The sequence below is a fragment of the Lytechinus pictus genome, chromosome 2, assembly GCF_037042905.1.
Source record: "Lytechinus pictus isolate F3 Inbred chromosome 2, Lp3.0, whole genome shotgun sequence".
NCBI lineage: Eukaryota > Metazoa > Echinodermata > Echinoidea > Temnopleuroida > Toxopneustidae > Lytechinus > Lytechinus pictus.
The window spans coordinates 60253860-60314807 of record NC_087246.1 but is presented as its reverse complement, the minus strand read 5'-3'; the positions used below and the strand labels follow the sequence as shown (position 1 = coordinate 60314807).

Sequence of the window (60948 nt, the reverse complement as noted above, 5' to 3'; positions counted from 1 at the left end):
TTCTCACGACTGGTTTCTCAGTTTTAATTGTGCATGACTATATAGACTTTTTGGTTTCTTGAAACATGTCCAATACGTCAACGCGAGTACTTTCTCGTCCCAAATCGAAACGATCTATTCGCTGGACGATAACACTGTAACACCTTACCGCAGAGATAATAGTTGTCAACCGTCGTATAGAAGCTCACATCCGTCAAACGACAGCATTTCTTATATACTCCCTTGTCCCAACAGCAGAGTTTTGACTCCTAGCTAAAGAGCATATACTCGACCTCTTCGCGACAATTTTACCTCAGTAATGCCGTGAAAACTTCTTAGATAGAATTCGTTTATTATTCTGCCTTACCTGTGATGATGCCTGTCACAGAAATACTGTTCACTTTACATTTCCGTTGTTTTGCGACTTAGCCGACTCCAGCAATACGGCAGTAAATCGCAAACTCCCTAATTTCAATAACGCTCCTAAAATCGTTACGGAAACGATGTGTTAAAAATATCTCATATATCTTGTCTATTACTTGGCATATAATTCAGTCAATGGGGATATTAAAATCAACTTTTTAAATCTCAAATTTTCACCACAGAGGACAGTAGATACTCATTCTACCTTAACTCCCAAAAAGACCCCCCCCCCCCTCTATGAACGAAAAATTAAAGAGTACCTGATATACAGCTTTTACCTTTCAGATCACTTTATCATTGTTTGCAGATGTAACAACAGAGGGAGTTACTGATGCTACGAATTCATTGCACACCGCAGCACCAAGTATCATTCTCACCACAATTACACCAGACATGGAAACACCGACCAATCCTGTAACTGATTTGGCTCTCACTTCAGTGACGCACGGACATGCCACGTATACACAGAGTAACTTGATCACAACACCTAGCGATTCAAGCACTACTCTGAAAGATCCAAGCACAGCACCGAGTGATTCAAGCACTACACTGAGATACTTGATCTCCACTTTGAATGAGCCGATCACTACATCTGATTACTCAAGCACTGAATCAAGCACAGCACCGAGCGATCGGAGTAGTCATAGTGGTTCACAGAGTGATTTGAGCACTAAGTCGCATGATTCTAGCACCACTCAAAGTGATTTAAACACTCCTCCAAGTGATTTAATCTCGACACCACATTTTGTGAGCACTGCACCAAGTGATTACCTGAGCACAACTATCGATTTTACCAACACCCCAAGCCATCCAAGCTCTACACTCATTGACGCTGACACCACACTGTTTGACTATTCATTTTCGCTTACTAGCATTATCACATATACACCAACCATTTCCAGTACCACTGCACTTAGCACCAGTTCTACACCAAGTACAAAAAGCCAATTTTCAGCTATTTCTACGGTATCAAACGGTAAATGAAAGAGAAGTCGTGGACGTGTTTAGATTTTAAGTCAATCTTAATTATTCCGATCATGGATATTTGTTCTATCTCAGTCGACGGACTAATTTAAGAATTATATTCTTTCTTTTGGCATATTAACTTAATTGCACTCACTACTTTTCACAGTTTATCAATTTACATACTGTCTGGACACTTTTAGACTCAATTTTCCGGACAGTTTCGACCAAATAAACAAATGTAGTACAGAATGGTTTTGCAGTTTTTTTTTTAATATCACTATTTCTTAGATTTAACGCTTGTCGTCCTAATATCGTTAACTCTGTGCTAAACCATTGACATTGACATGTTGACATGCTTGAACTACCTTCCATTTCTAATGTTAATTAATGCACATGCCTTACCTGTTGCTCTGCTAGACAAAATCACTCAAGCTCTTTATACATGTACCAATGTTACGTAATTGCGACCAGTTTACTCTGTTATTCAAATGAACTTATCTTCTAATGCCTACATTTCTTCTCCCTCTTCTCCATCTGTGTTTCTTTTTCTACTCTTAACTTTCTTATTTATATGCAATTACATATGATGTCATTACAGTACGTAACTTGTTATTTATTTGTATCTGGCGACCCCAACTCAAGCTCTGCTTTCCGGGTTTTCGCCTCCTTCAAAATTGTGTCGAAATATATACTGTATTCGTTACTATGTCAAATATTATTTTGTATCTGTTTGAAGGAAATAAATGTGATTTTCAATCAATCAAACCATGCAGCAGATTAGGCCGTTTACCTCAGATTTTTTTTTTCACTTTTATTTAAATAAACATCGAAATCAGTGACCAAACCATGAATAGAAATGTGTATCTACTACCTCTTATTGTATCCACTATCAGTGACAACAGCAGGGCCGGACCCAACGACAACTAAATCCGACCCAACGACGGCGGCCTCGCCATCTTCTTGTTCTAGTATTGCATGCAATAATGGAGGAACGATAGATCGAGATGATTGCACTTGTGCTTGTACCGGAGGATTTCAAGGCGACGATTGCTCAAGTGAGTCCCACAGTGGTTGCTTTTTCCCCTACATTGTTTCATGGAATGGGTGCGATATAGGATGTGTTTTATAGAGGATGTTATATAGGATGTGCGCTTTCGTTTTGTTTGTTAACTTTAGCTTTGAAAGATTTCTTTAAAGGGCAAGTCTACCCCCAGCAAAATATTAATTCGAATAAAAAGGGAAAAATCCAACAAGCATAAAACTGAAAATTTCATCGACATCGGATGTAAAATAAGAAAGTTCGGACATTTAGAAATTTTGCTCAATTTCACACACAAAAAAAGAGTTATACGCATATCCTTGGTCGGTATGCAACTGAGGGAACTGATGGCATCATCCACTCACTGTTTCTTTTGTTTGTCATGTGATACAAAGTTGTATTCCCCCTTTTTTTTTAAACATATAAATTACCACTGTTCTAACATTTTGTACTTCCGTCAAGTTGGTCATTATTGTCAAATCTGTATAAAAAAAATGAAATCACCGAATCTTTCATATAATAATAATAATAATATAGGGTATTTATATTGCGCACATATCCACCTTGTTAGGTGCTCAAGGCGCTCCTATATTACCCGGTTAAGCTAGGCGTTCATAGCGCACACAGCTTTTTAAGGAATTACTTCCTACCGGTACCCATTTACCTCACCTGGGTTGAGTGCAGCACACTGTGGATCAGTTTCTTGCTGAAGGAAATTACGCCATGGCTGGGATTCGAACCCACGACCCTCTGTTTCAAAGTCCGAAGACTAATCCACTGGGCCACAACGCTCCACATATGTATATATCCCTGAGTTGTGCATATAACTGTTTAGTGAAAAATAAGCAAAACTTTAAAGTGTCATAACTTTCTTATTTTACATCCGATTTTGATGAAATTCTTAGCGTTATGCTTGTTTGATTTTTCTTTGTTGATTCAAGTTAACATTTTCTGGGGTGGACTTTACCTTTAATGGTGTAGGCCTACTTGATCACCATCTAGCACGATTGTATTTGTCAATAAACTTGTAAATGCAGTTGAGGCAGGATTATAAAAGTTGATTTTATTAAACATTGGAATAGGAAAAAGGAAAAGAAGTTCTTGTTTAGCACGAAAGCCGGTTTAAAAGAGAATATATGCCTAACTCCGGAGTGGCGATCAATGAAATTATTCAAGTTATTTCATTAAAACTGAGGGTTTTTTGTTTTGTGTTATTTTGTTTTGTTTTGCTTTCCTTTTCAGCTCCACAAGCAGAAATCCGGATTTCTATCGTGATTTTGATCAACGTCGACATGATTACCGTGAGAATGAACTTTTGTTCATAAGCTATAAACGCACGAACATAATTTGGGATATTTAGGAAAACAGACACAAGAAGACTGAGGGCGAATGAAAGAGAGAGATAGAGAGAGAAAGAATGAGGGAAAAGGAAGGGGGTTAAAGGGAGAGGGTTGCAGGGCAAAATCATGAGATAGATAGTATTATTCAAATATTTTAATCATTTCTTCTGTTTTTTTTTTTTTTTTTTTTTTTTATAAATCACCTTTTATTCGTAAAAAAGGGAATCAAATACAATAATATGCCCAGGTTATCAGTTCTAAACGAACGTAATACAGGGCAACATAAATTGAATACAGTATAGGTATACATTGTATAGGTATATATATTGTTTTAGTTAGATTTCGTCATTTTCGCTGGATTACATTTTATGACTTTCTACAAAGTTATCAGGCCATCGCCTGATACGCTTTTATTTAAATAATGTTTTGATTTTTAATTTTTTTTAAATACAAAGTCATGTACATGAATGCATTGTGAAGACTGGTTTGAGACAACGTGAGCCAGCTGTGTAGCTATTTCATCGCATAAATTATCTTATATTGCACGCTAACTTCATTGGTTTAGAAGTCTAGAACCTCAAAAATATTGTTTATAATTACAAACTAATTGATTAAGAACGATCTCTTTAATATTTCAGGATTGACTTTGGAAATAACAATAAACAAAAGATACTTAACCTTCCATTCATTTACTTTCTGTTATAGTGGTTGCAGATTCAGGACATTCTACTTGATGCCATCGCCCAGGTTACTTCAGATTACTGTAACACCAACTTCGGCCAGTGTTGTCCAAATTACGGAGAAAAAGCAACGTAAATGATAACAGAATACTATCTTTGCCCATGTTTTGGTTTGTTTTGGTGATTAAACTTGTACATTACAATTGAAAAAAAAATGTGGCTAACTAAAAAAAAAACAATAACAGCATGATTGAAATCTGCAGAAGCATATATACGCAATAGAAGTAGCAGTAGCAGCAGCAGCAGCAGCACAGTAGTAGTATTAGTAGTAGGAGGAGGAGTATGAGTACAGCAGTAGTAGTATAGTAGTAATAATAATGGTAGTACTACTACTATATACTACTTCTACTTCTACCATTATATGATTTAAATACCATATCGGACAGAATTTGAAAACCAAGGCAGGTTTTTGTCATTCTTATTGCTCTAAAATGGACGCATACAATATAATTTAGGCACAATGGAAATGTCAATCTCCTTCACTTGAACAACAACTAATAGTGATGTGAATTATCAGCATTCCCCTACAATGGGATTTATCTTTTCTGTTCGTATATTTCATCGCAGTAAGATGTAGCTCGGATTGATTTTTATCTCTTTAAACACAGGTCTGGTCGGATAAATTTTGCATCAGCTAACGACGTTAAGATCGTGAGTGGATATCCAATAGAGAGCAATGTCGGTTCCGGTTTGGCGACCGAGACCGCCGTCTACATCGAACCGACTTCTATGACGTCATCATGCGAGGAAGGAAGCAGTAGAAGTGCACCTGACTCAGGTAAATTGGGCGGTCGGCTTCTAAACTGTTAAGTCAAAAATATATTCAAGCAAGCTAGGGACTATAACAGTATGCTGAAAATATTATCGGACGGTATCTTGACTAAATGACAAAGTATGGAAGATGCCAACCGTGATTTAAAGCTACATACTATACATTTTAGTTCTACTCTAATTTGCATACTTTATATGTTGCTATGTCGGTCAGGTCTTGGACATATCTTATGTCACAGGAACACTTTTTGTCTGAAAAGTGTACATAAAGCGGAAAGGTAAAAGGTTTTACACGTTTTCATGCGTTTACTTCACGGGTATATACACGGGATTGTCAATATATTGACCCCGCCCCCAGGAGATGAAAATTCTGGCAACTCAAAGTAACCACTTTATATTTCGTATTCTTGTTTTGATATCCTTCGCAATTATATCCTTTCAGAAGTTTGTTCAACTGTATTTATATTGACTTCGTGCAGTAACAAGCAAACTTACTGTTCACAGGCGATGCAGTTTAGTATCGAAGTGTAACCTAAACATGCAAAATAATTATTGCTCAATATTATTGCTTACCAACTCTAAATAGATTTTCTCGAGAATAACACTGCAATCAGAGAGATCCGACATGTTTGATAGATCAATTTCATTATTTTCCAAAGAATGTTGATCTTTCTCCCTCTAATAAACACACATAAATTCAGAAATGAGAGCGACCATATTTACCACTGTTTTATAATTATTTTCTCGAATAGATACCATGATATACATACCCCAGGATGTCGTTCTCGCCGCCATCAATGACAACCTCGACGTCATCGAATCCCAGCTTGGTGTGTCGATCAGCAATGTCACTCTCGGCATGGTTGACGACGTACAACCAGAGGAAACGTCTCCCGGTCTGAACACGGCATGGATCGTTGGTATATGCCTGCTGACTGTGATACCGCTTATCATGGTTGCCATCTGTCTCCTTGCGCTGTAAGTTGAAATAAATTCACATTATCAGACCTCTCCTTTACTTAAATTGGTTCAATAAAGCGAAAGTTGTTTTTCACCCTCATGGTCACTGGAAATTATATGTAGTAATACACACAGCTTTGCCCCCACAAATTCGGAGACGGCATAAATTTTGCCTTTATTGGAATGAACAGAAAATCCCAAGAAAAGGGGCAAGGTACGAAAAGCATGAAACGGCACTTCAGAAAATCAGTCAACAACTTTACCAAGTTCTTGCCTGTCATAGCAACAATCTACTTTATAGGCTGCAGGGATGTTCTGTTCTGTCTAAAGACAATTGGGTTACTCATTGGGTCACTACAGATGAATAGCTTTTGTCATTCCTTTAGAAGACCTTACATTTGGCCTGTGCATTTTGCATTTATAGAGTGTATAACTGAATTAGAATAACATGCATATAGGATTCGAGGGGAAAGGTTCCGATCTTGCATGAGACTGTTTCATTAAGAGTTAAAAATAATGGTAACTTTGCCATATTGGCAACTTCCGTGGTAGCAGGACTCAGAAACCAGTCACCCTCAAGGTTTCCATGGTAGTTAGAATAATGATAAAGTTACCATAGTTTTATTAGAGTCGGAAACGGACCACACTGACGGGTCTCAGCTCAACTTATTGGCAGAATTATACCCCTTGACGCACAAACTGAAGACGCATTCGCATCAGGTGAAACTTTCTCGCCTCCGAGTTCTAACTCCAAATGACTTAATGACAAGATCGATGTTAACTTTTTGATCGATTATTATTCTGTATGAATCGGAATTTACATGAATTTAAAGAGAGAGCAATTTAAAACTCTCTAGCGAAACGACGTCATCGACGCCATCAATTTTGACAAGTGAGCAAAAAAAAGAAAGAAATATATCCACTTCAAAGTAGGGAGGGACACTTCTCATATAAGCGGAGACACAACACCCATTTTAAGTACAAAACAAACAGCATGCCCGCTCTCAAACCCTTCAACCCTTGTCTGAGCAGGAGGAACAAATACTCATTTAAAATAGTAAATATCTCATTGTTAATATCATATTATTCTTGCAACATATAGAAAGATGAAAATCTACCAAAACCAGAGATGGTGGCAATGGCATCAGAGACAAGTTCGTTCTACGAGAGTCGAACCCATAGTACAACCTTTGGATCAGCGCTTTACCTGTAAGCTTGTTTCCAGATGTTTTTTTTTTCAAACATTTCCATGATCCCACCACGTTCTCATTCGTTTTCATTGAGATGTGGAAATAATTTCAAGTTTATTCAATCAATTACAAATAATTACTGTCATATGAAATTGAAAACGATATAGGAGTATACTTTTCAATATTATCAGTTTTTTAATATTTCATTTAAAAATGAAATTTATAAATATCTCATTTAGAAATGAAAAAAATATTTCATTTTAATGACCTTCATATGGCAGCTTTACTACCCGTTTTATTCGTTTAATATATAACTTTATTAACAATATACCTCTACATTTTATACATTTAATAAATGATTGTATATTGTTAACCATGCCTTTAATTGAAAATATGTATACAATACTACATTTTTTACCAAGAGAATACTAAATACTTGAAGAAATTATACTAGGTAAAATTCGTAATTAAATTAATGTGATTCACTGCATTCTATTACGGTACTTATGATCTGAAAAAACAAAACATGCCAGAGTGATATTTCTAATTTTCCCCACCTTACTGCTTTTGCATCAACATACATGCGCAGGAGTAAACAAACGTTGGTATCATTAATTGAGTTTGTATTTTATTGTCATTCCCTGCTATTCCTGTTGAGTGAGATATTTTCTTTCTTTTTTCTTTTGAAAACGAAATCCTTCTATTTGTTTCTCTGTCGAGCGCATTTCCTTCCGCCAATACTTCCATTTCTCATTTTTACGCGATTATCATGATTATTGTCGATCATTATATTTAGTTAAAGATTTCCCGCCTTTTTCATTAAGCTGTGTGCTATTCCCTAAACCAGTGGAGGGAAAATTATTTTCCCATGTATGTATCCCCTGTTTTTCTGTTTAGCATGTGATTGTGATTTATGTGGAACCTGAATTCATATTGTGTGATAGATTTTGACATACTATTCAGTAAATGATATTATATTTCACCCATTTCCTTTCCTTTTCTCCCCCTCCCTTTTCTCCCCAGTAAAGCTTTAGGGGCCATGGTTCCCCAAGCCCCCCCCCCCCTCCCATCTGTAAGCCAGTGCACTGATGTGTTATCGTGACATTTATACTTACACTATAGAAACAGCAAGAAAAGTATTTTGCAGAAACACGCTAAAATCTGTCCTTTACATCCAAATTAATACTGCTTGTATTTTGTATCTTCCGGGGCGCCACTTTCAGGGGTTTAAAGAAGGGGAAAATGAGGGACGAGGGCCGCGGAACGGTTTTGAAAGTGGGGGGGGGGGGGCTAAGCCAAAAGTGGGGGATTGACCATGCAAAAAAAACAATCAGATGGTCCTTTTTACGCTTTTGTACACGGTTTTGGAAAAAAAGGGGGTTAAAGCCCCTCAGCCCCCCACCCCGGTTCCGCGGTCCCTGAGGGAAGAGGGGGATCAGAAGTCAACGAGCAAAAAGGGAAGATCATCTTAAATGCAACGTAATATCTTTTCACTTGTATTTATAAAGCAAATATTTTTGCGAAATGTTCAATTTTATGTCATATATTTAGCGTCTATACGCTGATTTCCCTAATGGGAGCTTGATATTTTCTGTTAACTCATTTTTTTATAATATTTTTTTACGTTTACAGGGAAACAGGAAATCGATGGGAATCCCGATATCTACATCCTGAGAAATTTCTAGAATGATTTTTTTTATCCTATGGCAGTGACCTGCTTCTGTGTAACACCGTCCAGGAACCTGTTAAATGAAACCTTGCAATTGAATGCAATTCAAAATATCAAAACTTGACTTTCAACCAATGGGGAGCATGCATTCATGGCTTGTTTGTTTTGTGTGTTTTAGTTGCGTTTGAATGTAAGGTTTTAGTCAATAGGCCAAAGCTCCTATACGAAGCTAACTATCTACACCTTGTTTAATAATACACCATTAATCAACGGGCATTTTTATTATGGTGGAATATTTAGCATATTGGATGTATGATTAATTTATGAGAAATATTGTCATTTAAAGAATATCATTGTAAGACTTGTGTTATGACAAAGTTGTATTTATATGTTCTGCAATAATTATGTAAAGAAAGATATTGATATATTTATAGTTTTAGAAAATAATCTTATCTAAATTGATGCCATAGATGTGTGAATATATAAACTATGTGTACAGAGAGAAGAATGTGTATGTGTGCATTGTATTACTGAAGATTATAAATTGATATTATTATATATAAAAAAATATAAGTTGAACTTGAAATGTAAGCATTTGAAGAATTATGATAATGTACGAAAAATATTCATTGTATCTGACCTGCGATATGTATAATTTATTATTGATATACAGTATATATATGTAGCTTGTGAAATTATTTTTTCAAAGTTAAATAATTCGTTTCAACTTCTTTCATACTCTTATCTTTTATCTATGTATCATAAAAGAGACTGTAAATGAAATTTTTCATTAACGGTGTTCAGTTTTCCTCAAATGAGTAAGTATATTTTACTGTACTTTGATTTTGATATTTTAAAGCAAGTGAGTCATGTTTTTAGATTATTTATTCATTGTGACCCAAAATGTGATTAGATTAACCAAATCTTAGTTTTAGTTTTTGAGGTTGACAGTAATATATTTTCATACGATTAACTAAGAAAAAAGATTTATAAAATTATGATGATGTTTAATACATTTTTCGTAGTATAAGTCGTATCAAGCAAAAGTCGATTCAATAGGTTGAGGGTTTTGCATTTTCATAGAATGAAAATTCACATGAATGTAATTGGTATACATGACAAAAAATAATTGGTTATGTATGATAATCATGATGAAGCCAGTAATAATCATTAAAAAATTACCTTGGACCTAATTAGACCTTAGCTCGTTCCATCCACATGTGGACATTGATCTTTAAGGGTCCGCCACTGGCGTCGATCCTGGGCGATGAGGACTGCTTCGTTCCAAGTTGTGTCCCGATCAGTAAGATCTCTTTTAATTGTTCTCTACCATGTTAGATGTGGTCTCCCTCTTTTCCTTTTCCCTCCTCCTGGTTTCCATGTAACAGCCGTCCTGACTATGCTGCTTTCTGGTATCCTTAGGACGTGACCAAGCCATATCAGCCTTCGTTTTGCAATTATTGGGCTGAGTAACTTTTGGGTTTCTTTGGTTCCTTACATCTTCATTTGTAATGTGTTCCCTCCATGAGATATTTAAGATCCTTCGTAAACAATTGTGATGGAAAGCATCTAGCCTTTGTCTGTCTCTTACCGTCATTTCCCAGATTTTACTGGCATAAAGGATGATTGAAAAGATGGTAGCTTCATACACCCTCACAACAATTTTTTTATTTTTAAGACACGATAAGATAACTAATTTTCTTTTGGGATCCAATGATTAATTCAAATGTTAAATTTGTAAATCTTACCAATCAGAGTCGTGATTTCCACTTTTATTTATTCTTAGAATATTAAATCGTCTTAGGCCTTTAAGGATGTGCCTAGGTTGTATACATTAATTTAAGGAGATTAAATATTACCTACTTTTCAATTTTTCTTTGGGGCGCAATTTATAGCTATGTCTCTTTTCGGCTAGCAGTGAAATAGTTTACACATGCAATAATTTGATAGAAAACAATTTGAATATTGCAGACTGCAATCAAGCGAAATACCGTATTTATCACAACATGAACCTTACATTTAACACCGTTATCTATCTTTCACATAAAACCAACTTAATTCAAATGTAGAATACTTACTCTTGATGTCACAATACAAAGGAAAGCAATATTTTGAGCTGTGGAGTCATGTAAAAAATAACAATATCGTGATTTGTATTAAAAATAAATGTATTGCATTTCAAATTGCATATTTAACAATTTAGAAATGACGAATAAACTATAAGTAGTATATTTGACAGTAATTTGTGCACTTTCAAGTCTTACTATAATTTTTTTTTTAGGTTTTGTGTAATTAAAGCGAAGTTATCACTAAGAAAAATTCCACCAAGTCTTTCAATGAAATTATTAAACAAGTTTTCATTCTCATTAATATAGTTATTTAGCCTTTTCATAGGTAGCATGGATACTGCACGTTGGTAGGAATAGTATAACAATAACCGGTTATAAGTGCCATTGGTCTACACCTGCTTTGTTTCCACATGCTCTGATCCTAGTTCGTCTACTAAACATTTGGTCTAATTGCCATTTAGTCCATTTATCATTTCGTCTAATGTCCAGCTAGGCTAAATGCACAGTTACCATGATGGTGACACGAAAGTTGCTCCTGCGACATTTGCTCCGGTATTAATAACTCAGAGAGCATAGGATTAAGAGTTAGGATTGTAATAGAGTTTTTGGTTCGGAATAATGTAAGAATAAGGATTAGGGGTTTATTTAGTTTTTGAGGTTATGTTTGGCTTACCGTGCAGATTTTCCATCGGAGCAATTTTCACCGGAGCAAATGTCATGCCGGATGTCATGGTACCCGTATGATATCCACCTTTCCTGGTCTATCACCACTTATTCTATATGATTAAAATTAATGAACTGTTTATAAATCAAGTTTTCTTTTGAAAAGTGAGAAATGATTTTAAGATGAATTGGAAATTCGACCATCTGAGCATTAGACTAAATGAACAGTAGACTAAATGGATATTAGACCAAATGAAGTGCAGATCAAACAGCAATTAGATCGAATTGATAGTAGACTAAATGAGTGGTATTCTGATAGCCATGGTTTATAACTTAGACCACACTTTTATGGAGTGCCATTTGTCAAGTTATTCACCGATTAAAACTTGTTCTTATCGATCATGCTGCAAAAAAAAAAGAATTGTCAAAAATTAACTGAGCCATGAAATGAGAAAAATACAATAATTGGTATATCGTAGTTGCCACGAGTTTGGAAGTAATATCATGAAGCCAGCATTCCATAGAAAGTGTGGTTTAAAATTCTAGTTTAGACCAAGGTAAAACCTGGGCTTAATTATCAGAATACTACTCAATGGGTTAAGCCCATGGTATTAGACTCAGATATATACCATCTGTTGGAAGAAAATGAATATATTTCGAATGGCCCGATATGAGACTGTAACTTGATTAAACTAGTGTTGAAAAATAACTGAAACGGGTGTTGTTACTGGATTTGTCTATAACTAGTTCCTCTATTATGCATTGAATCTGTCGTAAAGATAATTGAAATTGGTGTCTGCATAATCAAACAGTGGAATATTATATTGCAATAATAAAAACAAGCACTATCAATCAAATTCTATTTTTTAAATGGTATAATCACTCGATAAAGATGATTTCATCACATCTTCATTTATTTTTAAAGTATTGTTATAAGTGTGATCATTAAGAACATTACCATCTGTCCAGCCAGTATCATCAACGCCATCTTCATCATCATCATCGTCATTATTCCTACGAATACTTCTCCTGAATCTCCTCGTCATCAACACCAATATCATCATTACCATCATAATCCTCACTGCCGCAGTCACCATCACGAACACTATTGTTTTCATTATTTATTGAGATCATCATTTTCATCGTCATCATCCTCATCAACATCATCATCCTCCTAATCAACATCTTCATCCTCATCAACATCATCATCATCATCAATATCAGCAACAGCACCACATTCATCATCAACTGACAAATTATACAAAAGAGAATATGCAACACCCAATGATAGCTACAGTAATATCCATCATTTAGTTTATTCCTGGAAAAAAATGTAGATAAGTCTGTACACTGTTATATATACATATAACATATTTCCAAAGTTGACAAGTATACATGCTCTCACCCTTCACACTGGAACATTGATCTTTAGCGATGGCTAGACAACAGTGAACAATATATTATTCTTGAATCAAAGTTAAAAATTAAAAATTGTAAGAGATAAGTAGTTAGATAAATTAAATAACGAACTGCATATAAGTTAATATAAATCTGACTGTACAGACATACAACACATCTGAGTCCTGTTGGAGAGAACCACTATTATGGTAATTTTGCAATCGATGGTCATTACTATGGTAGCAGTACTTAAAGGGGAAGTTCACCCTGACAAAAAGCTTGGTGCAAAAATGCCAGAAAAAATATTGAAGGTTTGAGGAAATTTAATAGAACACTAAGTTTTTGATTTGTGACGTCATATACAAGCAGCTTCATCATATTTTATGTACGATAAAATGTATAAATTTCAAGTTTTCAATGGTTCATGATGACTACAAATTTTCTTCCTTAAGGAGCGGGTGTGGAATAATTTGCCTGTTGATACTGAAGGTACAATAAAAACTATTTTCAATTTTTTTAGGAAATGGCATTTCATTGATTTCTAATTAACGATACATGAGAAGCTGCTTGCATATGACTTCACAAATCAAAAAATTTAAATTCTAATACATTTAAATCTTTGATGGATTTCCTCAATCCTTCAATGTTTTAAATAAAGTGTCTGGGTGAACTTCCCTTTTAACAACCAATAAGAGTCAAGTTTTAAGTGGAAGTTACCATAAATGGCAAAAATCACAAATAAGGGATAAATTCATGTCACAGGGGTCATCTAACCAGAAAGTGTGTCATAGCAGAATACAAATGCTACATCCAGAATCTGGATGTCAAATAAGTAGTTTTGGCATAACATAAATGACACATATCAACAACCATAACAAAAGTCCTATTTGGGTGGTTATTTTGTTAGTATTCATTCTGTCTGTTATCTTATCTCCTATCTTGCAGAGCATCGATGTATTAAGTGCTATATGAAAGCAAAATGTAATCATTATCACTACTGTCAGGACTATTCTAAAACACTTACAATCCTTCTTTATGTTCATATGAAAAATAGTAAGGTGTCCTAAAATATTCTTTTTTTTTCTTCTTCTTTATTTCGTATCATTCCATTCACCTTTGACCTAGTCATGCTACTTGTCAACAATGCACAATGCTATTCACAAATATCAAAGAGAAGTAGATATGTACATTCTTACAATTGCAATTGCCATATTCCCTGTAAATTGTTCATTATTTACAATAGAGATGGGGATGTGAAAGGATGAATGGATAGAACATCGGAAACCAATCAGGAAAATAATTTCACTGCCTGACCGGCGGAAGGCAATTTGGATTTGCATGTATTTTGAATCCATTCCTGTTCATCAGTCAGAATGCCGTTAATTTTCATGCGCACTGTACAATTTGCGTAACGTGTGAATGAGCTAGTACCTGTATGCCAACAGCATGGGAATTGCAAAACGCTGGGCATGCACAACCTTCTGCCAGTCAGACAATTTGAGTATTGCTTAGGGAAACTTCCCCAATCAGTATGCACCAAGAATATACCAAAATTCATAGGTTCCATGGAGCAAGGTAATAAAACAGTAAATAGCCAACAGGTAAATGCAATGGTGCAATAAACATTAGATCAAACTACATCATTTGCATGACATTTTGAATACCCGAGGACCTCCCAATAGCACGTAACATCACATATATAAACCTGTGCAATACTTCTTGCATAAAAAAGGCAATGGTATACTCACAGTAAATTAAAGTTTGACAAGATAAAATACAGGATTCACCTGGGGTGTTTCATGAAATGTGTTGTAATAACAAATTTGCAATAACAGTTAAAAGATACTGAAATCATTTAATTTGATTGGCTGGTATCAAACTTGTTATAGAAAAGGTGAATTTGTTATGTAATGGGACACAGGAAGGGGTATGAATGAGGGCAGTACAAAGAATTACAGTTTTGAAGTTAACTTTGCCCAATGCCCAGCAGCAAGTGCATCCAGTGTCTGAATAATTTTTTGTTTTACTGAAACAATCATTTTCATCTCTGTACATTTGAAGTATTTCATTAATTGATTTGAATTTATATTGTATGATTTCTAGTGAAAAGAATACTTATGAGTTGACCTTTGATATATCGTAGATTCACCTGAGTTGAAGATTTTTTTTAGACCAGAATATATGCAAAACGTGTGTTAATAATATCTCCTAAGTCAAGTCAAACATATTTCTTTGGCCCTACTAGATTTGACTTGGGCAAAGTAAGTGAACCCGAGAGTACGAAGCAGGTTAAATGATACACCGGTAAGCAAAGGTGTATGAACTAATTATTAGTTGTCAAAAATAGCCCTTGTCCTGGCCCTCTGTATAATGGCCAGAATAAATTAAGCTGCCCGTACATTAAGTGACTTTAAAAATGACAGGTGACCCTGTCTTAAAAGCTAAATCAACACTAATGAAAATTTGATGTATAAAATTTTCTACAAGAAAGGGTCACTAGTCGTTTGTAAAGTCGCTCGTAACTTACAAGCAATTATGAAGCATATTTTCCAATGGTTCAAAGTGAGCTATTTTAGTGATTGGCTTCATATAGGCTACAAAATCTGACTTTCAATTTAAAAAAAAATATTTAAAAAGATCTTTCCATTTACTTATAAAGCAGAAAGCACTAAAGGGAAATAGTTATACTACATATAATGATATTTATACAAAAACAGGTATAAAACTTTGATCACATGAATACAATTGAAGAATTACCAACCAAGTTACAAACATAGAAAGCAAAGTTGGAAGTATACAAAAATTATGCAGACCCATGTTATGTTGGAATGCTTCATAAGAGTGGTGGGTCGAATTCCTTTTTTGCATAAATTTCTAATTCACTTCACACCCATCTTCCAAATAATTATTACAAGAATGGAATGAAAAATACTGAAGTAAATACCCTCAATTACTTTTTGAAATGATCTTAACCACATTTTTAAATCATGAAAGATAAAATCATTAGTGTACACAATTCTGACAAATATCTTAAATAAAATGTATCTTCCTTTTCACATATTACAAAATATCCCCCAAGTTGGGAAATAAACTACTCAAAATAAAAATTTCCAAAATTAATGCCAATAAACTCAGCGCTGGTGCCAAAGTTCTAATACAGAACATTGCATGCAAAAATATTAGAAAATACATTAAAGACATACTATTGTTTGAATACTATTTCAGTGGATTTTAAAAAAATGCATGCCTCCATTCATCCTTTCACATTTTAACATTAAAAAAAATTGTTTTCTAATTAGCTCGCTAAGTACTATACCGCCGGCATCTTGCCGTAATGAAGAGACGAAGATGCATGGGGGTAAGACTTCTTTAACCGGTACGGTTTGCGTCTTCTTGGTCTCGTCCTGCGTTGTTGGACCTGATAAAAAAGAAAGCCCATTACTAAAAGGACACTGATTATCCCTATGAGGGGGATAGGCCCAAACTGGTCCAGGGCAGAGGCGGAGAGGTTCTGGTTGAACCCGCCCGGTCCGTTGGGCTCGTTTTCTTCCTTCATGAGCTGTGGGACGACCGGTTGACCATTGCGTCTGTTGGGGACCAGAGGAAGGAATGCCTCTGGAACGGATAGGAGCTTCTGGTGCTTGTAAAGATTGCTGTGATATGGAAGGAAAATGATGAGAAAATATTATAGAGGAGGCATTGCTTCATTAAAGGGGAAACTCAGTTTGCCCGAAAGAAGAAAACAATTATAAATTGCTGATTGCTCAACACCTGCTTTCCTCAGAACTAGGCAAACTGTTTGCAGATCAAATGAACATAAACCAAAACAATCAGTGTGGGATGTTCTTTGAAAGTGACTGGTGCATGGATAATTGAAAGAGAAGAGAAAATCATTAAGATAGTTTAAAGTCACTCAAATGCAGTGTTGTATTCAGTATATTTGCATAAAGAGTCATAAAAATACAATGCAAATTAGGGGTCTTATGGTAACATTTAACTTTCAAATTCCTAAAGAAAAGGTAAGTTGGTGTCTTTAACATTCATATTCATAGCATACAAGATCAGTTGCTAACATTAACTTCCTTAACAAGCTTATACAAGGTCAATTGTACATGGCGTTACCTTGGAGCAGAGAAATTGAGTGGTTCTCCAATAGCCCAGGCCAGCTGGGGGCAAGCAGGGAGGGGTCGTGGCTTCGGTTCCCCTAAGTGTGCTTCCAGTACCTTGGAATAGCGATACAGGTGGTTGCCTGAAATTCACCAAATGAAATGAAGAGACTTCATAGCTGATTGTACACTGTACATTTTGTGCTTACCATCTTCCATATGTTTTGCCAATTTTAATCCCATATCCCCCACCAGCAAGAGAAATGCTCATAATAGCCCAGTACAGTAAATGTTAATAGTAATAATGCATTCACAAATCCCATTTTCCACAAGTCATCTTTTTGACATTCATTTGAGAATGCAAAATGCACTAAAATGTTGAAAAAACATATGGTACTCTATAAAATTGCATACATTTCATACATAGGGACACAAATAGCATACAAATTCATTTCATGTTTGATAAAATTAAAGATAAATTCCAGTTGTGGAACGATTTAAAAATGGTTTTGTATATAATCCAATAAAATTGCCACCCAAGTGTCTGTTCGCATAAATAAAAACCAAAAAAATATGTGGCAGAGGATTCTGGAAGAAATTGTTTAATAGCCGAGATGTTAGCAAAATCAGCACGGGATTCAAGCAAAATTGCCTGGCCTTTTTCCACGCAAAAAAATAACTGGCCAACATGTGCTTCCCTGTGTTGGTGATCTACAGAGGGATCATTTTTCAGTTCAGATTTCATAATTGAATTTATGTAACTCTTCCAGATTGAGACCCACGATGATAGAGTGACAAGAATTTCTCATGAAATCAGTGTTTACTGCAACTACTTTCATTTATCTTGAAAGTTTATATCTACCTTCCATCCTGGTTGGTAAGGTGTCTACCGGTGGAAGTGAGGTAGCTATATTCTCATGATCAGAGAACATGGGGGAGAGGTTGCTGTAAGCTGTGTACTGAAGGAGGGTCTCAAGAAGCCAGTAGCAGTCTGATATGGATGAAAGGAATCATGGTCAGGACAATTACAAACATCTCATAAATTCAATTCAATTCAATTCATTTTATGTCACTCGATAAATATAACATATATACAGGTAAATAAGAAATACACAATGGCAAGAAAGAACAAAGTAACCAAAATGATAATACAGTAGAGTAAAGAAAGTAAAATAATGGATACAAAATAAACCATACAAAGACAAAAACATACAAGGGAAAAACAAACATTAACAAAGTTAAAATGAAGTGTTTGACTTTCTAGAAAAATAATAGAAAAAAGGACTAGTGTATGTGAAGGGTCACAGAAAATCGACAGGTGAAATTAGTGAGAATAAGTGTAAGAGAAGGGCAAACACAGAAATTATAGTCATGTTACAATTACTTAGTTGTAATTGAATGGGAATGTTGTTAAACAGAATAATAACAGAATAAATGGTTGATAATGAAAAAAAATATGAACAAAATAAGTGATAAGAGTTGCTTAATGAACAGAGGGCTTTTGAAAAACAAAGACGGAGCAAATAGGACAGGGAGTTACGATTCTAGAATTATTTTCAGCCCAGAGTGCCCCTTTCAGCAAAATTTGATAGTTCACACACTCGTGCTAGTGCTTTCAAATTCTGTTAAGGAATAAAGGACCTCTAAATTACATGTAGCTGTTTCTTTTGTGAAATCATAACATGGTCATACAGTAAAGGAACATTCCTGAGCTTGGAATTTAGGCACTTAGTTGTAAATGTAATTTGGATATTACATAATATAAGTCTCACGATTTTTTCAATGGCTGCCCCTTGCTGGTTTCCAAGCTGACGCATAGCCATCATCTTTCCACACTCAATGTAAAATCATTGACGGGCCACAGTTTTTGAGTAGGCAACAGATAGTTTGGGAATTAAGCATGCAATTTATATGTTACCATCCCCCTTGCCTTTACTGGGACTCACCCTTTACAGGATATCAATATCACAAGGCATACAATAAGAAAGAAATCAGGGGTGGTAATCTTGAAAACTGTCGTAAATGTTATCATTTCTCTCCCAGGTTAGAATACACTATGATTGTTACAAATCCGTATTCTGAAAATTGTCTCTTCTCTGTCATATCTCTCTAAGTTTTCACAGACAAACCAATAAAAAAATTAGTTCTGAGTGAGAGCCCTTCTGACCAGTAGAAAGGCCCATGGACATGCAGGACCCTATCATAAATTTTGTATCTTTCGCTTGCAATGGGATTATGCACGTTCATAAACCCCATATTTTTTGTGCATGCTACAGAGAAGAAACAAAAATTATGAAAATTTTGATTACAAAGGTTACTACATCTACAAGAATACCTATCCTGTCATATCAATGAGAAAAGATAAATTATCAAGAAAAGAAAAAGTTTAGAAAACCACCCCAGGAGTCGAGAGGAAATGACATCACAATATGACTAACCTGTCTGCATGTGGCTGGTGTCCAGGCAGTTGGAGTCCCCGAAGAGGACGATGCGACCAGCGCTCTTGCCATGCTGGAACATACCAAGGATAGGGACATCCGAGGCAGTCTTGGTCTCCCCCTTGAGGACCTCATAGCCCTGGTCTTTGAGAGAGGCCTGGATTAGGAGACCCCCTTCCGATGGGAACTTGACAATGCTAGACCCTGAGGTATATTGGCCTGTAGGACAGGGGTGGAAACATGGTGTTCAAACATTAAAGACAAGTGCAATATCATTCTTCTCAATTTCCTTCAAAATTTCTTGAAAACCACCTTGAGCACCCTTTAAGATTTGTGGGGATACAAGTTCAATTATTATTACCATTATTTCTATTATTACGTCAGTTTACAATATAAGTGTATTTAATTGGGCAATTCCATCAAATGTTCCTGAAAAGATATCTCTGTAGTATAGTTCACATGAACTCTTGTAATGCTCTCAAATTATCATGGGCAGTTCAAGTGAAGCGACATGGGGGGGGGGGGAATGCGGGTCAGAAAAATAAAACGGTTCTACATACATGTACAAGTAAAAGCATTAATTACCTCTTCCCTTTTCATTGCAAGGACAAACACCATTTATAATAATAATATTTAATCATATGGAGATTATATAGTTGCCATTGCAAACCACCCATTGCAAACCATCTCTAAATTATACATGAAGATAGAAGTAAAATCTAGCTATCACTACAGCATGTATGGAATATATGTTAATACTCACTTTTCCTGCCACCTATGGAAAACTCTCCTTCAAAGACACCATCCCCGAATGCCATGCCCCATGGGGCTAGTACTTCATTGAGGGCTGGGATATTACTGCCTCCTGTATCAGGCATCCACCATTGTCTGTAAATGAAAAGATTACCGGTAAGCAAATATTTGAGTCGTGTCCTTATTTCATAATTGAACACCAACAATGCAAATTGCTAAAGGATGCAAGTACTGCAGTGAGATTTGAACCCCAGACCTTGTGGTTCACAGACCAAAGACTTGTCCAATGAGCCTTCACATCTCTTCTGGAAAACACGATATACTCAACTTATTACATGTTTTCTTGTATTATACATGTTATAATAATGATAAGTTTTATGATTTGTCAAAATCACATTAGTTCAGAAGACTGACAAATATTGAATACAATTTGCAATCAGTGATACTCCACGGCCTTGTCTAAAAAAGAGTTGCGAATGATCTGATCAACCACAACTAAAAAGCAGGCAACATCAACATATGAAATACATGTCCCCCCCCCAGAAATTCTAGATATAATGTTAAATTCATAAATATGTTTTTTTATTCAGTATGCTCATCTTTGTTTACAAAAGGACATTGCACAAATTTCCTGTAGGAAAAATTATGGAAATGATGGATTTCCATATAGTTGAGGTTGATTGGATCAACCACAACTCTTAGTAAGACAGGACCCAAAATTATGGAATGGTTTGCCATATGTAATAAGATCCTGCCCATCAGGAGAAACGTTCAAACTTAAACTAAAAACCTATCTGTTCAAATAATTCCCATACATTTCCTTTTCCCCTATTCTAAATTTGTTCTCAAGCATTTCACTAGCTCTTAATTGCAGCGCAGTAGAATATATGCACATACTTTCTGCGCTATATAAATCAGTATTTTTTTTTTTTTTTTTTACAGGACCCTGTTCTCATAGTTTGTTTACTCACCTTGTATTCTCATCATAGAATTTGACCTTTTTCATGACAGTGGTATTATACCAGTCAGCAAATATCATAACTGATAGACCATTGTCAATATCTCTCTTCAGTTTACTGATCTCCTCTGGAAAGAACTCTTCTTCTGGATCTACCACAAGAAGGGTACCTACAGAAAAACAATTATAACATTCATTCGGTGCAAGTAATAATAGTAAAAATAAATAGAATTTGTATAGCACACTTTCCATCTTAATTAGATGCTCAAGGTGCTTTAGAGCAAATTACAGAAAGGGAGGGGGGAAAATCCATGGCAAGTTCAAACTATACAAGAATAGCCTTCAATACATAATATAGATGGCTGTCTGTCACAAAGCACCATTATACAGGTAGCTAATCATCAATGATAAGACATCTCCCCTTAAGCAACTGCAATCGTACGCAAGATACCTTATCTTTTTAAGATTTAGAACTCGAAAAAGTCCCATTCGATGATTAAATCATGAAACCTCAAGTAGTATAAAGTCTAAGAAGAGCTTATGCTTACTGTTGAGTTCATTAATTATTATATCCATACTGCTAATAACTGTGAGTGGAGCGTAGAGCATAAACCATGAGAACAATTTTTCACATATTCAAAATCAAAATAACTATTCCAGCATTCACCATTGCTTTTTATAATTGATTTTTAATCAATCACTTTCATGATTTAATTTCTTGATATGAAGAAATGGCTCCTTCATATCAATATATTTCACTTGTTGAGATCAAGAAATGAATCCTTCATATCAATGAATCACTTGATGATATCTAGAAATGAATCCTTCATATCAATGATTTCATTTTTTTATATCAAGAAATGAATCCTTCATATCAATGATTTCATTTTTTGATATCAAGAAATGAATCCTTCATATCAATGATTTCATTTGTTGATATCATGAAATGAATCCTTTATATCAATGAATTCATTAGTTGATATCAAGAAATGGATCCTTCATATCAATGATTTCATTTGTTGATATCAAGAAATGGATCCTTTATATCAATGATTTCATTTGTTGATATCAAGAAATGGATCCTTCATATCAATGATTTCATTTGTTGATATCAAGAAATGAATCCTTTATATCAATTATTGCATATGTTGATATCAAATAATGAATCCTTTATATCAATGATTTCATTTTTTGATATCAAGAAATGGATCCTTCATATCAATGATTTCATTTGTTGATATCAAGAAATGGATCCTTCATATCAATGATTTCATTTGTTGATATCAAGAAATGGATCCTTTATATCAATGATTTCATTTGTTGATATCAAGAAATGGATCCTTCATATCAATGATTTAATTTGTTGATCTCAAGAAATGAATCCTTTATATCAATGATTTCATTTTTTGATATCAAGAAATAAATCCTTTATATCAATGATTTCATTTGTTGATATCAAGAAATGAATCCTTTATATCAATGATTTTATTTGTTGATATCAAGAAATGGGATTAGATGATTAAACAGTTTGGCAAACAAAGGTCTGCATACACTAGCTAAAATGTCAAGGTATGAAAGCCACTTCAGAAGGGGACTCTGAAGAACAATCTGAATAAGACTTACCATACTGCTTTGCATCAAAGCATGTGAATGGAGCACCAAGTATCTCAACATAGAAACCAGCTGCTCTCAAATGCTCATACATATCCTTGAAATTGGTGTGTATATGATCCCCATTCCTAGTTAAGAAAAGGAAAAGCAAGATATGAGATAGAAACGGAAGCATATCAAAGGGCTTAAATGATGAAGAAGTTCTGAGATAGAGACAGTGAGACAGAGGGGGGCTGATTTGAATTAAAAAAATTATTTAGGTTTCTGTTTTGGCATCTACCACCCAAGTTCAATTACAAACAGGTTATATGTTAATACATAAAAATCTGCAACATTTGAGGTATGGCATACCTGAACAGGGTACAATTGATAACAGAACCATCAAAGTAATATTGCAGATTTTTTATAGGTACTTATCTGCAAAATAGCTTCAGGATAAGCTTTACAAAAGGAGGAAGCAAAATAGTGTCATACTTTAACAAATAGTGCTGAGCGATATTTTGATATCATCAATATGACATTGGAATAATTTTGAATATTCGATAAAGGTTTCATGACATGTTGATATATCGCGGTAACACAATATGATAAAAAATTTGTTGGCTATGACCACAAATGCTGCTCTCTATTGCTTTTATCCAACGAAGAACTTTGTAAGTTGGTACCCAAATGACCGCTTTTCATGGACAAGCAATGATAAAAGCCTTACTTTCATCTCCCCCCTTCCTGCTATCAGCATTGTAGTTCATAATGAACGTATATTATGAATTTTCAGACTCAGCGATATATTGCGTTATCGGCAATATCTTGCTGGCGATTATCGACCAACGATATCAAATGTCGACCAGCACTATTAATGGACCTATTCATATATGTCATCGAAAGGATTACATTTATAAATGAGATTTTTTGGTGGAAGCTGGCACTATGAATCGGGTATAGGAGAGCAATTTTCTCATTCCATTTAAATAGAATCCTTTTTTTCTTTACCAGTCGAGAGGATCATTCTTCATCCTAAGGTTATCTCTTGGAAAGTACCCCGGTGGGTATCTAAGATTGTGATATTGATCCCACAGGATACGTTGACTGCGGGGAGGGGTAGGTATCACCTTCACTCTGATGGGAAGCTTTAGGCTACTCTGTCTAGGGGAGTCCTCTCCATTCTAAAGTAAGTAAAAAGAAGATGAATTCTGGCTGTTACACTTTCAAACTTTTGTATACACAGAATAGTTTGCATAGACATTTCACGATTTTGCTTCAAGGTCACAGATTCAATCAGTTCACATTTGCCATTTTATCACATTCTTGTTTACTTCATTGATGTAGGTGTATCTGGGAATTCTTATTATGAGGCTGTCCAGTTATGAAAATTGTATGAACATTTGTGCAAAATATTTAGTATAGGTATACGGTGACTGGTAAAGACTGACAATTTGCAGATTACTTGACACTGTTTTTCACTCGAATTTGAAATATGTGAATCACGCTACAGTAACACCAATGAAACCAACTCAAAACCAACCAATCGTTTGTCATTGGAAAAGCTTTTGTCAGTCTGGAGTCGGTTTCACAGCTGTGAATGTCACATTAAAAACTGCAAAGAACTTAGAAAGTTGAAGACACTCACCTCGGGAGGAGATTCAACGGTCATCATGACCTGACCCTGGGCTATCCCTTCCCATGATGCAGCAGTGGGCGCAGCCGTGATGGACACGGCCAAGTACCCAGACCATGGCCAGAGGACAGGGGAGAAGGAAAGAGCAACCTGGACAAGAATAAAATCAAATTGTCAAGAAGAGGTGTGTTAAAGACTTTAAAAAAGTAATTTGGTCTAATGGTTTTAGCCCATGTGGCATTAGACCATCTGAGAAGTAGACCATCTACTTGTACACCAAGTGAATATAAACTGTCCAGTAGAAACCCAATATAACCCATAGAGGTACACAGCTTTCATTAGGTACAATTAATCTTCTTTGGCTCCTCAAATTGGCAACAATCATTTATTTCATATTTATAATCATACTTTGACAAAATAAATATGGATATAGCACAACCCCAAATTAATGATAAGGGAGTAAATGTACCGAAAAATTGCCAATGTGCATTTTTAAGACAGTGATTTTGTTGTTTTCATCATGTTATCAATTTAAAGGGTGTAATGATGACTTTCAAATTAAATGACTTTTATTCACGAATGGCACCACACACTGTAATGGAAATGGTATACTTTTGTTCGATACATCGGTCTCTTCCAAACCATATTCCTATTCGTAACTGCTAGCATTCAGGATGATTAGAAACTCTCTTAAAGGAGACATGGTAACTCTATAAGAACAACTTACCTCTATCTGATCTCCATGCTGGGGAGCAAAGGGCTGCCATACAGGTTTCCCAACAATCTTTCCCGTCACTCCCATGCCATTGAGGATGGTCACCTGATGATACAAATTAATAATAAAGCATTAATGGTATTATGCATTTTCAACACATTCTCAAATCTCAAAGTCATACACAAGTACAATACATGATGTAGGGAGATTCAAGCCCTTTGCATGCAATGTGATACGAAGAACATTCAAAATAAGTTTCAGACACACATGTCAAATCATAAGGGCATTTTCACGGTAACTGACGTTACACGGCACAATTTTACACACTTTTCATTGTGTGTATGATTATCTCTAAAACAATCTCTGGACGGTGTTTGCGCTCAAAAAGTTATCACAATTATTATTATCATTATTATTATTCAATATTAATCTAGACCATGGTCTAACTCTGTGCTAAAATCATGGGAAACGGAAGAAGTCAAAAGCGTGTTTACATTGTTTGCTTCTTTGCTTTCTTTGCTCTTTCATCATGCATTAATAATGAAGGAAACAATAATAGTTATCATTTCCTGATAATTATGAATGATTAGAGTGTCAAATGAGCTGTACATTGAACTTTTACAGTAAGAGATTTTAGTCTATGTTGGCTACTCACAGTTAAACCACAACCTTAGAACAGATTTTAAATTAAGCTAATAAGGGCCAGTATGGTGCTAAGAATGATTACTTACATTCACAATGATTGGCATCCCACCATGATAGATAGGGTGTGTACAATATGGCCAGAAGTATGGACACTCCGTCAAATCAATGTAACTGGGACTAAAGCTATTGATGAATAAAAAAAATCAGAAACCATACAATTAATTACACCTCATTATTTGCCATGTCCACAAGTGCGATTTAACATATGCAATTTTCTATTAATTGTTTATGTAAAAGCCAGTACAGAAAATGTTTATATAATATATCATAGACTAATAAATTGAGTTGAATTCAATAAGCATTTAGGGATAATAATGTAGCGATCACATTTATTATTCAACATTCATAGCTTACTCAACAAGAATAATACATGAAATTAAGAAGCATATAACATAACCATGTTTTCTCCCATAAAACAGCATAGAATTAAATAAAATGGATGATTAAATAAACAAATATTAACTAAAAATAATAATAAAATCTAATCTAAATGATAAATAGAAGTATGCACGAAAAATTAAAATATCACTGAAATAACAGATTCCTATATCCTCACTTTTAAGCTCATTTCCAGGATTATTATTGTACTGAAAATGATGATTATGCATCTCCATTTGCTTTTACCTACTCAAGGTTAACAATGCATTTACACATCACAAAGGCATCCATGAAACCATTCACACAAACGCCATCATCACTGAGACATTGTTATTCACTAATAATATCAGTAAAGTACTTTATTTTAATGGGCTTAGAAGCAATATTTCTATGGTAGCATCATTAAACAACAACCCTAATGCATGATGACCTTGTAGGATCTTCAGAGCATGGCTGTTTTAACAATGCAATACCAGTCACTCGTTTAACAGGAATTAGATTAGAATCACAGGTTTAAACTGCACACAAAACAAAAAAGTTGGTGCTCTGCGTTACCTGGCCTGGGGCTTGTATGTGCTGAGTATCTGATAAGCCTTGATAAGATCGAGCTTGCCATGGCCTTGTTCAAACATGTTAGCAGCAGGTAGTCTTCTGGCTGAAGCCATGAGGGCCTGCTTCATGCTAGCAGGGTTCAAAACCCAATGGCGATCTTGGACAGAACTGCAGAGAAAGGAAATACATAAGATGAGGTCTAGCTTGCCATGGCCATTTTCTAACATGCAGGCAAAGCATTAAGGGTTCACAATCTATGTTGAAAAATATTAACTTGTTATGACCATTGATATTCTAAATGATACAAAAGCAGGTTGAAATGATGATTGCTGATTGATCCATGGTACACTTGTTTCCCTCAAATTAATTGTTGCCAGTTTCAGTTCATATGTTTATTTTTTTATATTCTTAACTGACCTGGATTGAGGCGAAGGGGTGTGGGAAGGAAGGCCTGTGGGCCATGGTAATTCAGTTAACCTTTTCCAAATCCAGGCAGCCCCTTCATCTCTATTCCAGGTCCTTTGTACTATGTCACCTATGTCCTATTGTTTGTGTGATTTGTATTGTACTATAATTTTTTTTTTTTTTATTGCCGAATAAAATAATAATAATAATAATAATAATAATAATCAAAGAATAATAATAAAATTAATCAAGGATGTTATTGATGAAGGCAAATGTCTTGAAGTTTATACAAATCTTGATTTTAGGAATATTTTAATTATTTTATTGATGTATTTAAGAAATTTATCACAGCCTAGGAATATTAAGAAATAAAAAAATTTTAAAAAAATTCATATGAACAAAAGGTCACCCCCCACCCCCAAAAAATACAACCGAGAAAAGAGGCAGAGCAGTTAAGGAGTTCATATATAGGCCTATATATATATATATATACCAATACAATGTCAATACTCTAAGAACAATTGTTAGTACATCAGCACAAGTGACATTCTATAAAATGAAAAACATTAAATAGTGGATGTAATTAAATACAGTAAATAATGCAATCTGAACAAAGATACCCTACCTGGCAAGAAGAGTCACGGCCCCAGCAACGACAGGAGAAGCTACTGAAGTACCAGAGAGGGTCCTGCAGCCATTCTTTAGTCCTGACCCACGGACAGCTGAACCATATGTCACTATATCTGGTTTGAGACGACCATAGCCCCCTGGTAACTCCTACATAGGAAGATATTGACAGGGATGCCAAATTTTTAGAAAGCATTGCAGATTACAGAGGACCAAAAAGGAATACTTTCGGTCTGTAAAAGGCTTTTGATGTTTAGAACTGCAATCGACATGTGATTTTGGGAATAGTAAAAATATGCTATGCTATATAGAAGGTTGGACTATTTCTATGGGCCATTTCATAAAGGTGTTTGTTGTATTTGTGCATGGCTTTATACATAACTGGTGACATGTATTTATGTTAAATGATACATCCCTACCTAGCTAGCTGACTAAGCAACTATTCAAGAAAATGTTGTGTTTTGTGTGAGGCACCTTCTCAAAATTCAGAGCCGTATCTTTCCTGCAGAAATCCTTCAAGCACCTTTTCATTACAAATCATCACAATCACCATAGACAAAACAATGGGGATTGCAGGAGAGCTGTGATGAAAAGACACTTAACATTCTTATAATGGGATTCTTGCTAAAAGACGTGGCCTAGACTTTTGACAAGTTGCAAAGTCATGTGCAAAGTCAAGCTTAACGTCCAAACAGCTTTATTCAACATCACCCTGAGCTATTCCCCCCCCCCCTCGTCACTTCCTATCTTAACAGTACTCAATCTGCTCTGCACCATTGCATGTCAAAAATGATGATGACGATGATGACGATGATGATGATGTTAAATATTTAATATGCTGCAAAATTACAAATTTCCTATAAGTTGATAGAAAGATATTAAGACTGGAAAAAAGATCATTACAAAATAATAAATATCACAAATCACAATCAATCTGTCATAATCACCAGATAATGAAATTATACGGGGGTGGCCAAAGATGGCCACAAAGGGATATATATATATATATATACAGATAAACAATTGAAGATTTATAGACAGGTTTTCATGGTTTTCATATTTGACTGCCTGTAGTAAGTGTAAACTGCCATACCCATGTGGTCATCCCTCTCGATGAAAACTTTGCAATAGAATCCTCAAAGTTGATTCCTCCTACTCCAATCACATCCATCTGATCAGCTGGGTTGTTCAAAGTTCTGGGGGGAAAAAAAACACGAGAGTGTTCTTACATGCAAATAGCGTACGTGTCTGTCAAAGTTGCAGCAATTATAGTGTCATTGCAATTTGGAAATGAAATTGCTTTTATTCCAACAGGATTTTTGTTTTTTAGTATTCATAATACTATTCCGAACTATGATTATTAAGATTTTATAGTTTGGAATATCAAATGCTATAACAATTTCTTTGAAAATTGAATAGCAACGGATTGTACAGTGTGCATCAGGCTTCAGGCTTTGTTATTGATTATATACATTGAGCTACTGATGTACCATCATCTTCAACTCCTGACATTTTTTTTTTAAACTCTGATTTCTTTTCCCTTTACTTCTTTTCTTGTTGTCTAACTTTGAGCAATTTCATTCAAAAATAAATGCAGTACTTACCCATAAAGTGGACCATCGTTGCCAATAGCAGAAACCATGATCACTTTGTTTGCTGTCAACTCCCACACCTATTGATAAAATACAATTTTGAAAATATAATTTTTTAGTAAATTATTCTATTTAACTTTTAACATATACTAAAGGAAATATGTTCATAGAAATTATCTTCATATAAAGCCCCTTGAATTCTTTGAGCAATTTCTTAGCACAATGAAATGGTAGCATAAAATTTCCTTTTAATCAAAATATTTACAGATATTTAATCTTCAAATAACATGATTGAAAACATCAAAATTGGCATGTCTTATTCAATTCCTTCATAAAGTCAGCAAACATCCGACTCGTTGTATCACTGATAAGACAGTGAGAAACATATTTTAAGAAATTCAAGTTAAAATTATATTTCTTGTCAAATCTCCTAGATTTTTCCCTAAAACACCATACAGACTGCTGACTGCATGTTCATAAGCTGATATGTTGACCCAAGAATGACTGATAAGACAGTTCGGATGAACGCCAATGATATAACCCTCCCTTACTAAGTTCATCAACAAACCTTATCAACAAAAGGATGATCCATGAAGTCGGGTCCCCCTATGCTGAGGTTCAGGACATTGATCTTCTTCAGGATTGCATAGTTGAAGGCATCCAGAAACCATGACGTGTAAGACACCTTCAATAGATGAAAGACATATAAAACAGAAAATAATACCAGACTGAACAGGTATGGGCAATAATATTGGAAGACCATGAGGTTTAAAATCAAACATTTGTTATTAAAGTAGTAGTATGGTTTTATTCACTGATCATAGCAACCCGTAGACTGAATTACATTTAAAAAAATATATAATCAATTTATAAAATACTATCATGAAATACATAGAGATATATACAATAACCCTATTGAACCCAACAAAACTTTCCCTTTTCCAATGTCACTTCCTTGATTAATGTACACTCAATCTCCCCTTACCTGATTATTTGTGAAAACCCTGAATATGTACAGATCAGCATCGGGTGCGAATCCCAGACACTCTTTATGACTGGTGATAACGCCCGCTACAAATGTCCCATGGCCCAGCCCATCGTCTAAAGTCTTCTCATTGGTCCAGTTGGTCCTCTCCTTGATCTTCTTGAAGTGTGGATGATTCTCGCTCAGACCTGTGTCAAATACGGCCACCTTCACGCCAGCACCTGAACAAACAAGAACAAGATGATCCTCATGAAATATTGATCAAAGCAACTTCAAGCTGGTGACTGAAAACAAAGAAAAATAGCTGAAGTTGCAAAAGGTCTTCTTGTACAGGGATAGTACACAAAAAACTTAAAATAAACTGAAACTAATGAACAAAATAGCTGAAATCTCACATGCCTCAACTTGCAATCACTTTTCCAGTTCTAAATCTTCTACATGTTCTTGTCTTTATATAGGCAAGATTTTCCTGTCCTATCTCATTTTATCATACTGTTTTCCATCCCTTTGTACCCTGTCTTGTCAGAGGAGCTTGAGAATCTTGAACTTTACTCAATAGAAATAATTCAATGCAAGGAATCTGACAGAGAAGTCAATCACATATATCAGGTGGAGGTGACAAAGTGGTCTGGGGTGTCTGACTAGACACTTGAAAGGAGTTTGTGACAGCATGACATTATCACTTGGTCTACAAGCTGTTGGTCTACTTCTCAGATTGTCTAATACCACTTGGGCTACACCTATTTGGTCTACTATAAATTTGGTCTAATTGCCCCTTGGTCCAGATTACAATTGGTCAAATACCAAATTAGTCTCATTGCCCAGTCGTGATTCATGAACAGTTCATCAAACCATATCCAGTAGACTAAATAGCATTATACCAAATTAGACAATGCAGTAAAAAATTAATGGGCGACATGACATTTACATCAAATGGTGAGGAGATGAACTGGTCGTAGACAAAGAAGGAGAAGACAACGTGGGATCAAGGTTCCCAGCTTTTCAAGAAAACAAAATTCCCTGATTTTTCCCTGATGAAGTTAAACAATTCCCTGATAATTATTATAACCCATTCGCAGCTTTGCATGTTTTTTAAGTTGTTGCAGTGAATTACATGTATTTTCAGTATGAATACAATAATGTAAAACTAATCAGCTACACTTAAAAAAACACCATAAGCAGTAATTCAATGGATGTTGTTTTGATATGCAACAAAATATAACAGAGTCTGACTGACTACAGTGCTTTTGACTTTTGGGCCGATCGAAACTGCCTGATTTTCCCTCATTTGAGGCATTTAAAAAAATAAAATTCCCTGATTTTTCTCTGACTGGAAAAAAGTAAACTAATTTTCCCTGATTTCCTGATGGGCTGGGAACCCTGGGGATGTGACCAAATGAAAAGTAGGAGTGGGTGTCAACCAATCGGCAATTTACCTTATGGTGTACCTTTCCATTTGCTCTCTAATATAAAGGAGAGGTTTTGGCTTGACACATAAAATCAAAACTTACCAGAGAATCCCATATCCCAAAGCAGGTCAGCTTCCAAAGCACTTGTGATCTGGCGAGGGACTGCCCTCAAAAGACGACGGCTTGTGTGACGACCAGTCGAGTGCCAGAAGTTGGTATTCTATCATTTTAAAAAAATCAATAGTTTTCATCAATCATCAAGAGGATCCAGAAAACTTGGATGAAAGTTAATGTGTTGCATTTTAGAGTTTGTTCCTAATAGGAAAGGAACAATAAGTTTACTTCTTTTCTGACAAGGAAGACTTACCACTCCTAAACTTGTCCTTGAAATCTTTCTTGATGACGTCCAATTACTGGTGCAGTATGCGCCATTTCCATCACATGGATCTTTGACTTTCAATCCTGATATTTTGAAACAAAACAAAAAAAACATCAAAATAAATAGAAAATATTTTGGACTAAGATAATTATTTGAAATTTAAAAGCAAACTAACTAACAGAATACAATGATACCAATTAAAGATAACATGACATAATCTACAGTGATCAGCCTGACCTGGTGGAGTTGTTCATACGCTCTATTTTATGAACTGGAACATGTTCTTAATTGCTAAGTCAACAGCATTATTGGAAGAAAGGGTTACCAGTAATGTGCTAAGTCATTCTCAACTTTCACACAGCTCTATGAAACACCCACCAGCTTAATTTGGTACCAATGCTCGTTTGTGCAATAGGATTGAATTTAGAGATGTATGTTTGATCAGGACATTAAAAGCAACTTACATTTGTATTATTGACTCTGTTAAAAAGGGAAACAATTGCTGTGTTTAAAGGTGACATGTTCAAGTTTTCAAGTTCTATTCAAAATGTAGAAAGAATATTAAACTTAACATATTCACCCCAAAGGATTTTGTATTTCCATGCCTAGCATCCAATGTATGACAAATACAGCTGACATATTCAGGACCAATAACTATGTGTATAGTCCCATACATGCATTTCTGTGTGAAATGGAGTACATTCATTTCTTCACAGATACACATTGATTTCACACAACTTTCCCACTTATCTCAACGATCAGACTATTTTTCCAAATAAAGCAATTAAACAGCAATATGCCACAGCCACCAATCATAACACAGACCACATTCTTGTCCCTCATTCCCTTCCCATAATGCATAATATCCATTTTGTACAGTAGTCTTGTAATATGAGCCACTAGAATGATAACAAAATATTGATCATTTATCCTTTCCATTATTGATACAACTCACTATACTTGAAAATAAAAGGGATAACATAACACTTTCAAATTTTTGTGTTTCCAAATAGATCAAGTGGTCATCACAATCATCATGCCACAATTTGGCTTATTTTTCTCTAAAATGTATGTTTCAAGGAGACTAAGGACCTGGTAAGGGAACACCTGCTGCGTAATTACCATCAATAAAGGGCATGACGTCATCATCCTCTCCTTCCTCTTCCATAACCTCTGACCTCTTGATTGACCTAGTGACCCTTCTTTGCGGAGTGACCTGCTTTACAGCAGGGTGATCTGACAGAGCACTAAGATCAGCCTCTTCCGCTCCCGATATCTGATGAGGGGACAATGAGTAATGATAAATGAACGATGCAGGTAAATAATGAACCAAAAAAAGGTTGGAAATACATGTACCTTTGTCAAACTTTGTTTAAAACAATGTATAAAAATATCCTAGGAGCTGCAAATAAATGTAAATACCCAGTATACAGGTGCCACATTATATGCTCCTACAACATTTGCTCTGGTCTTAATATTTCAGAGGGCATGAGGTTTACATAGAGTTAGGATTGTAATCAAGTTCTTGGTTCAGAATAATGTAAAGATTAGGATTAGGGTTTATTTAGTTTTGGAGGTAAGGATTTTATTTGGCTTAACAAGCACACTTTCCATCGGAGCAATTGTTGCCAGAGCAAACGTCATGAAACCAATATACACACTGCTCAAACAAAAGAATTGAAATAGTGAAACTGAAATTACTATTTCATTATGTACCTTTAGGTATAGACATTATACACAATGCAGATATTCAGGGCTCAATTGGGCTACCCAAACTGTTGAAACTGTACCATTAAGCTTTCCAATAAACAGCTATCAGCACTTTTCATCAGTTTGTTGAATGTTTTCTTTGATAGCTCCCTCCTTATTGTTGGTGTTTTATCCTAACTTACCTTGATCACTTCAAAGTCACTCGGATAAACTGATGCTGGGTTGTCCCTGGTTACAATGTGCCAATCACTGGCATTGCAGCCCTTCATTGCCGCGCATAGATATCTGTGTCTTGCCTTGGCCGAGTAGTAACTATAAAACATGACTATGAATTCTGTGCAAAGAAAAGGGTGATGATAGGATATGGTAAAATGCTCTTAATGATCACCCAAGGGAGAGAAGGGAAGTGGTCCTTCCAAGCAGGTGGACTGTACATGTATAGACAGGTTCCATTAACCCGTTGACAACTGAAAATGTGGTTCACATAGACTTTGTACAGACATCACCCGGTTCTAGTTGGCAATGGGTTCATTCATGCATCAATGAGAAAAATATTCAACGTAAACCAAACTTGGGGTCTCTACAGACAGTCATCTGACAGAGAATATAATTCCTAGAATAACAATGCAATACCAGAAATATTCATGAGATAATGAATATTCCTGGTATACATTGCATTGCAATTTCATACAGTTTTTATTAGGGAGTTTTTGCACTGCTGCACATACACAGAAAATTAATTGTCAAATTATGGCCTTCATGATAGGGGTTACCAAGAAGTCTTAATCAAAAATTTGTGAATCAAATATTGTCCTGGACTCTGACAAATGACCTATTTGCATTTTTTTCAGCTCCGAAACTTAGGAGGGACTGCTGTTTTGATTCCTCAATTTTCAACAAAGTCCTCTTCGCTGTCAATTGTCATTTGATGGGCATTTTCAATACATTTGATGTGCTCTTGAATTGGTTCTGAATGGGGGTGCGAAATTTTGCTCTTATCTGGTTCACAAAATATGGGTTTTTTTAGGTTTTATGTGAACTTCACTGATTTTTCTCCAACAAATCTTCAAGGTCAATTTTTAGTAAGAATTTTGCAAAAAAAATTCTTTCATTAGTGATCTATCAAGTTTTTTTAATGTACTTTCAAACAAAGTGACTGAACTTACAAGGAACAAAGATCTGGACAGACAGGATTCTATTGTACAACATGAAGTGGCATGAAGGTTGGGGCTACACTGCAACCCAAAACTTCAGCTTATAATCATGTTTTTTGCTCTATATTAAGAGACTGTTTGTAAAATAATACAAGATATAATTTTCTAAACTTATGTTAAGAAAGCAAATAACAATGTCTTACCATTTGAAACAAGCTCTGTGGAAAAATGAGCCTGACGACTGAGATCGCTATCTGTCGGGGGTTCCATACCCGGGCAGGTGGCAGAGGACATTGGAACAGAAGTGAGTTTGTATGGAGAATATTGCACATGAGTTCTATCCAGCTGAAAGCTCAGCTCAAAGCAAGCAGTTAATAAAAAGAGGAGATACAAGAGTCTTCGACAGCTCACATCCATCGTTAAAGTTCCGATTGATAGTGATGTCCTGTAATGATGTTTGCAGTGGTTGCCATGACTATGGCTGTGACGATGATGGTTGTGGTGACTGATGAGTTTGGATGGATACATGGTGCCGTGGATGATGGGTGTATCGCACACCTTTGACGATGTTAGGTATAAAGCCAAGCAGATACTACATGTAATTCACCAGAGTTCCGGAATATGATGATCATTGTGTTCTTCAGATTGCTCACATACGTGTACCTGAGGCGATCCCACGGGCCGGTCAAGGCCTCATTGCCTTTAACCTGGAGAAATGATAAAGAGCATTATTATCTATAGAGCGTTTTAAATAGCGATACATCAAAAATGTGTATTTTGGTCTGCATCAATTGCCTGTTCAAAACCAGAGTGTATCCCTAATATAGGGAATATGATGAATATCCCACAGGCTCCTGTACTTAAAACTTGCTGTAAAATATGAGACTGTAATCAACAGTCTAGTGCACATACGCGAATGCGTGAAACATACAACGCGAACAACAATGAAAGCAATGTGATGAGCAGCATAGAGCACAAGGACTCTCAATGACATCATAGTGAACTACCAAATTTATCTTATGAAGTGATGATCCAATAATGGTAAGTGACATGATTTGTTCAATCAAATTTATCCTCCTTTTTTTTTGGGGGGGGGAGGGGTAGGGGGTGGGATAGGTGATAATAATTACCTGTATAATGGATGGCTTTATTTCATGGAATTCCACAAATATTCCAACTCGTTAGGGCCAATATTCCATTCATCTACGATATGTGGAATATTTGCCCAAAGTCTTCGAATATTTCTGGTAATGGTATTCCATTCTGTGGCATGTGCATGTATGGCAAACAATTTCAAATAGATCTAGATCTAGTAGACTAATCTTAAAAACGAACCAAAATCAAATGCAATTGGTTTCAATTTGCAAACATATTCCAAACATTACAAACAGACTTCATTATGTTTCAGTATCTATAGATTTAAACAATTTATGTTACACTATAATATTTTGATGATAATTTGGAATCATTACAAAATTCTAATTATCATCATTTTACAAAGAAAACCTTTATGGTTTACTTCCATAAACAATTAAAATCTGATATCCCTGGGGTACCCATATCAGTGAATGCCAATTTGTCTACTGCCAACTTTTCCACTCACATGGTCTACTTTCATTTAGTCTAATGCCATTCCGTCCATCAACATTTCGTCTAACAACCATTTGGTCCAATAACCATTACGCCTAGTCCAATCATCACTTTGACTAATCATATCGTCTATAATTTTGTCTCATAACCAGTTGGTCAAATATCCATTTCATTTTCATTCATTTTGCCCAATAGACACTTTAATAGATCTAGTCCTAGAATCAGACGAAATGGTATATGGACTAGATCAAAGGCAAAGCATTGGCAAATTTTGTTACCTTTTGCGTCCGCTCCGAGAAATCCAATCTTCTCGCCAAGCATCAAGAAATCGCGAGTTTGCTAGCAGAGGTCTCCAAATAAGTAAAATGTGATACCAGCTGCATTTATGGTATTTTAACCTCCAGTCCATCTGATATAGAGTCTAACTAAGTACCAGTATTACCCGGTGTCTAATAGTAATACCTTTGTCTGCTTGATTTCTTTTCTAAAGCTTTGCAAGACGATGGGTGCACAAATTAAGATCACACTTCGGTCTCTGTTGTCATGTTGGTTCATTGTTCCAATTGTTCCAATGTTCCACTCACCAATTGCAGAGACCGAAGTTCTAACTCGATCTGTACAGGGACTCAATCAGTCATTGGCCACATGTTTATGTATTTGTTCAGATCAACCAGGGAAATGGGAGTTAGTTGTTATTTTTAAACAAGAATTCATCAAAAAAAATGAAAAAATATTGTGAAAGGACGGAAGAGACTTGCCCGATGTTTACGCCGCCATCTTGTTTCTTATTGTACTTCCCCAACGTTACGGACGCGACCGTCATTATAAGAACAAGATGGCGGCGTGAACATCGGGCAAGTCTCTTCCGTCTTTTCACAATATTTTTTCATTTTTTTTAATGAATTCTTGTTTAAAAATAACAACGAGAGCGTAGAAATGTCGGAAATGAAGTTTTATCCCATGTATGGTAGTGGATCGTATTACCGAACACTTATCATGAATTCAATCATATCAAACACATTTTGTTCATAAAATTCACCAAACTTTGAACATAAATACACAATTACCTACAAAAAAATATAAATATGTAAAAATTTTGCCGAAATCGTTTTTCCTTTTTACGATATTAGCTTCTAATCGGACCCCTCTTCGCACATGAAATATTTTGGTCACTTGAAAAAGGTATCGTATTACCGAACGTGTGTTTTTTATGAGCTATTTTGACCATATTTTATCATTGTTAGAATATTAAGACTTTGAAAATGTATTTTTGACAATTTTTCATCAATTTCTATTCAAGTTCTCTTTGGAAGGATGTTGCAAAATTTTGAGCGTATGAATTTATTTTCTGATGCGTATGATGCGTGCGTTCGGTAATACAATCACTCACTATACATGATTTAGGTCTAGATCTTTTAGGAAAGTAGAAATCTTGGGGGTGAAAGTTTCAGGTTTTGGCTTCCTTTGTGTGGGTCTTAGTATGAGTATGAGATAGAAGCCCTGGCTTCGTATGAGAGTAACCTTAGTCCTTACGTTAGTAAATGATTTTTACTCTCTAGAAGCCGCCTGGCTAGGCCAGGCTGCATGCCAGCTGTTTAAGATAGTATCAAATCTAGTGCTATAAACGTAAGCGGAGAAGGTTCAAATTAAGAGCAGTGGCAGTGCAACTGCATGCAACTTGCAAGGCTAGCTGAGAGTGAGAATGAGATGCACGCAGCTAGCCCAAGCTAAACGCGAGGCAGAATCTACAAATTGTATGTGATTCTGCCTCGGTACAACTAAGTTACAATGACAATGTCAATGGCAATACGATTTAATTCGGACTTGTGCCTGGCTTGGCAATGATTGATATTTAACGTTAAATTACTAAACCACCCAGCAATTTAATCACCTTCAATAGAAATTATAAGCGAACACAATTCATAATAATTTGGTAAATACGATAAAAAAATTCAGGCCTACCTAAAATATAGAAGTTTACAGAAAAACAATAGCAGGTGCACTCCATTTTCTCACGAAATTGTACCGGAAACAGCCCTCTAGCTCTCTCGATATCATCGTGCACCATGCACTCGATGCTCGATCTAGTCTAGCGCCACCTCATTTTTTAAAGGCCGTTTAAATTTAGTCGACACCGGTACTCATCTCGTACGTAATCATCCTCCCTGAAAATTAATGCTATTTTACGACAATTAATGGCTAATCAGCAAAACATCATCGCCCGTGGTGTCGGAAGGAGACATAAGTGGGCTATTGACTTCACTTCAAGGTATTTTGAACCACAGATTTACCGTAATGCTTACTTTAAACGTAGTCGGTGATAGCCTAGTGCGCTTTCGCATCCGCCCGACATGACAAATGCCACAAGTATCGATCCCTGCATGCATGCAGGTATTGGTAATCGAGGCGCTCCCGTTTGTGGAACGCTGCTAGCTGCTCTAGCTCTCTATGTCTGTTGGTGCGAAAGCGCACTAGCGCGAATGTCGTACCTACATGTCCAAGAGGCATTTGAAAAGTAACAACAATTTGATAAATAATGCAAGGTTCCATGAGATACTTGGTAGATTTATTTTTATGCTGGCATAAGTTTTAGTAAGTATAACTGGCATGGTGGTAGGCCTACTTGGAATTAGTAAATTTGTCAGAATAGTTTGACATTATTATTATTATGACAAGCAAATAAAAAACTAAAAATCGCCCAAGGCATTTTGCAAGATCATAAGATGCACAATGAAGCCTTGAACTTGAAGGCATTCTATGACGTGATGGGGGTACCTAAATTTTCTAAAGCCTAAAGGCAAGCACCTACATCATACTAGTGCAAGTAAAGCATTTCTACTGCTTTTTTTTTTAAAGATGGGCTCTAGCCTGGCCCCAAAATAATAATTTTTTATTTTTGGTGGCTACTCTTCACAACCTACATCCTAAATCTGCAACATGGGTTTGGGCACCCATGCCACTGCCGTGCACGGTAAAATCAAGGCACAACGCATGCAACTCTCTATGTCTATGAGCTGATCCTACCACAGAATTTGGAGATTCCTGGGGCCTGTTGCATGAAAGGGTCTTTCGTAGAACCATTCTACGTAAGAACGAGATATCGCTCAACTGTTTCACAAAGCCGATTTGGGCGATACGAAGAATGGTCCTTGGAAAGACACCTCCAGACATGTCCTACGTAGGCATGATCTTCTTTGCATACCGCCCGCCACCGTCGGCATTGAGAGAAAATGCGTTTACGGCAAGCCACGTACACTGACATATCACCTTTAAACATTTTTTGGGGTTGCACACTGATGCATTTTATCTGGGATGGCGCCAAGTTATTTTTTATATGGGGGCTAGTTGTCATCAATTTCAGGTCGTCTTTTTGCACGGCAAGACGACCAAAAACATTGCAGATGTCATTTTAACTTTTCTGGGCATTATGTCCGGGGGTAATGTAGGCCCAAATATTTTTGTAAATATGTTTTCTTTTATTCTCCGTCCTATCCCCACACCATTTCCATTAATTTTTTTTGAAATATCGAAATGGGCGGCATTATCTATCTGACCCCTCATGCTTTCTCATTATAGATAATTAAACAACATGAAAACAAATTTCTTTAAAAGAAATTATGTAACTGGTAAAAAACGTGTTTATAACGTTCAGCATAAAAAAAACACGATATAAAACTAAAATGTTAAATATGGTAAATCATTCATTTATTTTTATTTCATTTTCATTATAATTTCTTTTTTTGCTGAGATTAATTTTAATCAATAAAAATTAATTGTCGGATTTGGGCTAACTTGAAATGTGAAACAGTAAAACAAAACAAAAAATCTGCAGTAACAAAATAGCTAATTGAATTTAAGATACAGATTAGACCTATAGTTTACGAATCCATCACAATTATTACAAATGACGATAAGCTAGTTCATTAAAGAAAAGATTATGGAAAGTCCATACGAAGAGGCGCATTTTAAATCGTAGGGTAGGCCCCTTTCGGCCCCTATGTAATGTTAAAGCAATAATGTAGTCTCTACTCCTCAACTTTGAAATGTTGAACATATATATTTTTTATATTCTTAAACCTTATATTCTTATATAAGCTTCCATAAATTAAGTGATCAACTTTAAAGATTATCAACGTTTATGATCATGGTAATATTTTGCATTATTTTTGTAAATAGTATTTTTCCATTGCGGATTGCACACCTTTTTCTCAGTGTTTTAATTGTTATTGCAAAGCACTACTTTATCCACTTGGGACATGTTTGCAGCAATTTTCATATTGTCCTTGTCTTCGGTTACTCATCATGCAACTGAGGTATGTTTATACTCTAAACACTCACATTTGTATTTCTTGCGTTATATCTGACAAATAAAATAAATAAATTAGATTTTTCACACGCAGCCTCTCATATTTTCCTTTTTAGTCTCATACAATCAGACACTGTTGATTTTGTTTACTCAATTCAAACCCTATTTTTACCTCAACAGACAACATATTAACGCATAATTTGCAAAATCATCATTATATATATGTATTTTATAAAAAATCAGTATATTGAACTAATAAAATGTCGAAATTACTTAGTTAAATCAATTTTTATGTCGGACAAGGGTCTCTTTCGTTGAAATATCAATGAAAGGTGTCTCTAAAAGGACACCGTGTTCCAAATAAGGGAAATAATGAAAATATCGATTTTATCCAGTTATGTTTGTGAATATTGATTTTTTTTTCTCTTTTTACCTCATAAAGTACGCTCCATACATCAATTCTACAATCAGTAATAAATAAAACATTATTTGATCCCCTTTTATTGAAATATATGATTTTATGAAAAGTCGTCATTCCGAAATAAAAGGTTCAGGTGACGATGAAGACTAAATATTTTTCCGATACTATCGATATCAAACGATGTCGCGGACTTGAAAGACAAAATTGCCTTCGTGAAACGGAAAGCGCTGATTTGTCGCCAATCTTCCTATCTCGGAAGAATGGTCCTAGGACGTTCCTACGTATCGCTCATCTCGTCATGCAACAGGCCCCTGGAGTCCAGATAAACCACTTCCATGCAATTGCACGAATTGATATTTCTGCATGTATAATAATCTCATAAAATTGTTCCATTTCACTTACCGATCAATATAAAGTCCATTTGGTGACTTATTTGAGCACTCTGTACCTCATCTTTTCTTGCCCTTGACGTCGCTGCCTATTGCCGATCCGCAACCTCAATTTTGGCCTAAAGAGGGCGCGCGATTTATTTTCATATCAAAGACATAAGGCCTTTAAGGGAAAGACTAGGAACCTAAACTATTTTACACGCAAATCGACGCAAAGCATTACGTGAAGTCCGTGAACTGTCCAATCTTTTCATTGTATAGACTTTGGTAGACCATATTATTTACGTTCGTTAAAAGCTTGTACTGCTGGTTTCGTTCCAGGTACATAGATTTTTCTATTTTTTTATAAGTTCATCGTTTTCAATTATTTGCAAAAAAGTGTTATCATCGCCAATAATAATCTTGAATTATGTTTTTGAAGGTATTTAATTTATTGGTGCCCATAATTAGTCAAGTAATCGTAAGAATTGCGCATTCAAAGAATTAAGACACAGTTATAAAATTACCGAGGAGCTGAATCAAGGTTGTGAAATTTATTAGCGCCACCAACGGGCTTCCTTGTATTTCCGTAGAAGAGACATGCGAAGTGTATTGCTACTTACCGGAAAGAGCCCCGGTGAGTAGCGAGAAGGAGTTTCGGTAAAATATTACTTCTGCAATGAAGCGATTTTTGCCGACTACTTCGAAATCCAGGGTCAAACGCGGTCCGGTGTACGAGGTTAGTATACATACTAACCTCGTACTAGTGTGAGTGGATATGGGATAGGCTTTAACACCAGTGAAAGGGGAATTTTTTCTAGGTCTCTTTGAGCATTTCAGGGGCTCTGCTGGACAAGTTTTTTATATTTTCAATGTATTGAATTTGTTGAATTCACCTTCATGTAGGCCAAGAAGTGAGAGGCAACTTCAAACCATTGCTGATCATCCTGCTCCTGTGGGTTACACTGAACGTACCTTGCCTGACCTATCAATACATGATAAAGATCCAGCATTAATTGTTAAGGTGAGTGCCATCATATGCAAATCACAATAATCACTGCATATAAACCGGCTATTAACCAAACTCATGATTAAGCAGTCAATTTTTGTTTTATTTTACAAAAAGTCACTTTCTATAGATAATCATTCTGATTCATGAATTTCTTGCTGATAAACATTTTTAAACTGTTTGTTAATTGTAGTTCAGTCCTTTTACAAATATATGTTGTCTTTCATTCTTGGTGTGTGTTTAAAGGGGAATCCAACCTTGGTCATAAAATTGCATATTTTGTTGATCGAGAAATCAGGCAAGACTCATGGTTCGTGAACCATCTTGTTTACACTATTTGTAACGTTAGATTTCAATGTTGAGGAGGTAAAATGCTATAGCCTATACTTTCTCTTTTTTCATTATGAATTATTCCTACAGAAATGTTGGGACATAGCACTAGCACCCATGAAGCAACTACCCATGAACCTGTTCCTCATGTACATGGCTGGTAGCTCTATCTCTATCTTCCCTATAATGATGGTAGGAATGATGCTGTGGCGACCTATCCAGGCTCTCATGTCTCTCAAAACAAGTAAGTTTACCAATCCTATACATGTACGTAAGAAAAAGAAAAGGTTCATCTTGGCACCTTTAGTAATGTCACACTTAGAGTACTTTTGGTAGGTAAATTTTTGGAGCCTTTCTGGTCTGAGAAGTGCTCTGCACATATTATGTTGTCCCAAGACCAGACAGTTTTAATAATAGTTACACCTTTTAAAGGTGCTTTCATTCCCGGTGTATGACACTGTTGCACCTTTAAACAATGCCATACTGCAGCAGGCAGCTTTGGACTTGTAATGCTAATCCTATGATGTGGATTTGTTGGCTTCCACCCACATTTTATAATGTTGAGATATTAGCATCCTGAATTCAGGTTCAAAGAATGAATCAAGGAATATACAACATATGAAATGCCTTTTTCCATGGTAATGAATTTTATTATGGGTGTGGTTTGGCTTCAATTCGGCTTTAATCTAGACAATATTATAACTCTACATCCCAAAAGTTATTTGCAATATGAATCCATGTTTAAAAGTATGTCATCTGGGCGTTTTCCTCCCTGATTCTTCATTCATACTGCTTTTATATTTATTGACATTGATTTACATTCATGTATATTTTCTTGACTGTTGCCCACCCCTTATTCTCTACAGCATACAAGATGCTGGAAGGAAGTCCTCAAGCTCTTATTCAAAAAGTTGTGTATTTTATTGCAAACTTGCTTGGTATAGCCTTAGCACTTTACAAATGTTCCTCCATGGGGCTTCTACCAACACATTCATCAGACTGGCTCTCATTCTTAGAACCTCAGCAGGTAAAGTATATGTAGTTACTTTCATTGATGGGGATGATTTTTTTTTTTCTATCTTAGTTAATTGAAAGAGGTGTAGAACTCATTTACAGTTTCTGTTTTTAATCCTCTTGAATGCTAGTAGTCAGAAATTGAGAGAAAAACGCAATGCAATATGTGGTGCCTTTCCTGAATAAAGCTATTTAATTAACAATTCAATTTCATTTCATTGTCCACATGGAAATTTGTTTCGGTCAAATTATAAACATTTGTAATAAAAAGTTACATATTAATGACATATACATGCATAGATACAATTATACAAAATTGCAATAGAAAGCGACAAATACAAGGCAGTCTTGTAAATTGGCAATGTGAAGAAAATACAATAACTTTGACCATAGTATTTTGTACACTTCTGTCCATTTTTATCACTGCATTATGTTGAAATGTAGATCCTTATCTCATGTCACCCATCATGGGTCTCTTTCATGTGTTCTTGTGTTTTGTCATGTTTTAGTGCACATTTGTGGTTTGTGATAGAACTGTGACCAAATAGGCTATTTGATAAATTAAAAAAAAATGATGATGATAATGATGAAAATATTATTGCTGATGGTTATGACATTAGTAATGATAGCTTTGATAATGCTGATGATGATAATCGTGATAACAATAATGATGGTTCTGGTTGTAGTGCAGGTTGTGCTCAATATGAATGCATGGTCAACAATGCAAATAGTGATAATAATTGCAATTTTATCGTGATCTCTTCTCTCCCCCCCTTTCCCTCTCTTTTCCATGCACCTTTCCTTGCCTACACTTCATCCTTTCCTAATTCATTTATCTTTTCAAATATAGAGAGTGGAGTTTTCAGGAGGTGGAATGGTATTGTGATAAGGCCAGCACCAAGCCACAAAATGCCTCGAACAGTAACATAATGTTTGTATTTGTTTGTCTTGTGTCTCTAGTAACTTATTGTTTGAATGTCACTGAAAATCAACCATCATATTGCAGTCTGACCTTTTATTATAAGTTATCAGCCTGGCATGCGTTTTTTGTTCAGATTCACTGACTAATATGTTTTGAGTAAAAAAGATGCATGGATATCAGTAGCTTATAACAGTTGTCAGTGAAAAATCACAAAATACTTGTTTCATGAGCTGCTCCCCAGGTCTACCCAGTAGCAAGTTGATTCGAATATGTAGGGTAACTTAAATGGGTATAACATTGGATGTTTCATCCGAATCAGTTATCAAGTAATAAAGTTATTACAATTGAAGTTCGGCCAAGTGTTATATAACAGGAATGATAAACTGCAGCAAGTAACAATATTTCTTTCAAGAATCAAAGTTTGGCACAAAATTAGTGGTATGCAAATGAGAGAACAATAATTCCACACATTCAACTTTCACAGGAAGCTTTGATCGAATCACAGTGAGATTTAATGAAGGATGTTTTAGATTTTTGAAGGAGACCTATCATACTAAATAGGTTCATTATTGCGGACCTATCATGTTGAACATAGAGAAAGAATGGTATATTGAAGGAGCAAGATCCCGGCGCTGTTGGACGGTATCATACTTGCCGCTATCCTCATGAAAATCATTGACGTGATTTGCATGCTGATGTCGATCATCGGCCAGTCACGCAGCACGTGCATACAATCACAGTACACATACGCTTCGCTGCTTTTGGCTACATCGGCATTGGTCCAAAGATCTACTGACGTCACTTCACACAACAGAAGGAGGCGGAGCCAACCTGCAAAGATCTTCAAACAGTAGCCAAAGCATGCGCGAACTAAGACTCGTCAGGGCTGGGGCATTCGGAACATGGCATCTGCGTACGCGATGTTAACCATGATAACGTTGGTGTCAATGGGCCGCTGGCACCGTCCGCAGTGCGTACGTACATGTATGTCAAACAGCTCCCTCTGAATCCGGGGACCATGCACCTTTAAATATTTAAACTATTCATCAGCTATTTCACTTGCATACCACTTGTGTTGTTCCCAACTTTGATTTGTGGAAGTCAATGCTGTAATTTAGGTATTTTTCATGATATTTTGATGAAATGTTCATTGTTGGGCTTTGTTTGATTTATTTTTCTTCTGTCATTTCAAACCAATTTGTTGTTCAGGGGAATTTTGACTAAATGTGCTAGTGATGTGTAGTTTAGAGAAAAGATTCACACTGCTATTTATTGCATTCTTGCAGAAAACCGATGAGTTGATACGAGCAACCGAATCATTACATGTGATCGGCTGTGATTAACATTGACATAGACAGATGAGATGATAATTTTCAATGATAACAGGTTTGAGAGAAGGGCCCTGAAAACAGCAGATGTCTAGTAGATCATAAAAATTGTAAAGGTCTGGCTAATGATTCATAAAACTTGTAATCAATTAACTGATGTTATTATTTTTATTGTATGAAATCCAATCTGCCATCAAATCTTCACATATTTTTTACTCATTGCCAAGGTTATAAATAAAATGAAAGGGGTAATGAAGAAAAAGTGTCGTAGTTTAAGATACAATATACATGTACATGTATGTTCTTGTATATGAAAGAGAAAATTATCTTTTTTGCTTTGAATAGATTATTCTTATATACATAGGTAAAATAATAAGCTACATTGCAATACATTTTGGAATGATGATGTTGGCAAGATATCTGTCTACATATTTTCAATTTATAACAAAAGATTATGAGCCATCAAGAGCAAGATTTAAACCCATGCCTTAAAGAGCCCTGTAACATGAATCTTAGTGATTAATTGTTGAGCTTATTTGTACATTTTATCATACCCAATAATCAATGCAATCGCACCAGCCCATGATCAATCGCTAAGCTTTATGCAACGGGGCCCAGAACCATGTACAGCTTTGACCCAACACTTAAAGGGGAATCCAGCCTTGGCCATAAAATGTAGGGTTGGGAAGGAGAAAAATAAATTAAACAGAATGGTGAAAGTTTGTAAGAAATCGGACAAGCAATAAGAAAGTTATAGCTGCTTTAAAATTGAGATCACTAATAGTATGTACATTTCAAATTGGCAACTGGGTAAGTAAATTATGACAAGGGGCAAGGACAACTTTCCCATAGGCCATGTACTTTATTATCAGGGATTTGTGGTTTTCTCCTAAGTATCCATTCCCCTGGGGCAGTAATCTAAATATAACCCAGGTAGTATATTGTTTGATGTCCTCATGAAAGAAAAATATAATTTGAAGTAAAACTTTTGGGAAAAATGACATTTTAGTCATAATATGTATTGGAGTACATGGAAGAGTAGTCCTTGCCTTACATCACTATGACATCCCGTATGCGGCCAATTTGAAGTCTCCATGGGTATAGTGATTACCAATATTTACAACTTTGAAAAATTCATAACTTTCTTGTTGTTTGTCCAATATTGTTCAAACTTTCACCTATCAACTTGTCTGATTTTTCTTTTTCTTCTAAAAACAACTTTTTATTTAGGTTGGATTCCCCTTTAAACCATAAGACCGCAAGCAGAATTGTGTGCTCTAAATTCTTTGTGCCTCTGCTTCGTTATATTTTTTTTTCAATATCGTAGGTAGGTCTCTTGCTAATTTCAGTATTACTGGTCATATTAACAGATATAACCTTGTGGTTTAACTTTCAAACAAGTGTAACGAGGAAAGAAAGACGGCTACCAATTTTGTTATGACATTGGACATTTAACCGCCACCAATCCTCTGTATGATCAGAGGTCAAGTTCACTCCATCTCAGACTGGTGATAAATTCAATCAAAATGGAATGAAGAGATTTGTACAATTTTCAATATGCTTGATTACTCAAATTAGTCATATGCATATCTCGGGTGATAGGCAAATAAGTGAGTCATTGATGTCACACACTATGACACTACTTTATTACTTTTGTTTGAAATATCATTTATTTCAATTTGTAGATTTTATATTTAAAAAAAACCTTGATTTGTTATTATTCATAATGAATATTTCTGAATGAATCAAATAATTTCAAACTGTACAGGAGGAAATATATGAACATGTATTTCATTATAGAACAAAACAATTATGTATCATTTGAATTTCACCATCCCTCTGATGTGCATATAAAATGTATCTTAGAATTTTATAACTTTCTCTATGTTATTATTTTTTTCATGGCTTGTCAAATTTTACCTTTTTAATTCAATTGAATGTTATAGTTGAATGGACTTAGATCAATCAGTGATTATATAAATCTGTCTCTAAAAGGCGCGTGCATATATTTCCATGTTTTAAAACGATTACATTCTCTGAAACGAGTATTGTCACTGACTGTTTGAAGAATGCACAAAGTTGACTCCAATTGATGAATAAAGATTTATTGTGAATATGTATATTCTACTTATTGTGGAAACTTGTTTATTTTCTTCCACTCCTGCCATGGTTTCTTTATAGCCACTTGGTCTAACATTGGTTGGTCTAACACCGATTGGTCTAATTGTCAGACCGACTAGCACCCACTTTGGATGAAACAAAAGAGATAATGTAATTCCGATTGATTTAAACTTCTTGTAGATGGTTTGTTGTAGACTTATACAAGTAGTTAAGTTAACCCTAAAAGGACGGGGGGAGCCATCATGGCCCCCCCCCCCCTTAATGCTTTGCGCGATATTTCCGAAACACAAAAAGATAGCACCTCAAAATTTTATGACTTTTTTCTTTGAAAATCTTGCGCAAATTTTGAGACCAAATTTGCGACATACAGGTATAGACAATGTCATGCCGAAAATGGCTCATTTTTATACTTTGTGTACAAAGTCTGTGGGAGATTAAATTCATAAAAGGGTTATTATTTTTCATTCTAATTGGTCTGCTTAAATGATTTAGGGTTTAATTTGCTTTTTAATTTGTAATAATTTCCACTGAAAAAAAATGAAAAAACAAAGAAATACATAAGGAAAATATTGTGGAAATCTTTAAATTAGATTACAAAGATGACGTCTGGAAAAAAAAGAAAATTTGAAGTGAAATTGGACTTAAATTTGCAAATAATTTTTTTCAAGAACAAATTTGCATATTTCATTAATGATACATCTCAATCAGCCCAGTCCTTTTAGGGTTACTTGTAGAGTTGACAGTACATAGAGAGCGAAGTTGGCTCAGTCGGTAACGCGTCTGCCCGTCGAACCAAAGATCGTGGGTTCGAGTCCACCCCGGGCGGATGACTGAAGCCAGTGCGTTGTGTGTAAACGTCTCTCCCATGTTTCATAGATGCAGGCTATGTTACAGTGGAAAACACTCCGTCCCTCGGATAGGACGTTAAATGGAGGCCCCGTGTAGAGGAGAATCGCCACCTTTGCACGTTAAGAACCCACTGCACTATTCGAATAAGAGTAGGGGGAAACCCCGGTGTAGTGGTCCACCTGCATTCCCCCAGTTATCGGGAGGAGAGACCTGCGGGTCACAGTTCTGTGTGCGCGCCCTTGTAGGCGACCCAGATTGGCTGGCTCCTCCAATGCGCCTTTGAATGTCTTTGACAGATACATGGCGCTATACAAATGCTGTGCATCATCATCATCATCATCATTTTATGTTACATAAAATATAAGTGGGTAATTACAGAAATTTTGTATTAATGGCACTTATCCAGTTATTCAATAGAAGATTATGTTTTATTATATTTCGCCTTACTTTGCAATAATAGTTGAAATTTATAGTGAAATAGATTCTTAATCAATCTATCAAATAACTTCTTTACTTAACTTTAAAGAACTTGGCTAAACAAACGTGTCATTTAGTGACAAAGTAGCTTCATGTTTACAATAGTACAATTCATAGATTAACCCTGAAACCTCAAGGGGGGTTGTTGAATCAATCCCCCTCGATACTTTCCGCAACCATTCCGCTGCGCAAAATTTTTCGACCGCGCCACTCACCGACTTTTTACTTTGAAGTCTTGTGCATCTTTTGAGACCAAATTTATGATGCCCGCGTATGCGGTTGAAAAATACGCAACAATACGTAAGTGCGTGCATGTCAGACCAAAATTTGCTCCAAAACGTGATTTTGTATACTTAGTCAATGTAATTAAGTTTTCTCATCTTATTCATAAAGATATGATTATTTTTGCTCTCATCAGATGAAATTAATTGATTTTAGCATAATTATGCTTCAAAAAGGTTGTGCTATAAATTTGGCCGGGAAATTTGGAAAACACAAAGAAATACAAAAGTCGAGAAAAAAATACATAAGAAATTAATTATCAAACCAGATTTTTTTCAGTTGTAATTGTTAGTAATTGTATAAAGAATGTTAACAGCAAAAATTTGCATCCCAGTAGCTGTTCTGTGAATTAGAGCAAAAAGTATGATTTACGCATGAATTAGCATAATTCATGCAAAAAAAAACAATATTATCTCGGAAAAATTAACCATACAGCCTTCTAGATCACATCCCACACTATAATCATGCCAATTTTCACGGCGTGCGCGCGATCGGTGGCCGAGATCTCAAGGGGGGGGGGGTCATATAACACCAAAAGAAAAGCCCGGTCCGGTTAGGGTTAAAGCAGATATTCTATCAGCCACAAAATATGATATATATTGTTGCACTGTGACTGAGCCCCTTCTCCTTGGTCTAGTTCCATAGTCTACCAAACCTGATTGCAATGAGCACACCCCAAATGTGATAAAAGTGTTTGCAAAGTCACTTCTGATGCCCAAATACCGAGTACAGTGGCGTAACTACGGGGGGCATGGGGGGGCACGTGCCCCCCCAATCGGCTGGCAAAAAAAAAAAAAAAAAAAAACGGGAGAAAAGGGAGAAAAAGAGGGAGAAGAAAGAAACGTAGTGGGAAAGAAGAATTTATTGTACATTATAATGTTATATTATATTATATGTTGTGTTATATTACATAAGAATTTTTTTTTTCATAGCTTTATGAAACATAATGTGCTCAGGTCCTATTTGTTCATTATTCCTGGTACTAGCATTGTCTGTTTAACGAGATATACATGTACAATCACGTTGTTCCAAAACGTCCTGTTTTCAAGTCAATATGCACCAAATATATATCATCGCACTTCGAGTTATTATTGTTTTATGTAGTGACATATGCTTCTTTTCATGACTACTTAAAGTGATAGCCCCATTTTAAGGTCTGTATATAAAAAATCCTTGTTCGTGTTCGTGCTTACGTTCGAATTAGTGGATTGATGAGATTTGTCTGCTCTTCATGAATTCCTGAAATCGGTCCTTAAAATGTTTCTTTTTCTAATGTAAATATCAAAAATTTTCAGCTCGCGCTTCGCGCTCTCATCATTTGTTTAGTAAAATACGTATGGTCATAGTAGATTCCTACAAACAAGCCTTAGAATGCCCCTCTTCAGATCTGAATTTCCTATATTTTCAGCTCGCACTTTGCGCTACTGAGATGCGTATGGTAATCATGATTACTATGACTACAAAAAGCTCTTCATGTGTTTGAATGTGATTCTAACAAAATCAGCAATCGCTTGGCACTCGCATTGGATGACTATGGTGAGATATGTATACTCTTAATGGATTCAAAAAAAGAAATAGTCCTTAAAATGTCCCTGTTTGGGGTCAATATATACAAAATTTTCAGCTCGCGCTTCGCGCTCGCATCATTTTGTACGTGAAGTACGTATGGTCTTCGTAAATTCCTACAAACAAGCCTTAGAATGCTTCTCTTCAGGTCTGAATTTCCTAAATTTTTAGCTCGCGCTTCGCGCTCGCAATATTTGATTAGTGAGATGCGTATCTTAATCATGATTACAATGACTACAAAAGGTGTTTCATGTTTTCTAACAAAATCAGCAAGCGCTTGGCACTCAAATTAGATGAGTATGGTGAGATATGTATTCTCTTATTTGATTTCTAAAAAATAGTCCTTAAACTGTCTCTGTTTGGGGTAAATAAATACAAAAATTTCAGCTCGCGCTTCGCGCTCGCATTGTTTGTTTAGCGAGACAGATACGTATTTTTTTATTTTATTTAATAGCTTATTTTTACCCTTTTTAGGTATGAATTTCAAAAATTTTCAGCTCGCGCTTCGCGCTCGCATCATTTGATCAGTGAGATACATTACATATCCGTTTAATGGCACAGTCCTTAAAATGTCTCTATATAAGGTCAATAGGCCTATACCTGGTAATTGAGCGCGCTTTGCGCGCTCACTGAGCGACTCAAAATTTTTGCTGGTGCCCCCCCCCCCCAATGCCGTGACCCACGGTACGCCACTGACCGAGTATATATACACGCCCAACATAGGATTTGTACAATTTACTACCCGAACTACTGAACTATTGTAGCGGAAGTATATCCAAAAAAAGATCTACAAACGCACCTCTTAACTATTCAGTGGGTTCACAAATGAAGTCATTTTAATGTCTTCACACATTCTCCCAAGTTTGGGATCAAGCTCCTATGTGGCCGGGATCTTTCAAATGCACTGTTCCACACTAACGTTTTGTTTGAAACTTAAAAACAGAATACCAAATCACTCAGGTAATATATTTTTCGATTAAGTATTTTATTGAGAATATGACAACATAATCAACTCAGGATTACAAATAATTCAACAAGAAAATTGCGACCATGCGTATAGTAATGAACATAATTATAGTGCATAAATAGTATAGACAAAGAATGTTAAAAAATCAAACCTCCAATTTACGAAAATGAAGTATACCTTTCTTTTAAACGATGTCGTATTCAATTTCTTTGTTACTCATTAAGAAAGGTTTAAAGCAAGCAAGTTATGAATCTTATTTTAAAATTTGCAGAGATAACATAATTATATAAGGACAAGTCCACCCCAACAAAAAGTTTATATGAATAAAAAGAGCAAAATCAAACAAGCACAACACTGAAAATTTCATCAAAATCGGTTGTAAAATAAGGTTATGATATTTTTATATTTCGCTTATTTTCTCAAAACAGTTAAATGCACATAGTCCTAGTCGGTATGCCAATGAGGGGACTGATTACATCATCCACTCACTGCTTCTTTTGTATTTTATTATATGAAATGCGAAATATTCTATTTTTCTCCATATTGTCCAGTAAAACAAGTTTTTTTTTTCTTGAAAATGTGGAATTATGATTGTTTTAAGATTTCGTGGTTCAGTCAAATTGGTGCTTATTGTAAAAATTGAAATATTGTATAATTCAAACAAAAGACCAAAGCAAAAGTGATTGAGGAACATCATCGACTCTCTCATTTGCCTCAATTGCATGTATCTGAATTGTGCATATAACTGTTTTGTGAAAAATAAGCAAAACTTTTATGTCATAACCGTGACTTTTTTATTTTACATCCGATTTTCAACGCTATGCTTGCTAGATTTTTCTCTATTGATTCACATCAACTGGGGTGGATTTGACCTTTTAAGTAAACTATTCTAAACGAGGGTTACAATACTGTAGATTGGTAAAAAAAAGTATTGACATGTGATGATATTTACTAATTTATTCAATTCAATAATTAATGATGATGCGAAGATATTTCTTATTCTTCCTTGATTCTTGTTATCTTGCTAGATCGCGCTGAAGATGACTATCTGACAATGGATATACAATCTAAATTGCAGGGATTTAAAATTACTCAAAGGCGGAATGTAGTTACGGACAGATCGAATTCTGAAATTACTTTTAATCCTAAAGATTAATTTTCAATGTTAAAGGATTTAAATTTCATACTTTGGGAAAATAAAATTGGGTTAAATTTTAACCAGCACGAGGGTAATTATGTGTCCAACCAATTTTGGGCAGTATTTTACACAATGCGGGAAGCATATTGTCCAGTAAGGTTAAAAAAATAACCGAACAGCAACTACTTTAGAATGGGCAGAATTTTCATCACACGGGATAAATAGAAATGCCCAATGTTGGTTGGACACATTATTACCCTCATGGAGCATTTTTACCCAGTATTATTTTAGAGTGTATGTCATATAAGTGATAAATGCTGAGTTTTAAGATTCAAAATGGCCGCCATATTATGCACTTGTGTGAAAATTATTTGTCCCCATTCAAATTGTACATAATGCGATAAGGGCATGTGGCTGCCATTTTCCAATTTTAAAATGCAGCAATTATCACCTTAATGACACAAGATATGATATATTTCGCAAGAAATCATTTCCAGACAATATTTCACTCATCATGCTCATACAACGCAATTATACTTATATGTAATTTAGTCAAGCAAAGCCAAACTGTCAAAACTCTCTGTCCCAATTTACAATGTACATAATACTTTTAGAACCTATGGCGGCCATTTTGAAATTCAAAGTACAATATTTATTACCTAATATGTGATATAAATGATTAATTAGAAAGCATGTTTTCAGACAATATTTTACTCATACACCACAGTTATATGCATTCTATGGTTCTAACTCTTGTGAAAATTACTGTTTTCCTAATCGCATTTTACATAATTCACTTGGGCTTTTGGTGGCCATTTTGAATTCTAAAATACAGCATCTAACACCTACGTGGCAGAAGAAATGAAAATCATGTTTTCAGATAATATTTCACCCATACAGCAGAATATGCAGTTCATTGTCAAGCAAAATCCTAATTCTGTCAAAATTATCTTTCATCGTAGGCCCCTACATAGTACGGTTAGGGCCTAATATAAGGCGGCCATTTTTAATTTCAAAATACAGCATTTATCTCATGCATGACAAAAGAAATGATACGTGTCGCTAGAAAACATGTTTTCAGATATTGTATTACTCGTGGGTCAAAATTACATGCATTTAATGGTTCTTACTCTTGTGAAAATTAGTTTCCCCTTTGGCTTTGTACATATTTACCGATAGTGCCACTTTTCTAGTAGTTTCAAAAATAATACAGTATTAATTACCTACATGGCGAAGGAAATGATATCTTAGAAAACATGTCAGATATTGTTTCACTAATATATCACAATTATAGGAATATTATAGTCGTTCCAAATCAAACAAGGTTTAGTCCATTTTCTATGGGCCTAGCCTGGACTAATAATGATTGCCAGATTTGGTACAATAACTTGGGTTTGATTGCTTGAGACTTCAACGGTCGCCCTTGAAGAGCAAAATATAGGCCCTCATTCAAAATGTACCCAGTTTTGAATAAATAATTACTGTGGAAAAATCTGGAATATTTAGCCTGGACTATAAATTATTGAAAGACAGACATTATTGAAAATTTTATGAGGCAGAATCAATGTTTCTTTGCAAACAGAAAAGGAGTGAACACGTTTAAGCTATTATGCTTATCTTCTGAGAGCAAAGCGTTCAGACTTTGCTATCTCGGCTTGGCACATCATAATTGAGAGATATTTTGAATATAAACACGCTCTTAATTCATCATACTGCTATCGTTTATTCCTCCTCTATGATAACTTGACATACCAGTGCTCTCTTATAATGGCAGTACTTGTCATGCATCTTACCGTCAGCCATGTTAAAGGGGAAGTTCACCCTGAAAAAAACTTTCGTGTAAAAATAGCAGAAAAAATAGTAAAAAATATTGGTGAAGGTTTGAGGAAAATCCGTTAAAGAATAAGAAAGTTATTAGAGTTCAAAGTTTTGGATTTGTGACGTCATAAACGAGCAGCTGCCCCATGTGTTATGTAATATAAAATGCATGAATTTCAAATTTTATATGGTTCCTGATGACTTAATTTTGTTTTCTATTCATGATCGGGTGTGAAATGATTTGTCTATTGATATACAAAAGATACAGTAAAAACCATTTCCAATTTTCTGAGAAAATGACATTTCATTGATTTTTTACCATTCGCTATGTAGGAATGCTGCTCGCATATGACGTCACAAATCAAATAATTGAAATTCTAATAACTTTTTAATTATTTGATGAATTTTTCTCAAACCTTCGGCAACATTTTTTATTATTTTTTCTGCTATTTTTACAATAAACTTTTTGTCAGGGTGAACTTCCCCTTTAAAGGAAATACAGTCTTCATTATCGCCATTGGTAGGCTCATCAACACCCCAGTCTGTTTAGAAAAGAGAGCCGATAATAGTGCTGAGTGATATTTTCAATATTTTCGAAATTATATGCGGCATTAAAACAACATTGAATATTGATAATGGTTTCAGGATTGAGTGAATCTCCCATTTCTACAGATACATTTTTTTATATATAAATTATGCATTATATATTGTCTGACTACAAAAATGTACCATTATTGAGTAAATTTCTTCATATTTTTTCATATATTTCGTTGAATATAATTTTAAATGTATATATACGACAATGATTTGCATTGTTGATGTTTGTTAAATGTATATTATCAATTTGCATTAAAATTTATGTTCTGATGGAAATAAAACTAAATTTGAATTGTGTTGATATAGCCCGGTAATACGATATGACCAATTCATTAATGATTTTGAAAAGTTGTTGTGTATTGCTCAGAACAGTTGGTACCCATAATTTATGCTCGTTTTTCATGGACAGGCACCGATTAAAGCCATTATTTCCTCCATTACGTCCCTGCTTTCACGGAATAACATGCTTATAATGAACGTATATAATTAATTTTCAGACTCATATTATCAAATTAAATATCGACCAGCACTGGCCGAAAGGATTGTTCTCTGGAAAGAATTTGCCTTGCAACAAACAAAACTGTTTCTACATGTTGTTTTATGATTTTTTTTTTAATACGTCATTAAGATCACAGGATAGGATCAGGATAGAGACTTCAATTGCCATTTCTGTTTCTTCAACCCCGCCCTTTCCCGAACAGGAAACAAAATGATTATAAATTGATTTATTACTAATTTGTCTATTTGTTCTATTTATTTTATTTACTTATTAATTATTTCATGTCGGTGTTTTTCTTTCTGTTCGTTATTTCTTTTTTTTTGTCAAACAATAAGAAAAAAAAATCTAATTTCATTTGGTTAACACCTCTCTGCAACGATGCAGTCTTTAATGTATTTATTATTATGACAGATTTCATATTTATTAAAAAGAAAAATGACGTGAAATCCATCGGACATATCCTCATCAATATATGCATGGGATCATTTAATTCTTTAAATCATGATTCCCGGTTAATTCAAATCATGTCATTGCTAGTATGAAATGAGCGCATATCTGACATCTAGACATGGGTATGCTAGAATTCCTCACAGATGGTTCATATTTTATAGGGAATTGCGTTACATAAAAAAAAATAGGATTTTTCGTTCCACGACGTACGAAGGGTTCAAAAACACAGTAAATGTACTGAAAATGTCCGAGACAGATGGGGTCTTTGTCGAAAAATGGTAAACCGGAACAGCAGTTTCGTCCAAAGTTTTGACGTTGATGGAGAAATTTGTCCAGAGTCAAGGACGAAACTGCTTTATTATTATTCACCAATTTTTGACAAAGACTTCTAGGTTATTCTTTGTCATGAAGGGTGTTTGACAATACATTTCATATGTCGGCTTGAACCCTCCGTACGTCGTGGAGCAGAACTCATCTGTTGTTCCAGAGAATGCAAAATACTACACTAGGGTTTTATGAAACAATACTACTCCTTTCCGTCTTCTGCATATTCATGATATTTAGACAGAGTTTGGGAAATTCACACTCTAGATTTATATACAAGCACTGGCGGATCCAGGGGGCGCCCCCCCCCCTTTTGAGAAGGAAAATTAAAATTTGTAATGTGAAAATGCCATTAAAGCTGGTGTGTCCCCCTCTTTTGAAATTGAAGACTTTTATTTTTTTTTGCTTGTCAATTTTTTTCGGGTACAAAATATTCTTAATTTGTGGTTGAATTTTTTTTTTTGCGTGTCAAAATTTTCCTCCGAAAAATTTGCCCCCCCCCCCCCTTTTGGGAAATCCTGGATCCGCCCCTGTATACAAGCCATTGCCTGTATGGACATGGTCGACTTAATGTTAGTGTACTATTTAAAGTTCTCGGATATATTCCCTTCCTGTAATTTAAAGTCCCCGTCTTTATTTTAATAGCGTATATTTATAGCATCCACTTCACAGACGCTTTCTACAACGTTCAGAATCTATTAAAAATATCCCGTCAAATCAAAATGGATAGATTAGAGGCCATTGTCGAAAGTTAATGTACTGGGACATCACATCGGACTGGACAAAATGAAACAATACTACTCCTTTCCGTCTTCTGCATATTCATGATATTTAGACAGAGTTTGGGAAATTCACATTCTAGATTTATATACAAGCACTGGCGGATCCAGGGGGGCGCCCCCCCCCCCTTTTGAGAAGGAAAATTACAATTTGTAATGTAAAAATGCCATTAAAGCAGGTGTGTCCCCCTCTTTTGAAATTGAAGACTTTTATTTTTTTTTGCTTGTCAATTTTTTTCGGGTACGAAATATTTTTAATTTGTGGTTGAATTTTTTTTTTTGCGTGTCAAAATTTTCCTCCGAAAAATTTGCCCCCCCCTTTTTTTGGAAATCCTGGATCCGCCCCTGTATACAAGCCATTGCCTGTATGGACATGGTCGACTTAATGTTAGTGTACTATTTAAAGTTCTCGGATATATTCCCTTCCTGTAATTTAAAGTCCCCGTCTTTATTTTAATAGCGTATATTTATAGCATCCACTTCACAGACGCTTTCTACAACGTTCAGAATCTATTAAAAATATCCCGTCAAATCAAAATGGATAGATTAGAGGCCATTGTCGAAAGTTGTTGGACTGGGACATCACATCGGACTGGACAAAATGAAACAATACTACTCCTTTCCGTCTTCTGCATATTCATGATATTTAGACAGAGTTTGGGAAATTCACATTCTAGATTTATATACAAGCACTGGCGGATCCAGGGGGGCGCCCCCCCCCCTTTTTGAGAAGGAAAATTACAATTTGTAATGTAAAAATGCCATTAAAGCAGGTGTGTCCCCCTCTTTTGAAATTGAAGACTTTTATTTTTTTTTGCTTGTCAATTTTTTTCGGGTACGAAATATTCTTAATTTGTGGTTGAATTTTTTTTTTTGCGTGTCAAAATTTTCCTCCGAAAAATTTGCCCCCCCCCCTTTTTTTGAAAATCCTGGATCCGCCCCTGTATACAAGCCATTGCCTGTATGGACGTGGTCGACTTAATGTTAGTGTACTATTTAAAGTTCTCGGATATATTCCCTTCCTGTAATTTAAAGTCCCCGTCTTTATTTTAATAGCGTATATTTATAGCATCCACTTCACAGACGCTTTCTACAACGCTCAGAATCTATTAAAGATATCCCGTCAAATCAAAATGGATAGATTAGAGGCCATTGTCGAAAGTTGTTGGACTGGGACATCACATCGGACTGGACAAAATTCCATCAAAATCGGATGTCAAAGAAAGGTTTTACATTTTAAGATTTTGCTTGATTTTGTAATGCAAATGAGGGTACCGACTCACTATTTATTTTGTATTTCACTTTCATGGCCATGGGAAGCGGGGGTGCAAGATTTTCCTAGGGGGTGCTACATGTATTATTCTCCATAGGCAACACCCCTGGAATTCTGTTAGGCTAGGTGTGGAAAACTTAGATTGAAATGACGTACATTTTTCAGTAAAACCTTTCGCTTGTCAAATTTCTCTGGACCAAAATGACCTTCGTTATGTACTGATTTTTTTATTTATTTTTTTGCTTTTCAAATTTACATCAGCGCCCCCAATAAAAATATCGTTCCCAGGGCCCTGTTCATTTAATGAAAATTATATTATTTTCATTTCTTTTCTATAACAAACTTTATTCCTCATTGAACATGCCACTGCAATTGCTGAAACTTGTTTTGATTCAGTGAAAAGTTTCCTTTAAATGGAATCTCCCCAAAAATGAAATATAGTTTAATTCACACATTAAAACACAAACGAAAAGGTGATTAGGCGAAATTTGAAGATGTTGTAACTTTTTTTATTTTACATCCGAGTTTCATTGATGAAATTTCATTCAGCGTTATATATTTCCTCTCTCTCTCTCTTTGTGTTAATGGGATGGACTCTCCCGTTAATCTAACTTACTCCGGTAGTGACTAATCATTGTTCTTCCTCTGTCGTTGTAGCAAACAAATGATTCGCCCGTTCTTTCACAGTTTAGCCACAGCCAAATAGCAGTAATTAGAGGCTTTAGAACGTCATGCTCTTCATTGCTCTCTATGAACACCAAGGAGGGGTCCTCCATCATTCCGTTACCCATCGCAACAGCATCCAATCCATTACAGTAGTCATACGCTATTGGGAAAGAGATCTTGTTGCTAGGATCCACTACCAGGAAACATTTTGTGGTCGCATATACCCAATTGGCTGGGCACACTTTATGGTGGGAGAATAAAAACGTGGTAAAATTGTGTCACAGCATTTCAAAATTAGCTATATTATGTAGAACAACTTTTCGAGAATGACATTTCCCTGTTTTTTTTCCAATTAGATAAATAATTAATTATTTTTTTAGATGATGTTAAGGAAGCTTGCCTGGTATACCAATCTGCGATATCCAACTCTAATAAGAAACCACTGCATAGACCTGGTGAAACGAATTGCAGGTTACGTACATTTTCAATTTTTCTGTTCATTTTATTTTCAATGTTCAGTTGACCCTTTGCCAAATACCAAACACGACTGAACAA

General features: G+C 35.4%; 4 protein-coding genes across 6 annotated transcripts in view; 2 read left to right on the top strand and 2 right to left on the bottom strand.

Moving 5' to 3' along the window:
• The first annotated feature begins 754 nt into the window (after nucleotides 1-754).
• On the top strand, nucleotides 755-12217 carry LOC129276666 (mucin-2-like). Its single transcript, XM_064095870.1, has 8 exons — nucleotides 755-1378; nucleotides 2262-2423; nucleotides 3650-3708; nucleotides 4453-4559; nucleotides 5096-5265; nucleotides 6011-6236; nucleotides 7321-7427; nucleotides 9041-12217. The coding sequence occupies exons 1-8, from the start codon at nucleotides 796-798 to the stop codon at nucleotides 9091-9093; spliced, it is 1467 nt and encodes a 488-aa protein (XP_063951940.1). The 5' UTR covers nucleotides 755-795; the 3' UTR covers nucleotides 9094-12217.
• Nucleotides 12218-13101: 884 nt separating this feature from the next.
• LOC129253867 (membrane-bound transcription factor site-1 protease-like) lies at nucleotides 13102-39339 on the bottom strand. Of its 3 annotated transcripts, none has more exons than XM_064095288.1 (23): nucleotides 39193-39339; nucleotides 35503-36006; nucleotides 34328-34479; nucleotides 33558-33711; nucleotides 32424-32518; nucleotides 32159-32276; nucleotides 30648-30868; nucleotides 30231-30347; nucleotides 29675-29742; nucleotides 29164-29266; nucleotides 28069-28220; nucleotides 27042-27206; nucleotides 26135-26231; nucleotides 25416-25508; nucleotides 24701-24838; nucleotides 24064-24236; nucleotides 23086-23201; nucleotides 21476-21632; nucleotides 20515-20639; nucleotides 19752-19970; nucleotides 18176-18304; nucleotides 17330-17456; nucleotides 13102-16860 (listed from the first exon to the last, which is right to left on the bottom strand). In XM_064095288.1, the coding sequence occupies exons 2-23, from the start codon at nucleotides 35825-35827 to the stop codon at nucleotides 16518-16520; spliced, it is 3387 nt and encodes a 1128-aa protein (XP_063951358.1). In that variant the 5' UTR covers nucleotides 35828-36006; nucleotides 39193-39339; the 3' UTR covers nucleotides 13102-16517. The 3 variants fall into 3 exon arrangements, with proteins under 3 accessions (XP_063951358.1, XP_054748279.2, XP_063951359.1); XM_054892304.2 differs by having other exon boundaries at nucleotides 38852-39311; XM_064095289.1 differs by lacking the exons at nucleotides 13102-16860; nucleotides 39193-39339 and adding an exon at nucleotides 38852-38941 and having other exon boundaries at nucleotides 17326-17456.
• LOC129253868 (ER membrane protein complex subunit 4-like) lies at nucleotides 38976-48707 on the top strand. Its single transcript, XM_064095290.1, has 5 exons — nucleotides 38976-39158; nucleotides 42891-43008; nucleotides 43414-43567; nucleotides 44190-44350; nucleotides 45188-48707. Exons 1-5 carry the CDS (start codon nucleotides 39085-39087, stop codon nucleotides 45221-45223), a joined length of 543 nt encoding a protein of 180 aa, XP_063951360.1. The 5' UTR covers nucleotides 38976-39084; the 3' UTR covers nucleotides 45224-48707.
• Nucleotides 48708-54811: 6104 nt separating this feature from the next.
• LOC135153247 (protein crumbs-like) overlaps nucleotides 54812-60948 on the bottom strand; it is a 15877-nt gene continuing 9740 nt past the window's right edge. The window contains exons 6-8 of the mRNA XM_064095707.1: nucleotides 60344-60634; nucleotides 56262-56347; nucleotides 54812-54832 (exon numbers count right to left, since the gene is read on the bottom strand). Coding sequence (XP_063951777.1) covers nucleotides 54812-54832; nucleotides 56262-56347; nucleotides 60344-60634 — 398 coding nt within the window. The remainder of the gene's footprint in view (nucleotides 54833-56261; nucleotides 56348-60343; nucleotides 60635-60948) is intronic.

Bases quoted from the DNA above. Each gene is read 5' to 3' on its own strand.
- LOC129253868 (XM_064095290.1), top strand. From the start codon at position 39,085: ATGGCTAATCAGCAAAACATCATCGCCCGTGGTGTCGGAAGGAGACAT. The intron at 39,159-42,890 runs GTATTTTGAACC...ACCTTCATGTAG, and splicing joins GCTATTGACTTCACTTCAAG to GCCAAGAAGTGAGAGGCAAC. The intron at 43,009-43,413 runs GTGAGTGCCATC...TTATTCCTACAG, and splicing joins ATCCAGCATTAATTGTTAAG to AAATGTTGGGACATAGCACT.
- LOC129253867 (XM_064095288.1), bottom strand. From the start codon at position 35,827: ATGTATCCATCCAAACTCATCAGTCACCACAACCATCATCGTCACAGC. The intron at 29,743-30,230 runs GTTTGTTGATGA...TTTTATCAATAG, and splicing joins ATCATCCTTTTGTTGATAAG to GTGTGGGAGTTGACAGCAAA. The intron at 21,633-23,085 runs GTAAGTCTTATT...GTTTTTCTGTAG, and splicing joins CTTTGATGCAAAGCAGTATG to GTACCCTTCTTGTGGTAGAT.
- LOC129276666 (XM_064095870.1), top strand. From the start codon at position 796: ATGGAAACACCGACCAATCCTGTAACTGATTTGGCTCTCACTTCAGTG. The intron at 1,379-2,261 runs GTAAATGAAAGA...ATCCACTATCAG, and splicing joins TATTTCTACGGTATCAAACG to TGACAACAGCAGGGCCGGAC. The intron at 6,237-7,320 runs GTAAGTTGAAAT...TGCAACATATAG, and splicing joins GCCATCTGTCTCCTTGCGCT to AAAGATGAAAATCTACCAAA.